General features: G+C 35.9%; 6 protein-coding genes and 1 pseudogene across 12 annotated transcripts; 1 reads left to right on the top strand and 6 right to left on the bottom strand.

Annotated features, from left to right (window-relative positions):
- Nucleotides 1-25,584: 25,584 nt before the first annotated feature.
- Nucleotides 25,585-28,190, bottom strand: LOC120782791 (glycoprotein-N-acetylgalactosamine 3-beta-galactosyltransferase 1-like). Of its 3 annotated transcripts, none has more exons than XM_040115263.1 (4): nucleotides 27,016-28,189; nucleotides 26,615-26,717; nucleotides 25,912-26,199; nucleotides 25,585-25,836 (listed from the first exon to the last, which is right to left on the bottom strand). In XM_040115263.1, exons 1-4 carry the CDS (start codon nucleotides 27,504-27,506, stop codon nucleotides 25,642-25,644), a joined length of 1,077 nt encoding a protein of 358 aa, XP_039971197.1. In that variant the 5' UTR covers nucleotides 27,507-28,189; the 3' UTR covers nucleotides 25,585-25,641. The 3 variants fall into 3 exon arrangements, with proteins under 3 accessions (XP_039971197.1, XP_039971198.1, XP_039971200.1); XM_040115264.1 differs by having other exon boundaries at nucleotides 25,666-25,855; nucleotides 27,016-28,190; XM_040115266.1 differs by having other exon boundaries at nucleotides 25,666-25,831; nucleotides 27,016-28,190.
- Nucleotides 28,191-29,407: 1,217 nt separating this feature from the next.
- LOC120782792 lies at nucleotides 29,408-33,372 on the top strand (annotated as a pseudogene).
- A 2,456-nt stretch (nucleotides 33,373-35,828) lies between these two features.
- Nucleotides 35,829-39,239, bottom strand: LOC120782790 (UDP-glucosyltransferase 2-like). The gene is made up of 2 exons (XM_040115262.1): nucleotides 37,561-39,239; nucleotides 35,829-37,490 (listed from the first exon to the last, which is right to left on the bottom strand). The coding sequence occupies exons 1-2, from the start codon at nucleotides 37,808-37,810 to the stop codon at nucleotides 36,172-36,174; spliced, it is 1,569 nt and encodes a 522-aa protein (XP_039971196.1). The 5' UTR covers nucleotides 37,811-39,239; the 3' UTR covers nucleotides 35,829-36,171.
- Nucleotides 39,240-39,269: 30 nt separating this feature from the next.
- Nucleotides 39,270-42,079, bottom strand: LOC120782789 (UDP-glucosyltransferase 2-like). Of its 4 annotated transcripts, none has more exons than XM_040115260.1 (3): nucleotides 41,911-42,079; nucleotides 40,694-40,962; nucleotides 39,270-40,625 (listed from the first exon to the last, which is right to left on the bottom strand). In XM_040115260.1, exons 2-3 carry the CDS (start codon nucleotides 40,947-40,949, stop codon nucleotides 39,313-39,315), a joined length of 1,569 nt encoding a protein of 522 aa, XP_039971194.1. In that variant the 5' UTR covers nucleotides 40,950-40,962; nucleotides 41,911-42,079; the 3' UTR covers nucleotides 39,270-39,312. The 4 variants fall into 4 exon arrangements, with proteins under 4 accessions (XP_039971194.1, XP_039971193.1, XP_039971192.1 ...); XM_040115259.1 differs by having other exon boundaries at nucleotides 40,694-40,977; nucleotides 41,919-42,079; XM_040115258.1 differs by having other exon boundaries at nucleotides 41,919-42,079.
- A 3,558-nt stretch (nucleotides 42,080-45,637) lies between these two features.
- LOC120782788 (UDP-glycosyltransferase UGT5-like) lies at nucleotides 45,638-48,416 on the bottom strand. The gene is made up of 2 exons (XM_040115257.1): nucleotides 48,067-48,416; nucleotides 45,638-47,312 (listed from the first exon to the last, which is right to left on the bottom strand). The coding sequence occupies exons 1-2, from the start codon at nucleotides 48,320-48,322 to the stop codon at nucleotides 45,997-45,999; spliced, it is 1,572 nt and encodes a 523-aa protein (XP_039971191.1). The 5' UTR covers nucleotides 48,323-48,416; the 3' UTR covers nucleotides 45,638-45,996.
- Nucleotides 48,417-52,653: 4,237 nt separating this feature from the next.
- On the bottom strand, nucleotides 52,654-55,353 carry LOC120766218 (UDP-glycosyltransferase UGT5-like). The gene is made up of 2 exons (XM_040091592.1): nucleotides 55,058-55,353; nucleotides 52,654-54,218 (listed from the first exon to the last, which is right to left on the bottom strand). Exons 1-2 carry the CDS (start codon nucleotides 55,311-55,313, stop codon nucleotides 52,903-52,905), a joined length of 1,572 nt encoding a protein of 523 aa, XP_039947526.1. The 5' UTR covers nucleotides 55,314-55,353; the 3' UTR covers nucleotides 52,654-52,902.
- Nucleotides 55,354-57,344: 1,991 nt separating this feature from the next.
- Nucleotides 57,345-64,575, bottom strand: LOC120782185 (UDP-glucosyltransferase 2-like). Of its 2 annotated transcripts, none has more exons than XM_040114327.1 (2): nucleotides 58,982-59,260; nucleotides 57,345-58,916 (listed from the first exon to the last, which is right to left on the bottom strand). In XM_040114327.1, exons 1-2 carry the CDS (start codon nucleotides 59,229-59,231, stop codon nucleotides 57,598-57,600), a joined length of 1,569 nt encoding a protein of 522 aa, XP_039970261.1. In that variant the 5' UTR covers nucleotides 59,232-59,260; the 3' UTR covers nucleotides 57,345-57,597. The 2 variants fall into 2 exon arrangements, with proteins under 2 accessions (XP_039970261.1, XP_039970262.1); XM_040114328.1 differs by lacking the exons at nucleotides 57,345-58,916; nucleotides 58,982-59,260 and adding exons at nucleotides 62,608-64,213; nucleotides 64,295-64,575.
- Between the last annotated feature and the right edge of the window lie 7,269 nt (nucleotides 64,576-71,844).

Genomic DNA, 71,844 nt, shown 5'->3' with positions numbered 1-71,844 from the left:
CAGCCCGTAATCATCCACCGATTTTGCTGAGCAGTTTTCAGCGAAGAGGTCTATAGGCGGCAGGTTTAGTACCAGTTCAATAGCCGCCGCTGGAGTATTCTTAAAGCTCCCGTTATGCACAGCGCAGCGTGCCTCTGAACCCTTTCCATTGGCTTCCGGTAGGTGGATTTCCGTACGCCTGCCCACCATACTACTGCACCGTAGAGCAGAATTGGTCTACCGATAATTGTGAAGCACTCTTTCTTCCACGTTGTGCTTCCACAGCAGTTTGCTGTCCAAGGTACTTGGTGTGATATTTAAGAGAGAGTTTTGTCCCACTTACCGAAAAGAACCTCCATAGGGAAGTTTTGTGCTTTCTTGTGAACACAAGCAGATCACTTTTCTCCGTGTTCAACCCCAGACTCGCTTGCGATGCCCAATTCTGGACTGTATTAAGAGTGGTGGTCATAATACTGCTAATGGTCTGTAGACACCTACCCGTTATTAAGATGGCAATATCACCGAATGTCCAAGTACGCTATATATTTGTAGAAGGCAAAACTTGGCAGTTCTCTACAAGTTCAATGCGCTCCTTACTGAAAAAGATGAGCTCCCTTAACCCTTTTTAATGACAAAAGTGCAGTAAAAAAATTAGTCGTGTATTAGAGACGCAAAATTTTTAAACACGAAGAGCTACTTCGAAGGATAACTTTCTACCAGCTTGGAATGTTGAACTTAGTAGATAAATACAGATGAAATAAAGGTTTTGAAACGAAAACATTTTTGAAGAAGTATAAGTAAGTAGAACAGCTTATGCTTCCTATAGTTTCATGGAACATATACCTGTATGGCAACCATGGCTTTCGGAACTCGAAAGCTCATAGCTTTAATTTGGAATTGCATTGCATTACAACAAATTGCGGATCGGCAGCTTGGATGTCATTACACGATTGCAACGATAACAGTTTTTTGTTGTAATGGTTTTGTTGTGCTGATTACACCTACCGCAGTGTTGTTGTTGGTTTCATTTTACTCGCACACGCGAATTTTGTGGTTGCCCTGCATATTCGCATAGCTGCAACACACAAATATAATGCGTGTGCGTGTGTGTGTTCAAAGCTGTACAAATATATGTATAATATAAATGAGGTATATGTATGTATGCAATCTGCTGAAAAATTTACCAGAGTTTGTATTCGTGGTGAAATGTGTTTGCAGAGCACAAGACAACGGCCGTCTGTGAAATCGAAATGCGAGGTACTTTTCAATCAGAAATTTTACATTTTATTATACATTAGGGATGCATGTATATAACTAACGCAAATTCTACACTCTCACCAAGTTTTAAGTTTCGATATGACAGTTTAATGAATGAAACGGTAGTCGCCGCAATTAATTGATCGGTTTGAAACTGGTATAAGTAAACCTCACTCCCTAAGATACATGCCCTTTAGTTTTTACTATTTCATCTACTGAAAATAACCATACTTTATTAGAAGAATTTAAAGTTTTAAAGAAATCAACCTTTTTATAATTTCGTAATTAGTTACCACCCTAATGTGCCTGTATGTTACATGTATAGACTTAACGTATCTCATTGCATCTACTTTAGCCCGCTATCATAAAGTGAAAATTAATCATACGTAAATTTATTTAAGCTAGTTAAACGATAGTGGGCTATAATTTGCGAATCGAATGTGGCCAACGCTCTAGTAAAAAGCCGTTAAACATGATATTACTGCGTGCATAAAATGCAGTGGTGGGTGTCGCAAGCGAAAATGATTTTATTTTACTTAATTTTAAGTAAACTTTTTAATCTAGTGAAAAATGTGTTACCACTATGCTGCATATACACTGGTATAGCCCGTGTAACCCATAAAAAATTAGGCGATTTTTGTGATTTTTTTTTTGAAAAATAGTCGTCTATCGAATGTTTCGAAGTTCTTTGGACATAATAAAGTATATTTTCAACTATATTTTAAGATTTTTTTTTACAAAAATATTGAAAAATAACGGAGTTATTTGCTGTCTTCAGAGGTGCCAAAAAAAAGTTCCCCAACTGCTGACCGAATGAGTAGTGCAAACAAAAAAATTATAAATTCTATACAAAGACATAGGCTTTTTGAAAAATATCAAAATTTAACAAAGTGACGTCGTTCTGAAAAAATGTCGCTTTTTAGGTAAAAATTATCGTTTTTCAATGCCAAATTGACAATTTTGAACTAATCAAAAAGATCATGAGGCATTGTATAGTAAATATTGGCTAGTCGAAAAAGTCTTTTCGTATTTGGTCAATAGATGTCTGCAGTGCTACCAATCACATTGTTTCCATAACATATAATGTTGGAAATGTGAGATTTTAAGCTTTATTTAACTAAAAAAAAATGAAATTCGGCGAAGTTGAAAAAAAGTTACAGCTGTTCGAAAATGAGTGAAAATAATGAAGAAATTCGCTGTATTTTGAAATTTTTGTATAAAAAGGGAAGAATGCCATGCAAGCCAAGAATGGAATTTGCAAAGTTTACGGAGACGTTTCTGTATCAGTTCGTGTAACACAACAATGGTTCGCTCGCTTCCGTTCTGGAAATTTCGATTGACACTGGTGAAAGATTTTCCCTGATGGAATAATGTCTCTAGCAGAAAAATGTGCAAAAAGTGGTCGACCAAAATGGTACATATTTGTTTATTAGTATAAATACATACATATGTATAAAAAAATAAGTTGAAGTTTGATTAGAAATAGGAAAAGATTTTTTCGTCTACCGAATATATTCAAGAAAACGCAGTTTCAAATTGAAGTCGATCGGTGAATTTCTCGTTGAGTTATGATGTCAACAGTTTGGAAAAATGTCGTTTCGAGAAAAACGCGTTTAAAGTTTCAAGTATCCGATTTATACCTGCTAGCGATCGCTCTTTAGAATGCTTCCATTCAAAAACTATTCAAGACCTTGATGATTTCACAGGATATTTTTGAAAATATAAGCTATGGAAAAAGCAAAAAACATCGGTTTTTTGAATGTGTGAATGTGTCACACTGGTATAGCCCCTTAAGAGTAGCTGACCGCGATCGAATTTCAAGGAATTTTGATCAATCAGTTAGTTCGGACAAATTAGCTTAGTGCTTGGTGAGAAAAAGATGTATGCAAAATTTTAGAACGATATCTCGAAAACGAGGTACTCGTGCGTGTATGTACATACAGACATACAGACGGAGATGACTAAATCGGTTCAATTATATACGCAGTGTGTTCAAGTTTTCATATTTTTTCTCTTAAATTACTTATGCATTTACACTATTGTTGTTGCCTTCAAAATAATCGTGTCATAGTCAGTCGATATATGCACTATACCAGTGCTTCTTCCAATCTTCGAAACACTTCTCAAACTCGATTGACGGGATAGGCTTTAGCACTCTCCACTATTTTTATCTATTTTTTGTAAACCCTTAAGGCTGTCTTTATTTTTGGAAATAGGAAAAATCACACGATGTCATCCAATAATTCACATACATGCAACGAATTCTGAGCTTTCAACAAACTCTTAAGGGGGTACTCTCATGTGAACCCATACATTTTACCACTTTTTAAGAAAATTGTTTTTATGCGACAACAAAATTCAATCATTTTAATTTTTTAGTATACATATGTATGTATTTTTATTTGCATTTTGAAATGACAAAAAAAAAATTTTCGTTTTTTACATTTTTAATATCTTTTTTTTTTTTAAATCAAAGTAGTCCCCAACAAAAAAAAGTAGTTCGCTGGTCATGATGATAGCGGCTGTTCATGTTGTCTGAAATAAAAAAAAGCAATGGATTATTATTCAGTACTTCTGCGGCTATTGTCCCTATCAAATATAATCAATTTCATTTAAAAAAAATGTCGAACTTCAAAAAAAGTCACGAAAATCTTGTTTTTTCGTTAAAAATCGTGTAGAAAAAATATGAACATATTTTCGAAAATAAACAATTCTGGTAGGGACGATAACTATAAATGAGTAGAAGAACATATGTAAATTTTAAAGCAATCGGTTGAATACTTTTTTTTAGGACCATGACAGTTTCAGAAAATGATGATTCGCGAAAAATGCGTTTAAAGTTTCAAGAGCTGCAAACTTGTCATGGCGCCTGGTAGACAGTCGCTTACGACACGTCGGTGACTATGAGCTGTAATAATTTATCAAATACTATGAATTTCGGTCTGAATTTTTCACAGCGTGTTTTCAAGGTTTTACTGTCAAAATATAAATAAAATCGATTTTTCGAAGTGATCACATGAGAATACCCCCTTAAAAGCGTTTCTAACCTTAGCTTTCTATACACTTTATGGGAACTCCGACGTTTCTCTCCGAGTCTTCTTCGTAGAAAGTTTGATGATCATACTCTGCTGAGGATATAAAAGTGTCTCGTTTTATATAATAACCCCTTGCTTTGAAATGGATTCTTAAATATTATCTGCTTTTAATTACACAATACAACATTAAAATCATATACATTAAAATTTTGTGTTTTTTGTTTGTATGCCAGACACATACATAAGCAGCTGAATAACAATTAATGTTTTAAATATAAAGCTTTGTAAATGAAATCACCAAAGCAAAGACATAACAAATATAGCGACAAGTATTTAAAAGTCGAAATTAATGAAACGCCATTCAAATGAGCGCAGAACAGTCTGAGCGCTGACAAAATTTTGGCAGAAAGCCCACAATCAAAATCAGGTCGAAAATAAAAATTTGCAAAAATTGGAAGCGCTATGATAAGAGAAGCATACTTAACCAATATATAGCAGTGTATTTACAGATGCGAGCACATACAAATACATAAATGTGGCTTTGTGTGCACACGAAAACCATTTTCAGCAATATGCGCCAAAAAATAATGATGGTGCCGCCACCTCTTACTTGCCACAAGGGCTTAATCGGAAGCTGTATGCTTATTGCTAGCTTCATTGTTGTTGTCACAGTTGTTACTGCTCATTGGCCATTAGTGATGTTGCCAGATTTTGCTTTTTGAGTGCTCTTCACTGCCGCTCCATAGGTTAAGTATGTTTGTATATGGTGCATATACATACATATCTACATATGTATATTAATAATTTAAATTTATTTTATTTTTATTTTCTTCTATGCAGTTACATGCTAGGCTTTATTTTTATTGCAACACACATAGCACGAATTTCACTTTTCAATTATGCATTCTATTTTTTATTTAAGCCTTAAGCTTTCATAATAACTGCACTCTTGTACACGAAATCACATACATATGTATATACACACGTACATACACTTACAACAGTTGTATGCGTAATTGCTCGCATTCGAAAGGGAAAGTCTCTTGCCATCATATTATTATCATTGTATTAGCGGCAAATTGCAAAGTACACGCAAAAAAGCGAATAAAAACGAGAAAATATTAAATTTGATGGAATTGCGCGCAAACATACATACATACATACTAAGTAGATATGATGTAAGTAAGACAAAGGCTCCCGAACAGCGGGAAAACATTATAATTTTCGGTCATTACGGTTTATTGTTATTTGTTTTGCATATTTTGCGGCGCTGTACCAACGGTACAATGCTGAGATTTGTTCATGCCGAATTGGCTTGCCTTTGCTTCATTTACACAATTGAGAGGCCGCTCATGCATACATATCTACATTTTGTAACAACCCAGCCAACGCAACCGGATATAAGCTATGGACTTTGCAACTATTAGCAACCACATACTCGAGTGGTTAGCCAACTAACTTTTAAGAGCCAATTACCCGATTCCGGTCAGAGGCATACCACTTCACTACTAAATCGAAGCGGGCATCTGACGTACATTTTAGTTCATTTTATAAGCATATTCCACGAAACAATTTAATTTGTACTTTCTGCAAGTTCTCGGTGTTTTGATTGAAAAATCTCTTTCTGCACAATTTTCAGGAAATTTGGTGTAAATCTTATACTTGTATGACTAATTCGTTGCAATTTTGTGAACGTATTTATTTTATTCGCTTAAAGTGAATAAGTACCCCAGTGACAGTTCGCCTTTCACTTATATTTTGCCATATACAAAAACAACAATGTTGCACTGGGCACACTACACAGCAATCGTGTTGAAGTTCATTTCTACACCGTGTTGTTTAATTCAACATTTTAATTTTGTTTAATGAGCCGAAATAATTTGGGTTAATATCTCATAATGTGCGCGTTTGAAAGCCATGTTGAGCTCAAACCTTTAAGAACTGATAGAGCGAAATATAATTTTGGAGAAATAAGCGAAATAGTAAATTATTCAGTTTGGAACGAATCACTAGACATTTGATGTACCTGATACTTAAACTCTCTCGCTTTGAGAGAATTTGGGTATAAGCAAGTTTCATTAAAATACACGCTCATCAAAATATCCACCTAAATATTCGAGATAGCCATCACGTAGTCAATCGTATAGGACGGGCTGAAATCCATTCATAAGTGATGCGATAGAGGAGATCATATACAGATTTACTCCATTTTTGATATCAAACCTTTCTAGAAAAGTCGCTAACCAAGGTTTTCTATTATAATCAGTAATATCAATCATATAGATCATATAGATCATCAGCGGTAGGCACAGCTTAGTCGGTGCATCTCAATGGATAAAAATATTAAACAAAGAATTTATTTAAAATTTTGTATCTCTAACCAAATTTCGTGTGTGGAATCGTTGCGAATGTTCGAAAAGGCTTACGGTGTTTCAGTTTTATCAAAAACACAAAGCCTATAAGTGGTACAAATCCTTCACAAACCGTCGATAGATCGTTGAAGACATGCCCCTGGGCAACCTTCCACCTCTTGAACTGATGAAAATAATAAAAAAGTGAAGGATGAGGTGCTTGAAAATCGTCAGGCAAGTATTAGAGAGTTGGGAAGAGAGCATCGCGTCCGCTCGAACGATTTCGGTGGATATTTTGGGTGGATATGAAACACGTTCATGATTGACTTGTACCGATAAAGCTGATTTCTTTCAAAAAGAGTGTCGTAAACAGATCTCTATGGACATACTTGACCGTGTGAATTGCGGTATATGGGTTTATGAGTTTGACATACAAACAAGTCAACAATCATCGGAATGAAGGGAAAAAACGAGCCGAAACCAAAAGAACCACGGCAAAACCGCTCAAAAATCAAGGTGCTGCTCATTGTTTTTTTCGATATTCATATTCCGAATGGACAGACGGTTAGTAAGAAGTTCTATTTTAGCCGTATTGAGGCACGAAAATGAACATCCGTTGAACATGGCCGGAATTGTAGAAGAACAATTCATGAGTTTTACACGTTGATCGTGCCACGATCAGGACCGGATTTAAAGCCAAAAACGCAATGAATTCCAGCGATCAATCCCCGTTTTTACCAGATTTAGCTCCGTGTGACTTTTTTTTTTTTGGTCCTCAAGCTGAAATTCCCGCTCCGTGGAACTCGTTTTTTCAAAAATATTTGTGTATTTGCTCTACATATGTCTTTTCGTACTAAATATTGATTACATATAACTAATAAAACTTCTTTTTGGTAAAAAATGTTGAAAAAATGTATAACTTTTTCGGTCAAACAAAATGTAACGAAAAAATAAATATTTTCAGTACGACAGCAGTATTTATCTAAACAAGTAATCTTTTTTTTTTCTTATCAGATTTGTTAATTTTTCGATTCTACATTTCTATCTTCAACAATGTTTATAGGGTCATACTACGTCTACTAACATTATACTGATTAATTTAAGGAAATGCTATGCTGAGACATATTCTCATGTTATCACATTATCAGTCACTGTACATTTACCGCGATGTATTGACACATGTTTGAAGATATTGCAAGTCTACAGGCATGTTAGGCAACAATTTTCAAATATGAGATATTAAAGATATTAGGTGAGCCACGCCATTAGAATGTGTAAATGTGAATGTATTTAAAAATCAGTTAAAAAATTAATAATTATATTTAAAGTTACGTAATCATCCTGTCTTTAAGAAAAGCGCTCATATTCAGTGTAACGAAGGCATACCGCTTTTATGTTTAACCACAACAGTGGACAATTGTAATGATTTGGCCTTTTTATCTCTTAACCGCTTAGAATGTTCAATGACCACCAACAACTTAACCACTTCAGTGAATGTCGGTGGTGGTTCTCGTTCTGCTTTGTCTTAAGTGTTTTTATGGCTGATTCTGTGTGGCCATTAAGAACGATTATAATTGTCAACAGTAGCAGCTGTGCGGAATGAACAAAAGTGAAAAACAATGAAAAGAAGCAATCGTAAATGGAATAATACTTGTTAAAATAATAGCAGTTTTCTTGCGCTGCAAACGGCACACAAGTGTCAGCCAACAAACAGACGCTCGTCAGTAAACACTTTTAGCAGAATGCTCGCATTGACTGCTTACTCGTACAACTTGCCACTAATGCGAGAGCAAAGATAAAGCTTTTCACATTGCAAAGCACCAGTGCCGTTATTTGTAGGTATGTTTGTATGTAGCCGCGCTTCAAAGTCATCTAATGTCGGTCATCAGCCATTTAATCAACAAATGTCAGCCGCTCTTCAAAAAAAGCGCATTAACTATGGTTTGAGCTAGCATTGAGATGGTCAGTAGCAGCATTGTTTAAAAGAAGAGATCTATAGTATTAGGGAAGGATTTATGCTCTCAAGCCATGAATCGCATTCGTTGAATTATGTACAGGGTTTACCAATAAGAGTGATATGATATCCTGTCAAATCAAACACAAACTTTGTAGGAAAGAATTCGTTGAATTCAACTTTCGAGTACTTTTTTTCACTAAATCAAGTAGCGTGTCATGAATTGCACGTTCAGTATTGACTGTTAAAGCTTGAAGAGAGTCTGTTTGATTGCTAATGGTCAATGATTTCAAATAACCCCACAAGTAGTAGGCTAATGATGTTAAATCACAACTTCTTGAAGGCCATTCAATGTCCCAATTTCTTGAAATAATCGAATCTCTAAACTTTTCTCGCAATAATGTAGCTGTTGCACTGCAATCTGGTCCCATTTGTCACTTTCTGTGTATTTATTGGCTATTCAAATAAGGCATACGCACACCGATATGATCCGCATTTTATCAGTAAAGTTTTGTATCTTATCTTTAACTCCCGATAAAAGCACGCCTGTCATTGATTCTTAGTTTAAATGATGAGTTCCATTGTTTTAGCTCAAGAAAGAATTTATTAAATTAAACTATAAATTGGCATCGCTTTTCCCGATAATTAAGTGTACGGGTTTTCACTTCTTAAAATGCCTGCAACGATTTGCATAACAGAAAACATTTCTGTTCAAATCTTTCTTCTATGGCTGCTTAAAGAATAAGGCTTCTTGGCTCGCCACTGTAACAATGGCAAAATTCCGAGAGGGATTTGAAATGCAAGCTTTTCCACATTTCAAACAAAATCTTTTTTTGATTCTAAGACAAATTGATTTATGATTATTGTAATCATCGACTCTTAGTTCTCCTTCTACGTGTGTTCCAAAGTAAACAGGACTTTTTGAATCTAGCGCCCCTGGTTGCGCCATCTATATGTCGACTGGTGCGTTAGAATCTGCTCTCTTAGTCGATTGCCCAGTGAGAATTTCATGACACTTCATTAATTGGAAGTGAAGTTATTGCGTTTTAAGTGTCAGTATGTTTGTGTTATCGGTGCGAAAAAGAGCTTCGAACAAAGAGCCAACATTAAATTTTGTTTTAAAGTTGGTAAAACTTTTACCAAAACGTTTCAATTGATGAAACAAGTTTATGGCAATGATTGCCTATCCCGTAGCAGAGTGCACGAGTGGTTTCAATGGTTTTAAAGTGGTCGTGAGGACATAAATGACGATCAACATGTGGGCCAATCAAAATTCGTGATCACTGGAAATTCTATCGAAACTGTGCGTGAATTCATCAAAAATTAGCCGAAATCATCATTGAAATTCGATTATTTTACAAAAAAATCACATTTTAACCATTAATCACTCCCCGTATTCACCTGATATGGCACCGCCCGACTTCTTCCTTTTCGGAAAAATGCATTTGCCCATGAAAGGAAAACGTTATGCAGACACAGAGGCCATTCAAAAGGCTTGCACCGGCATACTGGCGGCCATACCGGCCAACGAGCTAAAACACTATTTCGACATGCTTTTGGACCGTGCAAAAAGCTGTATTGAATCAGAAGGAGACTGTTTTGAATAAAATAAATTGATTTTGCCAAAAAAATCATTTGTTCTGTTTGTTTTAAGTCCTCTTTACTTTGGAAAGCACCTTGTAGAGAAGAGTTAAGGACTCGTCGAATTAAACTGAGCAAAAATTCGGACTACAGAGAATTTAATAACAATTCAGACTATGTACAGATGCAACTATACTTTTAAAACTTTTAAATTTTAAATAAATTCGTTCGTACTACGTTGACTTAGGAATGAACAGTTCAATTATCGCTCACAAGTACGAAAAATTGAAATTAGAATTTACTGCGAAATTACAGAATATTCACCGATATTTTAACCACAAAAAGTTTTCATTACTTATTGCCAACAACAACTTGCTACATGATAATTTAGCTGCAATACCTTTCAATTTTTGCATTTTTCAATTATTCTCTTAAGCGAAACTTTTTTGTATTCTTTGAAGTGATATATATTTAACTGATATTTAAACATTTTAAGCTGTAAGCTTCTGAAATTTAAACTAACTGTAAACAATATGGCTTTTTAATTTCAACACAGTACACTCTGTACAATTTAACAGGAATGAAGGCAAAACTTTTAATTGACATTCAATCAATTTCTTATCGCTTGACATTTATTGAGTTTTTATTGAATTTGGGAGTAAAATTTTAATTATAACTTTATTTATTCACTTTTCATTACTTTCAATGTTTTCTTGACACGACAGCAGTCAGAACTAAATACACATATACACACATACCAACATGCATACATATACTTATTTATACGAGCATTCTACTGAAAATCCTATTTAATTAAATATTGATGGAATTTCGCTTTGACTTTGCAAGACTAATTGTTTATGTACGCAGTTCGTTCATTTGTATGTGTATGTGCTTGTGTTTTGTGCGCAATCTTGTTTACAAACTGTGCGGCTGTTTAACATCCAAGACGGTAAGGCGTTCTTTTCTTCGCAGCTATAAACACGTCATTTGCAATTGACAATGTATTTATTTAGTTCCCGCCATCAATTGAGTAAAACGAACACGACTTTAGATGCACTAAGAAAGTAAATTCGCCTTGTTGCCACGCATAATTTAATAATTTAATTTGAAACTGGAAGAAATGTATGCTTAAACAAGTAAGGAAGGGCTAAGTTCGGGTGTCACCGAACATTTTATACTCTCGCATGATAAAGTGATAATCGAGATTTCATTATACGTCATTTATATATTTTTCAAATACCGTATTTTTGTAAAGTTTTATTCCGCTATCATCATTGGTTCCTAATGTATACATATATTATACAGAGAAGGCATCAGATGAAATTCGAAATAGCGTTATATTGGAAGAAGGCGTGGTTGTGAACCGATTTCACCCATATTTCGTACGTGTCATCAGGGTGTTAAGAAAATATTATATACCGAATTTCATTGAAATCGGTAGAGTAGTTCCTGAGATATGGTTTTTGGTCCATAAGTGGGCGGCGCCACGCCCATTTTAAATTTTTAAAAAAATCCTGGGTGCAGCTTTCTTCCGCCATTTCTTCCGTAAAATTTAGTGTTTCTGGCGTTTTTTGTTAGTCGGTTAACGGACTTTTAGTGATTTTCAACATAACCTTTGTATGGGAGGTGGGCGTGGTTATTATTCGATTTCTTCCATTTTTGAACTGTATATAGAAATGCCTGAAGAAAATGACTCTGTAGAGTTTGGTTGACATAGCTATATTAGTTTCTGAGATATGTACAAAAAACTTAGTAGGGGGCGGGGCCACGCCCACTTTTCCAAAAGAACTGCGTCCAAATATGCCCCTCCTTAATGCGATCGTTTTTGCCAAATTTCACTTTAATATCTTTATTTATGGCTTAGCTAAGACCCTTTATAGGTTTTCGGTTTCCGCCATTTTGTGGGCGTGGCAGTGGGCTGATTTTGCCCATCTTCGAACTTAACCTTCTTATGAAGCTACGGAATACGTGTACCAAGTTTCATCATGATATCTCAATTTTTACTCAAGTTACAGCTTGCACGGACAGACGGACGGACGGACAGACAGACATCCGGATTTCAACTCTCACCCTGATCACTTTGGTATATGTAACCCTATATCTGACTCTTTTAGTTTTAGGACTTACAAACAACCGTTATGTGAACAAAACTATAATACTCTCCTTAGCAACATTGTTGCGAGAGTATAAAAAGACTTGGAGAAGAGTTAAGAAATTTCGCAATAAATTTAAAAAACTCAACAACTTTGCCTAAGTGTCTCCGCCTATGTCGGACCATTATTGCTTTTAGCTCCCATACAAACTTAACGATCAAGATCCAGACCTTGTATCGAACCCTTTGCATTTGTGAAGAATATCATAGCTTCGTTGTTGTAGGTGACGGCCAAAAAGATCGCTGTCTTCTTTACCACATTTCTTTTCCAATCTTCGATGGCTTCTTCGTCTGCTCTCCAAAGCTTACATCGCTGATATGATAAGAAGAAAGGCGATTGTTTAATGGATGACATCCATATCTGACAAGTAAAATAATCATCTCATTTCCGACCTTTCTTGCGCATGAAGTGTCTATTAGGTAGTACATACGATTCGTCGAAATTAATTTGAAAGCCAAGCATGAAATGCCAGGTTATGCATCAGCCAACAGCTGAGTGTGTGAAACATAAATGCGCATGCCTGCAATCATAAACGCTTTAATGCAATTTTCGAAAACTTACACAAGATTATGCCGATTTAATCTAGCTTTGCTCATCGCCCAGTTTAAAAGTGCATTCGAAGTTGCATTTCATGCACGAGCTCACACACCTTGGTCATCTTCACGCAACTGCACACGCACCAACACACTCGCACATACGCACATACACACACATGCAGACGAACAAAGTATGTCAAAGTGTCACCTGACAAGCGCTCACAGCATTTTGTTGCTTACTGAGCGTGTGCGTAGATTGCATACTAAATACTCATACATATACACGTACATGCGTATGTGTATGAGTGTATGTGTGTGTATGTATTGATGGCACGTCGGCATTAAAGTGAAATGATGTTGCCCATCCATTTTCATTTGCCACACCGTTGCCGACATTGTCACCGTTGTTGAGCAGCAATGGTAACTCTACCAACAACAACAACAACATGCATACATAACTTCTCATCAGCTGCTTATTCTGTTGAAAGATGCAGCGTTGCACTTGCTCGCATTTTTACATTATACGTGCACTGAAGAAAACAACTGCATTATGGTCTTTAGAAAACCATAATTCTATAAAGTCCTAATTCATTATAATCTTTTGTTTCACTTTTTCAATATGTGGCAACTCTATTTCATAGCTATTGTAAATTTAAAATTTTTTGGAAATTTGTAGAAGAATATCAGAGAGGAAAAACAATTTATTACGTTTATTGGCATGTCTCTTTTAATTCCAAATCTCTTACGTCATAAACAAAGACTTCGTAATATTTCCTAAGCCTAATCTTTTGATTCTAATCAAGCTAGAGTTATTAATACCAAATCTTTATTCAACCGTTGCTCAAGAAAGAAGAAATTTTGAACGATTTCAGATAATTTTAAATAACTTCGGCAAAATGCACACGACACATTTACTCAACGCAAATTCTGTAAGTTTAATACCGATGGCGCCGAGCATCACTATGAAGATCGCAAGAGGAATCGATCTCCACGATCGTGCTTTTCATCACTTTCCCCGCTTATACCGCTCTCTCATTGCGATAGTGTTAAGGAGTTATCACTTTAATATGTAAAAGTAACCAAAGTTTTCTTTCAGTGCATGTCCCATTATCTTATCGTCCAGCTTGTGACAGTTCATTTCAAATGCATTACACGAACATGATGCTGACGATGAAGTTGCAACACGGCCAATGATGTTGTCAGTAAGCAAAAGTCAGGAGTCAGTAGTTGACAATATGGAAGATATACTTCGGATACTGCATGTCATGGACTAACTTATCCGTATTTATTGAAGGCTTAGCGTTCGAAATATTGTGCGAATAACGGTTAAAAAAGGTGCAAAAAGTAGAAGATGAAGCATACTCGTACAAATGCGTACGATATTCACTTTGATATCCTATAAAAATTAATAGTTTGTGAGGCGTTTAAGGAATAAATTGCTAATAATTTGTTCATCAATTAAAAAATTATAGCGATTAAAACATATTGAAAACCAATAGTTATGGAAATAAATTTAAGATTTAAAAGTGCAATATCTTTGGTTTTCAGCACTTATGCAGCATGATGGCTGATTAAGGCACTACCAATTATATTATATTTTTCTGTAAATTCCCAAGAGGACTGCATTTTTGTTTGATTGTTATAATTTTGTTGAGGGAGAGAGAGAAAGCTGTAGGAGTTGGTTTGCTACCTTTTCGACTGAGGTTGTAATATTGTATGGGACTATGTTGGATGCTTCAATGTTGAAATGAAACCTTAGGATCTCAAAAACTCGGAATATATAGGGTGTGTCCGGAAAGTGATGGGACTGATTATCTTCCCCCGCACTTGTACTTCGGAGCGTGCGCGCGCCGTCTGGATTCGGTAGTTGCCTCTGAGCACCTGGAGAGTCAGGACAAACATTTTTGCGCAACGTGTTTCTGTGAGTGGTGCAAGCCGAAAGTGGAAGTGTGCTAAGATAATTTGAACATGTGTCAAAGTAACCAATTTTTGAATAACGTAATCACAGGTGATGAGTCATGGATCTTTGAGTATGATCCCGAGACAATTAGGGAATTTTCCGAGTGGCACACGCCGGCGTCTCCTCGCCCAAAAAAGGGAAGAATGAGAAAATCCAAAGTGAAAACTATGGTCATTGTATTTTTGGACATCAAAGACATCGTCCACCGTGAATTTGTTCCTCCTGGACAAACCGTCAACGCCAAGTATTACGTGGAAGTCCTCAAGAGACTCAAACGAAGGATTAATCGGATGCGACAAGACATCGCAGCCGATTGGAACGCCCCGGCTCACACCGTATTTCTCTTTTTTTTTTGTTTCCTTGCCCGAAAATGCCGATGAAAGGAGTATTTTGAGACGACAGAGGCGATACAAGCAGCATGCATCTCGGCTCTCAAGGCTATTCCGGAGAATGCCTTCCGTGACGCCTGCAATGCTTCAAAATCGCGCTCGCAGCGCTGAATCGACACAGAAAGAGCATATTTTGAAAGTTTCTAAAGAATTGTAACGGTTGGTTCAATAAACCAATAAATCGACTCAGTTCTCTTACTTTCCTGACAAACTCTATATTAAGAGCTGACCCTATTCTGTGTTCAGAATATTATATTCAAAGAATTTTATTAACAAATTTTTCCAAATCTCTGTTTCAGAAGAAAGATTCAGTAAACCATTTAAGAAAACAACACTTACAATTTATTTCAATCGAAATTTGTCAAAACTTACAAAGATTTTCCAAGAAAATCTTTCAAAAGAGTTTGAATGTAGACAATATGTAAGAAAGTTCAAAATAAAGTTTCGTTATGAACAAGTTTTTACAAGTCTTCTTTTAAAAAATCTATGGGAACATCGTATCCAATGTTTTTTTTTTTTTTTTTTATTTCACTTTGGCTTATAAAAATAAGCATTTAGGTAAAAAAAACAATCTACTTATGGAGCTTCCCTTGCTGTTTCTATATATATTTATGCCGTTATTTTTATTGCCGCGACTAATAAAAATGAGTCTTATCAGTGAAATTGCTTGCAATTGCCTTGCACTATTTTCGCAAATATTAGAAAATGTAACAAATCGCTTACAGCTGTTGAATGAGCGTTTTTACCAGCGACATTAGTTGCAGCCGTCGCCGCTTTGGCACGTTTCACGACGCGGCTGCGCTTGATGGGTTATCCTCGTAGTCGAGGCAAGCTGTAAATGTTGACGCTAAATGCATTTTGACCACAATTTCTTCTGCCTGCGCTAGTTTTACGAAATCCACTTATTGCTGCTAATGTGCGAAACGAACGGCTTACAAGCAAACATGTGTGGAAATGAAAAATACATACGAAAGCGTTTCTGGTTGCCCAGTTAGAAATTATTGCTTGAGCACTAATATGTATTTAAGAGAAATTAGAGGATTTAGACGTAGTGTTAGCTAAGAAAAATCAACAATAATTTGAAGGCATGTAGACTGGGATGAACCATAGATGCAGAAAGGCAATTTGATTTCGTACAGGAGTAGAAATTTACATATATCCAAAATTCCATAAAAGCAATCATCTACTGAAGCAAGGGCATTCGCAAGGGTCGAATGGACTAAAGAATCTAGCGTACACAAAACCTGTTTCTAACTTGTTTAGAGGTCTCAAGTCCAAATTTCTTCTTCTTTGAGAAATCGATTCTTTTGAGCAAAAACAGGCATATTTATTCACCGAAAAAGCCGTCAACGAAATAGAAGAATATTGCCCAAGCCATTGATTCTCTTTGAGGATTTTAATCCAGATTAGATATTACAGTTAACCGAATCACATATAAATACAATTTTTGTCTCTCACTGTCTTAATATTGCATCTGCATCAAATCGGCTCTCATACTATTATTTATACCTCTGTTCTTTCACTCTATACACATACATATATACTATGCACTTTATATGCACACATATATCATTCCCAGCTTACTCGGCAACTATTGTCTGCATTTACTTTAATTTCATAAAGCACTAACTGTTATTGTTGCCTTGCAGCTCAATAATATTATTTTTACACAAATACAAAGAATTTAAATCTCTTTCCCGTTTTATACATAAATGTGCAAAACTACGAATGTTGCGGATGTGTGTGTACACTTCAAATACCAAATCGTTGGGTGTATATATTGATATAATCGATTTAATTCGCTTTATGCGCTTACCATTTAGCAAACAGTTGAGCGCAACAAAATCGCTGCAAAGTAAACATACAAACGATCTTATACAAATATATGGAAATAGTTCTTAAGAGGGATTTCAACTGTTGTGGGTTAGGGACTAGCATAGCTTTAGTTATTTCTAATTTTTTTGCGCTTATTTCTTCTTCCGTGTGAGCATATCTGAGTTCAAAAGAGATTTTCACAGAAGTTCGAATAAAACTATGAGTTGTACCGATATATTTTCAGGTGGTTTTCACATGTAGAAAGTGGAAGCTAAAGAGGTTTTCAGCCTCACTCTAATAGCGTAAAAATTATATAATATTTTAAATTCAAGCCACAGAAATTTTTAAACGGCTTCCTCAAAAGAAATTTCCGAAGTGCTACCAACTGAATAGAACTTCAGTCTCACCATTATTGAGCAGATGCATACAATTTGCACATGCAGGGAAAAGTTAAGATAATGTTAAATCAGACTACTAGAAGTTATGCCGATCCTGAGAGCAGCAAGTTAATTGCACACTTAATAATTATTCTCATTTGTAGCGCATGTATAACAAAAGACCTTGTAGTTCTCAAAATATATATGTATGACTAACTTAAAACTGTAAGATTTTCTATGCAGTACACAGTCCGTGAAGATGACTGTGATGAGCATACAACTATGTAGTATATAGCCGCAATTTTCCTCCACCCCAGTTCAAAGTGCAAATTGCACTTCTGTAAGTTTAACGCTTCAATCTTCAAACATATTAGCTAAAGTTTAGTTATCTCTTGTGTATTGGAGAGCTGACCTTCGCAATGCATTCTAACCCAATCAAGGTTTAAATTGTCTTTGAAAAATATCAAATTTTCTTATACTGATATAATTATCATCAAATCCTCATTGCATTCCTGACAATGCCGAAAATTTTTCTGGTGTCGAAAAATGTTGGACACCATAGACGCAGATATTGGTTCAATATAGCTCAAAAGTTTTTTATTGGAACGAAATGAGAATTAGCAATTCATAATAAGACGAAGTATCTCCTGTCATCAAACAAAGAGTCGTCGCTCTCGCAACTTGGCTCCCACGTCACTGTTGACAGTAATAACTTCGAAGTTGTAGATAATTTCGCCTATCTTGAAACCAGTATTAATACCAACAACAATTTCAGCCCCGAAATCCAGCGCAGAACAACTTTGACAACAGATGCTACTTCGGACTGAGTAAGCTATTGAGAAGTAAAGTCCTCTCTCGACGAACAAAGGCCAAAACCTATAAGTCACACTTTATTCCTGTCCTGCTTTATCATGCAGAGGCATGGACGATGACAACATCTGATGAGACGACGTTACGAGTTTTCGAGAGAAAAGTTCTGTGGAAGATTCACGATTCTTTGCGCATTGGCAACGGCTAATACCGCAATTGATGGAACGATGAGCTGTACGAGTTATACGACGGCATTGACATACTTCAGCGAATTAAGAGCTAGGTCATGTCGTCCAAATGGTTGAAAACACTCCAGCCCTGAAAGTATTCGACGCAGTACCCGCCGGGGGAAGCAGAGGAAGAGAAAGAGCTCCACTCCGTTGAAAAGACCTCGAATTGGCGCCAAACAGCGAAGAGAAAGAACGATTGGCGCGCTATTGTAAACTCGCTTATAAACGCGTAAGCGGTGTCTATGTCAATAAAGAAAAAGAAAAATTCATAATATTTCAGTTGTCCAAGAACAAATCAAATGTCTATTTTATTTTTCACGCAAAAATCAGCGACGTAAGAGTAAACCCCCATAAAATGTTTTTGTATGCGCCAGTGTCTTCTCATATGTATATATATAAGATATAAGTATATAAGAGAGGAAGTCAGAACTGTGGCGAATGTGATACTTCAATAATATTTACTTTTTTCACTGCTTCGATGTTAATGCCACAAACTTTTCCCTTCACGCCGCTGTCGGACTATTCTCAGCAGTTTACTTTAGCGATTTTCTTTCGCCGCAAGATGAAAATGTATGTAGTTATAAACGTATGTGTGAGAGTGGATATGTGAGCGAGTTTAAATTCACATCTGATTGCAACACTCAATGCAATGACAGCACAAAGCATTTGCGTTGACCAGCACAAGAGGAGGCATCGAACGGCTTTAGCAACCGTTTGTGCGTGTGAGTTTGCGTTTAGCTGCATGTGTATGCGCTTGTTGCCAAACAATACCACAATAATAAACTGCAATCAGCGTTGAACGAGTTATTCGTGCAACTAAAAGTAAGTGGCGGAGTAAGAAGTTTCTTGGTTGCCGAGACGTCTTCAACAAATCCACCAATACAAATGCAACACCCTGCATCAATATCTATATATATGCATTCCTTGTGTGTGTATGTGTGCTGCACATATGTGTGCCGTTTTGTTGAAATTTCGGATTTGTGCTGCATTGAATTGTGAAGTTTGTGCATTGACTACAATCAGATTGTGAAGTTTCTCTCCTCGAGTTTTTACTTAAAGCGATTTTCTTTATTCAAGTTTTCGTTGTGGCAACTTTGAACCTGACTAGAATCCAAATGCGTGTAATTTATATATGTATATGTACGGTTAAATATCGATTTAAGAAGTAATGATTTCGCTTCTTTTATTATATTTGTGGAGTGTGGTTCTTCTTGGCCGCGTGTGTGGTGTCCACTTTAAATGTTTGGCAACGAAATTTAATTTTTATTAAGAGAGTTATGTGCTTTGTAGAATTAGAAAACCTGATCGAGTGGTATAATACAGCCACATAAACTCCGAAAGACGCACTTTCATTATCCAATAAAATAATAAAAAAGTTTCGGTAGTGTGCACAGGCAGGATTCTCCTTGCTTAATTTTATGACAAATCTACAGAAAATAAGCCTAAATCACTTTGCTAAAGTTAAACAATGTGCGACCCCATATAATGTAAACGAAATGGTCATTTCTCTCTTAAAATGAAAACATATGGTCAAGGGTTGTTGACTTAGCTAAATGTAAACAAAGGAGTCATTAACCTCATAAAATGTCAACATAGCGGTCATTTAACCCATAAAATATAAATAAAGGTTTTGATATTGGCTAAATCCAAACAAAAGATCATTGACCCAATAAAATCTAAACAATAGGATGACGAAGCTCATAAAATATAAACATTGAACCCATAAAATGTAAACGAAAAGATCATTGACCGCATAATGGAAACAAAGGTTGTTGACTTGGCTAAAGGTAAACACATATTTTTATACCCTGAACAGGGTATATTAAGTTAGTCACGAAATTTGTAACACCCAGAAGGAAGCGTTGGAGATCCTATAAAGTATATAATATATATAAATGATCAGTATGTTGAGCTGAGTCGATTTAGCCATGTCCGTCTGTCTGTCTGTATATATACGAACTAGTACCTCAGTTTTTAAGTTATCGTTTTGAAATTTTGGAAACGTCATTTTCTCTTCAAGAAGCTGCTCATTTGTCTGAACTGCCGTTATCGGACCAGTATAACATATAGCTTCCATACAAGCTGAACGATCGAAATCAAGTTCTTGTATGGAAAACTTTCGCATTTGACGTGGTATCTTCATGAAATTTGACATGGATTACTGCTTCCCGGGTGCAACGTCTTGGGGGCGGCAAAACGATCTTCGCTGTTTTTTAAAGCTCCACTTCGGACAAAAATTCCTGAAAATTGTGTCAAAAGTGTACAAGATATAGGCCACAAATGGGATTGTTTTATCGCTTTTAATAAGACGTCTTGTAAATTTACTATCAATTTCCTCAAAAACCGTATTCTGAGAATTTTGGAACTTCAGAATTTGCGTGGCCTTCCTAAATTTCATATACTTAATATTGAAGATATGTAGGTAGATAAAGGGGGGCGGCAGAACATCCTTGGCTCCGGGCGCCCGAAGTTGTAGCTACGCCACTGATTACTGCTTAAGATAATATATTAATCTCCGAAGAAATTATTCAGATCGGTTAACTATAGCATATAGCTTCCATACAAACTGGACACATAGTTACTAAAAGAAATGTACCTATGAAGGGTATATTAGCTTCGGTGGAGCCGAACTTTACGTTTTTTCTTGTTTTCTTTTCTAAATGTAAACAAAAGAGCTATTGATTGATCTCGGCGTGATGTAACCAATAAGGTCGCCGAGCTCATAAAATGTATACAAAGGGTCATTGACCACAAATGTTAATGAAGGTTGTTGACTTGGCTAAGAGTAAAAAAGGTTATAGACTTGGCTAAATGTAAACAAAGGGGTAATTGACCTCGTAATATAAACAAGGGTTGTTGACTTGGCTAAGGGTAAACAAAAGTTATGGTCTTAACTAAATGTAAACAAAAGACTAAATATAAACAAAGGTGTCATTGACTCCGGCATAATGTAAACTAAATGCTGAATAACCTCATAGAAAAGGGCGGTAACTCCATAAAATGAAAAAATATCATAGATCAAGGCAATAATAAATCATTACAGATATTTTTTTGCAATATAAAATCATTTTCAACAGAGAGTAAATTTAATGAAATTTCTAAGGCTCTATTTGCATATAAATGTACGTATTAGCCGTATACAAAGTGCTAGAAGCGTAAACTATTATCTAAAAAGGTATGTGAAAAGAATTTTTAATTTTTTCACATTCCACTGGCAATGTGCATTTGTATGAAAAGCAATTTCGATTTTAAATGCACTTGTCCGCATGCGAACCTTCAATTTTCTCTGCAAGTACACATTTATTAAGTGTACACAAAAGCTTTCCTCAAATGCTTACTGGTGTGTGTGAGTGAGGTGGTGAATATAGCCCCAGATATATGTGTATATGCGGCTAATCCAACAAAATGTTAACATCACAAATTGAAGAAGAACTCTATATGCATATCTATATAGTGGCTAGCAGTCCTTGTGGACACAGCAAATAATTTTGGGCCTATAACAATGTACATTTGAGATGTGTATACATGCAGAGGTGCAGGAAATATCAGACGAGCTTACAAGCCAATTTCCTGTACCGCCTTAGTCATGTCACTAACCAAATTGTCAACTAATAAACGAATAAAAATTTCCAGCTAAAATTATTTCGACATTCTACTTAACAAGCTGCCTCACTCCCTACCCAAAGAATTTCAGTTATCTTATTCGGTTCCGATCTCTTTATGTGACATACAAAGCTAACATGGCTTTTGGCCATAATTCGCTATATAGTACATACATATGTATGTATATGCCAGACTCGTAGATGTATTTGTGGCACACAGCGTGTAGGCGACAGGCCTTGCGGAAGTTCGTTATTAGACATAAATAATTGAAAATTTTCTTCGGACCAGCCCAAATCCTGGTTTGCTACTATTACCATACCATATTTTTTGTTGTAAATTTCACATTTTTTGGCAAGTATGCGAGAATTTTACAGTTACTTGCTAATCACATTGCCAAGCATTGGCATGTGTGTGTGCGCTTACTATATGCATGTAGTAGTAAGTGTGTTGGCTTAAGCACACAAATATATTTGCCAACATAGATTTGCCTTTTAAGCTTCAAATGTAATTTTATTACTTCCTGCGTGAGCATACATACATACAAAGATGCGGATGTTCCGTTGTGGTTTTTTTTTTTTGTTTGATTTTCCGTGCAACTTGCATGCTTGCCTAAATTTGCATTAAAATGGCAATATGGAATGCTGCCAAAAAGTATGCTTCCATTGAACCATACATTCTCCACAACCGCCCACACCTACATGCGTTTTCACGAATACTGTAGTGGACTGCCGCCCTTATCTGTTTGTATGTAATTATATAGAGCGTAAGTGTATGTGTATATATACGCATACGTTTAGGCGCACTCCAACAAATCTTTCTGATGAAAAAAGTACACACTCACAGGCAGCGAGTGAAAAAAACATTGTTCAAGTGCCTGTGTAAGCGCCTGCGTGTGAGTTATGCAAAGCTAAGTGCATATTTAACCTCAAAAAGATGAAGGCACTTCCATTACCTCTCCACTTTAAACGCCTTAATAACTGACTTTTGGCACTAATTAAAAGTAGCAAATAATTTTTAGCATACTCAGCTGAAGTTGGCTTTATAAGCGTTACAGCATTCCAAAAACTCCATAGACTGGCCCAGTATTTTTTTTTTTTTTGTTTTTGGCTCTTTTGTTCTAGTTGGTGTCTACTTAGTGTTTGGTTTTATGCGACGGTTGACAATAATGCAAAGTAAGCAAGGCGTTTGTAATAAACTTATTAGAATTTGGAAATATAGAGTGCGCTAGTTTTACTTGTGTTAATTAAATGAAAGAAATATGTAGTGAGTTCATAATGAAGATACTTACTTTGACTTTTCAATACAACCGTGTCATGCGCCTTGTACTATAGTTGCCGGCAAAAGCAAGCAAATTCTGTACGACAGATTACAACATAATGTAAGAATATTATTGATTTCACCGATTTCGTAGACCAAGTTATATGCCTCTGTGTATATACTTTCTAAATCAGGGAAAACTTTCTGCCACCATAACACGTTGAATAATTTCAGAGCTGCAGAGTCTACCATTATTTCAAAAAGATGTCTCAGCATACAGACCGAAGCCACAAACTACATAAGATAAGTTCAAAGAATATGTTATGTGTTCGAACAAAATCTAATGGACCAATAATAGTTCGGAGAAGGTTCCAAGAAAGATAAAATTGTTCACAACTTAAAAATAATGAGTAACGTGGGAACCTAACTACTAATAGATATTATTACTGAACTTAAGCAGGCAGCCAAATGCAGAAGATGAGATTAACGTATAGATTGAAACTGTATGTATATTACCTCCTCAGTGGTTGACACAGTGATCGAAAGTAGCTACAGCAATTAGGCATTGAAATTCGAGACGATGGGTAACGGATGCACGGAAAAACTTGTGACTTTAGTCGGTATATCCATTACTTCTAAAGAAGTTAGTAAAGTGCTTTGAGACCCGTTCGCTTTTTAAAATACAACTCTTTCTAGAAAAAAATTGAACTCAAATTTTTGGTACCAATATACCTTTGCCATTCTCCCTTCATATTTGATATCATACTATACATTAAGTATATACATACATACGAATACCTGCACGCTTTTCGAGCCAATTTTAACAAACGAACTGCTTTCTTTAAAGCGAATAAAACAAATTTATATGTACGAGTACAAGACTTTTCCCACCAGCGAATTAAGAAAAGACTGAATCTGGTACACAAGGTAACTTATAAAATTTCCTAAAAAATATTTCTCTGAGTCTTTTAATGATCAAATGCTCTCACTTCAAATTGCAAATCGAGTTTTCGGCTGAAGGTCTTAAAAAATAAAGTTTCACTAATTTCCTATACAACAGAAAGCTATAAAAATCAAGCAAATCCAACTAGCAACGAAGAAAAGGAGGAATGAAGAAAAGAACACACACAAAAAATTAAACGGAGAGATTTAAGTATGGCTCGAAACTAACGAGAGCTAACGAACAGCGTATAACTCTCGCAGCGCAATTACGAGCAACAAAGTAAGCAAAATACTGTTTGCAATAGAGCCCCGGACAAGCACAACAAGATAAATAGAACGCCAGTAGGATCTGGGCACCTCAAGTAATGAGCTGAACGAGCCAAACGTAAATTGTAAGAAGCGCCAGCGCAAGCATCGGCGTTCGAGGCATTTTTACTCAATTGTTATGTTGTTTTTAAGGTGAAACTTCGTTGTGTTTGTTGTTTTCATTATTTTTACCGTTAACTCAGCACTCGGTGCAGAGTGAAAACTGTGCTGCGCGCGCATAAACAGCATGACCGGCAGCGGCGAAAAGTTTGCAAAAAACTTTTTCAATTTTTTTTCTGCCGTTTCTTTTATGCTTTTTGCCACATGCGCCGAAGCTGCATGTAAAAAATGCTTTTGTTTCAGTTATTTTCAATCATAAAATATTCACTACCCATTTTAGGGATACTTGTAAAAGTGCAAGCAGAATGCAGTTTCGTAACGCTGCACGAATAATGTAAATATTCATGGAGGTAAGAAGTTGTAAGAAGACAGCAGTATGCACTGCCGGTACCTATGCGAGCGCAAAGTTGCAAACGCATCGTGAACTGGCTTTAAATATACTTGCTGGTATGCCAGGAGAAATGTGAAAGGTTATAAAATGCAAATAAAAAGTTAAGAAATAAGAAAGAGAAATTATAAATACATTTATGAAAAGCACTAAGTAACAGGGAAGATACATCACCAAAATTTTAGTATGCTTTTTGGCGCTTCCGACACTGAAAAGCACAAACGAACAGACACATAAGTGGGAAATCACCTTTATATATGGTCTTTATAAGGAATATAGTTGGTGTTATGAGTTAAGACAACGCTAACGGCTCAATTTGATATCCTATATATATATGTGGTAAATAACAGGCAAATTTAAAATTGTCTATAAGTTCAAAGCAAGTACGAAGAAGCGTAAATTTGGCACGGAGTTAATGAACTGCCATATGTTATGGAGTTTGCTGCTGACGTTAAACTAACAACAATTGAACTCAAAATATTTATATTAAATGCATCCAACTGTGAGCTGCCCCCAGTTTATACACTCTTTTTTCTGATTCTTACTATTATTATATTTATTTCAATTTGCACCTTAAGCGCCCTTTACTCATATATTATGGAGTATTCCAAATATTATCAGTTTCCAACACGACTACTTCGTCCCAATTTAGTTTCTTAGGTAAAACCTCCTCCGGTTCATTCGGCAAGTCTATCGTCCAAAATTCGTAGCTAAAAAATTCAGAAAGATACATGTCTGCTGGAGAAATATAATGAAAGGCCATTGGATATTTTGCAAGACAATCTCTGCACTAAAAAAAGAAAAAATTTCTGGATTTAAAATTATTAAAAAATATCAAATCACACAATGAGGAAAGTTGTCTTACCGAACGTGGATTATAGAAGCTATAATTGAAATACCAATTTGGTTCATTTATCAACTCAGGCATAAGTACCATAAAGGGCGCGAATAAATAAAAACGTGCTTCGCCATGCACATCGCGCGAATCACCAGCGATCACATCCACAGCACGAAAGCATTCACCTATAGCCACATCATCAGGATTATAGTGATTATTAATATCACAACCACTTTTATTAACAATGGCCGATTCGACGAAAAGTCGCACTGCTTCCCGACTTGAAACAAAGCCACTACCACCAGACATATAGACCTTAAATTATATGAAAACTAATAATGATAATAAAATATTCTACATAAAGGATGATTGCAAACCTGATCAATTTCATGTAGATTAGCCTTAGAAAACTAAAAATTATTACAAAACAACGCCGTCAAATTTTGATATAGTCCGCAATCAGGCAGACTGAAATGTTTATACTGTTTCTATGGGAAAATATATGAACATACATATATGCTTTGTAGTTAGACAAAGTCGAATGAACATTCAAATAGAATGGACGAATAATAATAGGACACTGAATAACACAATCGACCAAAAACAACAGTTGACGATAAATGGTAACATCGGTCACCATTAATTTCCTATTAACCTTAAAGATTATAACAAAAGACTTGTAAAAGTTTCCTACTCAGGCTTTTATCTCTTATCATTTGAACTAACTTACCTCATCTTTTCGTCCGCCATATAATAAGTTATATCCAAAGTAAATCGGCATATCCGGACTATATGCATATAGAAAATAGCGCATGTTTTCAATGTAGGCGTAACTGTAAATAAACAAGAAGGAAAAGAGATGACTATAAATGTAACTCATTACACTATTGACTAACTAAATTGTAGTCTCTTAATATGACAAAAGCGTAAACTAACGATTAAAGATAAGGTCACGCATCGAGAACAAATTTTTGACAAAATTTAGAAATTAAAACACAACATTGGAACACTCCACAACGACAACCTAAATAGTTTACACCGGAATATTTGTTTCTACACAAATTGAGCAGTAAACGAACGTTAATTATTTTTGTCTCACTTCGTTACAAAAAAAAAATGTTGATAACTCACGCATCATCATCAGCCTTGAAGAACCAATCTGTCTCATTAGCATACTTTTCGTAAATTCGCTCGAATGCTATTCTCATTTTGGGCCATAAGACCTCGTATTTATCTTCCACTTCGTTAATAACTACAGTCTCGCCCAACTCTTCGTCATCTTCCGAGGTGACGAACAAAAGCCGGTTGCAATGTTTTCCCCATGTACGCTTTATATGTATTGCCCTGGTTCTGTGATTCTTCGGCGTGGTCATAATCCAGCAAAGTATACGTACTTCTTTATATAACAGCTCCGCTAAGTTGGTATTATTTTGCGTGGCATTTTCTGCGAATACCTTTTCTTCGTGTAACCAACTTACTTGCTCCAAACTAGTGATATTGTGTCTATAACTCAAAAATGCCGCTATTAATGCAATTTCTATAGTCACAAAGGCGAGACGACGGTAAAAACGTAGACATTTTTTTTGTTCTATCTGTGCTATGTTCCCTCTCTGCTCTGACATTTTTGTTATGCAGTTCAAATTGAACTAAAATCGTTGCCAAGTGTTTTCGGTGAGATCATTGTCGAAGCCATTAACTAAATTGTTATGTAGTTGCTTGGCTTGTTATTTTCCACATGATAAAAACATTTTATTGTTTTACATGAACATCTGTGATCGCACATATGTACTTGCATTTTCAAAACTTTTTAATCAGCAGCGTCTATTTAAAGAAGTGCACATCTAAGTAAGGACTGTACCGAAAAGAAACTGCATGCTCTCAATTCAATTTTTCTCATGAAGTAGCCGTTTGATCCCGTTCGAAAGCGCGATCGGTCCTGTTTCTATTGTTTTTTCTTTCTCCGTAATTTGTAATATCATCGTGATGGCTCGAATCACAGAGCACGTGCCTAGGCAAATTGTGCACAATTACTGCACTGAAAAAAAATATTTCATACAGAAAGCTAGCAAAACTGTTTAAAGTCATTGTAAATGGTGTAAAAAATATTATAATTAAGTTCAATGAAACCTGTTCTCTTAAAGATATATAAAAAAGGTGGGCCCTAGTGATCCAAATCTTGAAGCAAAGGTGTTGGCCTTAATAAACCCAAACAAATCAATGTCTTTGCGCGATTTGGCGGAAAAAGCTAAAACCAGTGCAGCTATGATTCAAAGAAACAAGCAAAGAAATAATTTAAAAACTTATAAAAAACAAAAGATTCCCAAAAAAGTCAAGGTCAAATAACAATAGGGAAAACAAGGCTACGGAAGTTGTACGGCCGTTTGCTAATATGTGTTATAATGGATGATGAAACATACGTAAAATGGACTCAAGAACATTATTAGGTCTCCAATTCTATACAAAACCAAAAGATGGTACTGTCGACCAGTCGGTGTCAACAGTTCAAATAGAAAAATTTGGCGAGAAAATACTCATCCGTCAGGATATTTGCTCTTGCAGCCTTAAGACCACTCCATTTTTCACAAAGGGTACTATATCGGCCGACAATTATAAGAATGAGTGTCTAAACCGTCGGCTAATACGATTTTATAACAATATCATTGTGTCAACACTAGTATTTTGGCCCGATTTACATAGCTACTGTGCACTACTCTCATTCCACTTTGGCTTTGTTGAAGGATAACAATGTCAATTTGGTTAAAAAAGAGGAGAACCCTCCAAACGCTCCAGAATTTCGCCCGATAGAGAAGTATTGGGCAATTGTCAAACGAAACTTGGACAAAGATCATCGAGTTGCCGAAAACGTCGACGAATTAAAAAAAAACACTGGCTTAAGGCAAGTCGAGTGAATAATTTTTTTTACTTACTAGTTTTAATTCAAATTGGATAAAAACTCTTCTATTTGTTATTAAAAAAAGTTAGAAGCAAAAATTAATAAAATCCGTTACGTTACAAATAAAACATTGTATGCAGTTTCTTTTCGGTACAATCCTTATATTCACATCTCTGTCGCTATCTTCAAGAAAATGCAAAGTTTCAAAGTACTGATTGTGTTAGAAATAGTATTCGAAACGGAATGTTATACTTAGCCCTCGAGATAGCTCAAATTTTAGTGTAATATAATCGAGCCAGACAATAAATGCAAATGTTTCGTCCGATAGATCAAAGCTGAATAGAATACGAAAACTCGTAAAACTATTTTGCAATGTACAACGTATTGCAAGATTATTTGAATGAACTTCGTACTTGGATTTCAGTATTTCAGTCTTGCAATACGTTTTTACTCATCAATAACAAATAATAATAATGAGCACTTCCAAAAAATTTCAGTAGTATCTCTAGTCGGCAGTATCTCATTTTATTTTTAGCTTCTTATCGGTTGGATTCCAAAAGCAATACGAGTAACTTCAATTCTATTTTCTTTGCCCTCAGATGCCAGTCGACCTTGTCAGAATCGTGCTTCATTCATACAATGTTACGCCATTCAAGAAATAATTTGCTCAGCATATACCTGTGATTGTATTGTCTATTACCACTTTTGGTAATTTTAGATAACACTGAAACACTGCGCCAAGTTTGCTGATAACGGAACGATTGAAATAATGTACCATATAGGAACAATGATCATAACGTATATGTGTTGCTAAATTCTATATTCGTGTGACACTTGAACATATACACAAAAAATTACTACATACTATATCAATACATACTATAGATTTATAAATAAGAAATAGATAAATTTAAATAGCAATGACACGTCCAAGCGTCGAGTGGTAATGTAATGGGTACATTGAGGGAGTAGAAATAACAAAACATCAAAAACTTATAAACAGCATCTCAACTGCATGGAGCACAAAAAAAAATTTAAGCGATGTGTAGAAAATATATATCCTTTTATTTTGCTTTTTTTTCAAGTTCTTCAATTGAATGTGGAATTCCTTGCTTGGCAAAAAAAATAAAAATTTCGAACAGAAGACATGTTATAAGCGTACATCAGTATTTCTACCTTATCTAACATATTAACCAACGGAGATAATTAATGTAGCAAAAGAAACTAAACTGTTTAAAGACTTATTCACAATCAGAAGATATCGCCTACAAAATTCAATTCAGTTAAAATTTGAAAATGTCAGTTCGTCGGCGCATATTCCAGTATCGTCGCATATTCTTGATACTACTAGCGGTAGTCTCCATCGTTTATGTGTATTTGGAATATAAACGTAATGTGGTGAATTCGAAAAAGTTTACTTGGCTTACCGGAAGAAAACCAAACATTAGTGAATCAGCAGTGAAAAAAGTTGTCAATGGAGCGGAAAACAGCTTAGCTGAGCAACTAGCAGATGAAGTGCGCATCCTCTGTTGGGTAATGACCAATCCCGCCAATCACAAAACGAAGGCCATAGACGTGCTGCGAACCTGGGGCACGCGTTGTAATCGTTTAATATTCGTAACCTCCGAGGACACTACAGAATTGGGTGAAACATTTGTTCTGCACAATTTCACTGATACCCACGACGTATTATGGGTGAAAACGAGAAGAGCTTTTAAGCATGTTTATGAAAAATATGCTAATGAGATGGATTGGTTTATGAAAGCAGATGATGACACGTAAGTTTTTAGTAAACCCATGTGCATCGATTTATATTTGCTTACACACCGTCAGTTCTATAATGTCTTTAGCGATATGAACTCAGCCTTCGATAATGGAAAGACGCTATTTTCTCTTCGCAAAGCGTAACAAAGTTCACCTCATATTGTAATTTTAAAAGAGTAGTGATCGGATTTATTTTCATAGCAGAATAATTTCTATCAGACATAAAGGTCGCCCGGGAGTTAGTCACCAAACCATTTTAAACCATCTGGAGAAGGCTAGATACACAAAAAAGCTTAATGTTTGGGTGCCGCATGATTTGACGGAAAAAAAGCTTCTGGACCGAATCAACGCCTGCGATATGCTGCTGAAATGGAACGAAATCGACCAATTTTTGAAGCGGATGGCGACTAACGACGAAAAATGGATCACATACGATAATATCAAGCGAAAACGGTTGTGGTCGAAGGCCGGTGAATCGTCCCAAACAGTGGCCAAGCCGGGATTGATGACCAGGTGTATTTTGCTGTGTGTTTGGTGGGATTGAGAGCGAACCACCCACTTTGAGCTGCTCCCATACGGCCAAACGCTTAATTTTACAATCTACTGCGAATAACTGGACCGCTTGAGACAGACGATCGACCAGAAGCGTCCAGAATTGGCCAACAGGAAGTATTCCACCAGGACAACCACAACCAGACCACACTTCGTTGATGACTCCTAAGATGCTACGGGAGCTCGGATGAGAGGTTTTGTCGCATTCACCATATAGCCCGAACATAGCGCCAAGTGATTACCACCTGTTCCTGTCCATGGCGAACGCCCTTGTTAGTGTAAAGTTGAACTCAAAAGAGGGGTGTGAAATGAGGCTGTCCGAGTTCCTCGCAAATAAGGAGGGGGCTTCTACGAGGGGGATATTATGAAGTTGCCGTCTAGATGGAAACAGATTATCGAAACGGGGCATATTTTACTTAATCCGATCACTGTAACACTTTTTATAAAGCATTGAATAAAGAGCAAATAAGCGGAATGGATATTTAACAACCTTATACGTATATGAAATAGGGCTAGGTAGAGTTCATGCTTTGATCTCATGAATTAATATTGTAATTAATATTGATCCCAACGTAAGGTAAATCTTCTAAGGACTCGAAGCGACACATACCAAAATTAAAATGAGAGACAAAACCCGAGAGCTATATAATTTATTACGCAACATTTCACCAAGCTTTTCTCTTAATTTTTGATCCATCATGGCAAATCAGATGGTGCGACTATTTGAGCAGTTAGTATATAATGATTTTCTCAAGCTAAAGCTTAAGAAGACTATAGTGCCATACAAGCAGTGTACATCATTTTATCGAACCCAAGAGTATACGTTTTGTATAGTTTAAAAAATATCTTTGTGCTTGCCTCTGAAGACATAATGTATTATGTGCCCGAACAATACAAGCTGACTGTTGGACTATTTTTCGCTCTCTTTCCATATATCGCTCTTATATTAAATTCCACAGGTTTTACATGAAATCGATAAAGTATATTAATGACAACTAAGTCTATAACAAAAAACTCATCAAACACTAAGACGTTAACTTTGTGTTGTGTACTTATTCACAAATATATTTACTCTATACATATAGTCCGGATATGCCGATCTATTTTGGACACAACTTTAAGTATGCGTACCAAGTGAAAAATGTAAGTCGAATTACTAATTTAGATTAGAAGTTATAAGCCATTGATACCAACATTAATATGAGAATTGTTATTATTATTTTCGAAGCATTACATGTCTGGCGGTGCGGGATATGTGCTAAGTCGCGAAGCGCTGCATCGTTTTGTTAATGCAGCCATGCCAAATAGCGATTTATGTCCACCTGAGGATAACCTTATAGCCGAAGACTGGGCGATCGGTATGTGTCTACACTCTGTGGGTGTGCTGCCTGGCGATTCACGTGATGCACACAACGAACTGCGTTTTATGCCTTTTGAACCACATACGCTCTTAACTGGAAACTATTTTGATGACGCATTGTGGTATTTCTCATATGAAATCTATCACCCGCGAGTGGTAAGAGAATTTTATTTTAATTTTATTTTTCAGAGAGTGTTTTTCTCCTACATTATTTAATATATACATATATGTAAATATATATTTTTTTGCAGTGTCAAAATTGTTTATCAAAACACGCCATCTCTTTTCACTATATGACAAAGGAGGGTATGTATTTAACTGATTTCTTCCTGTATCAGTTCAAATTATATGAATCGAAGCAAGAGAAGGAAGTCCTGCCAAATAAATTACGTTTGAATGAAGTAAAGATACCAACTCCATACAATGCATGGGATGTAACTGTGAATTAGCAAATGAAGAACACTAGATTACACCCTAAATATTTTTAATTTTCATAAAAAAATCGTGTAAATTGATCCCCGAAATATATTAAGAACGTATAAGGCTAGCTAATATTTATTTTGACAGGTAACCAGAAAAAAAAAATAAATAGCAAAGAGGGGTAAAACGTCATTTTAAAGAATTTCGCTGTTATGATGGTTCCACATATGCGTCACAACTTCCAGCATATCCGCATTTTTTCCCAAACTCAAGTGTTTACGTATGATCGAAATTGAACTATTTTCTGTTCGCACTAAAGAAGCAATAGAGATTAAAATGATCGCTTTTGTGTGCATATCATAAAAACTTAACAGTTTACAACTCTAGAGTTTGCTATCCTAGACACCCATCACCAAATGCAAAAAGCTCGACAGAACTTCAAACTAATATTACTGATTTTGGAAGTAAAGTTCAGCTTTTAAATGATAAACTCTCTTGAAAGAGCTTGACATGATGAATGGCTTCCGTTGTGCTGAGCAAACCAGCGTTAGATATGAATAAGTGTATGGATTAATCAACAGTTTCTCTTTCAACAGCTTTTTAGACTCTTGCAATATATTTCTACAGAGAGTATAATAGTTTTGTGCACCTAACGGTTGTATGTATCACCTAAAACTAATCGAGATTGATATATGTAGGGTTATAAACGATCAGGATGGCGAGGAATTGAAATCCGGTGACTACCTTTTTGTCTCAACAAGAACTTAGCAGACATGTTCCCTGGCGTAATTGTACGACTGCCACGCCCACAAAACACCATTAATTGAAAGTGTATAAAGTGTCATAAGTAAGCCTTAAATTAATGTACAAATTTCAAATTTAGCACAACAAATCTCATTGAACGGCTAGAAAATTTTTCACAAGTGGGCGGAGCCCCGCCCCTAAAAAGTTTAATATATAATTATATATAACTAATATTTTCAACCATTCTTAAGTAAGTGTGAAAAAAGGTGAAATCGAATTATAATACTGCCCACTCCCCATATAAGGGTTTTCTTAAAAACTAATAAAAGTGCAATAAATCAATAAATGACTGCATCAGAGAAGGATTTATAGAACCGTTGTCATATTTCAACTATGGACGTGGCACCATTCACAATAAGGTGAAAATCGATATATCATCACTTACTTGTCCGCTATTAAGCAAATTCTGAAGTGTAGCAATTGTCAAGCCCCTAGCTTCAGTTTTTCGTATGATTTTTCTCTGGAATACCCCAAACATTTTGGCTGGTGATTAGAAGCTGTTATGAGACTGCGCCCGATAGGCGATAATTTTGCACCGGTTTTTTTGTGGGAATGCTGTAAGCATAGTCATTTTAAGGCCCCTTGCAGCCAATGCTCTTAAATATCCAATCAATTATTCAGGCTTTTCCAATAAGAGTAAAATGAATTCTTAAAAAAAACACACTAATTGTTAAGGAAATTCAAATGTTTTTTATATTTATAATGTTTATATAAAATTTTGAATCTAACATCATTCAAATGGCCTTCAAAAATTCTTTTGCAGAAACGAATTCGATGAGCCCAATATTCGAGTACTTTTTCCACTAGTTAAAATCGTAAGTCATGATTAACACGCTCAGTATTGAATGCTAATGTTAGCAGAGAGTCTAATTTGCTACAGACCAATGATTTCAAATGACTCCACAAAAAGTAGCCTAATGTTCTTAAATCGCAACTATTTGGAGGCCATTTAATGTCGCAATTTCTTGAAATAATCGAGTCTTGAAACTTTTCGCAATAATTCAGTTGTTGCACGTGCTGTGTGGCACGTAACCCCATCTCGTTGCGACCAGATGCTGTGAAGATCAACTTCTTCCAATTGCGGCCATAAATAGTTGGTCATCATCGATCTATACCACTCTCTATTAACAGTAACAGTGTCACCAGCTTCATTTCGAAAGAAGTACGGACCGTTAATTCCACCAGGCCAAAAACCACACCCAACTGTTAATTTAGGTGAATGTAATGGTTGTTCATGCTAAATTTGTATATTTTCTTCGCAAATTTAATAATTTCTAAACGTTATTCTTGCGTATATCTTTTCATGACGAAATTGTAAAAATTGCAAATACAATGAAAAAAACACAGATCATGACATAGTAAAAATGGCCGAAACGACACTTAGAAATCATATCGTCCCAATTGGAGAACGCAATATGAAATGAAGCAAACGTGCCATACCTATTGAAGAGAAGCGACTAAATTGTGACTTTTGCAAAGCATGTTTACACAATGCACTTTCGCTCTGCCTAACGCTCAAACTAGCTCTCACAACTAGTTTCTGCTCAAATCCAATAAATTGTATTTAATAATAATAATGACATTAGCGCAGTTCTTTAATTCAGTCGCTCTGAGTTTAATAAATTTTGACGCTATTGCCGAAGTATTTCTCACATAACTACTCAAAATGAGCGAGCAAATGGTTTGTTGAGGGGAATAATATAATTAAGTAGATTAAGTAAGAATTGCAGTCATTTATATTTAACTGCTCTCACACAGATAGAAACTGATAATAATTTTAACTGCTAATATATTTTTGTACACCGTATACACACTTCTATTTGTGGACTAACTATTATCAAAGATTATATGTATTTATGATACAAAGTAAGCAAAACAAAAAAAGTAAATGAGTAAAAACTCTTTCTCTAAGCTATAGCTAATAGATTATTTGTAAGAACGCTGCTTAAGTTTGTTTATAAATAGTAGATAATGGAATAAAAGTACAGTTATTATATGTGTATATATAGTAGAGAAGATAACCTCTATATGACGGGATTTGCCAGAGCTAGAGAAAACTTGAGCACGGTGCAGCTAACAAAGTAACTTGAAAAGCAAGTGATAACGTCCATGTCAGATAGAGCGAACACCTGAATTATATTTCAAATGAACTGTAGACTGTCTGAACATTTATTATTTTAAATTGTGAATTATATCAATTGCAATCAATGTTCTGTTACAGTTATACTTTGGTGCTAAATAATCCTTAACACTAAATAGAAGTATCAAATCATTTATATAAGTAAGCTTATGATCGATATCGAAATAACTTTAAAGGCAACGGCAAATTTCTTTATACTCTATTCGTATATATTTATACTATATGTATAACATCTCAGAGAGAAAGCTACCCTGCAATCCAAATTACATAGTCATGCCTTCTCTTAAGAGTAGTTTTTGAAATAACAGCACTTAACATATACATACGTTCAATATAATTCTGTTCAACAACTTATTAATCACGTTTTCGCTTCTTATGCGCATTATCGTTGCTTCTAAATATTGCCGCCAGCACTTGAAAAACTCCGCGGATTATAAATATAGTCAACAACAATGGAATACCAAACAACACAGCCATTGTATCCACACTATGGCGCTGTAAGAAATTCAAGTGACGTGCAGCTACACGCAATTGTGGCGCACCCTTATGTCTTAGCACATACTCAGTCCAATAGATTGCTGCATCGAGCGGTTTCATAGGTCGATCATGGAAACTAGCAGAGATCTTTTGCGCTCTTTTGGTGTACGTGGGATTATTCAACACCTCTAGGATGGCATCGCGCAGCTCGATACTGGTGAAATTTCGGAAGTTTACTGCGATACCAAAACCTTTATATACGGCCTTTTCAACATTTAAATATTGATCGTAAAAGACTGGGGTGCCAACAATCGGTTTGCCATGATGTACCGCCTCTATCAGACTGTGCATACCACCATGTGTAACGAACAATTTTACTTTAGGATGGGCAAGTACGTCCGATTGTGGAAACCATTTGTTTATAAAGACATTCTTCGGTTTATCCGCCAGATCCGTCTTCTCAAATTTCCACAACACGTTGACGGGTAATGAAGCAAATGCGTTCATAATCTCATGCAATTTTTGTTTCGGCAATAATGCGCTCTTTATGTTCGACCCTAAGGAGAAGTAGATAGTTCCTCTGGACGAGGCATTAATAAAAGCTTCCATGTCCGTTGGTAGTTTCTTCGGTTTGTGACCAATATGCATACCAGCCACCTCGATTGCATTCGGCACCAGTGGACGCGGCCAACTTAACGAATAATGTTGATTGAGCAGCAAGAGAGAAAAATCTCTACGTACGTCTGTTAAGCGCAGTGTCGCATTGGGAAAATATTTTTCATAGTACCGTTGTTGTTCCGGTATTATTACTAAATATGTATACAGCAGCTCCATGGTGTTAGTATATAAATTATCTAAGCGTTGCCAGAAATTCATTACATCCAAATTTGTTCCACTAGGCGCTGGTACATATGCTAATGGCGAAACGTTGTCCACCAACTGGTCGATCGCAACATCTGCGCCAAATGTGGAGACACCAATCACAGGCGCTTTGAAATGTTTTCCCAATGCGTAAAGTGCATCTTGATAGAATACTTCGATAATGATGAGATCGAATTGTTCGTCAGAGTGTAATAATTGTTGGAAGTCTTTATTATTAAATACCAACAAGGAAGTCAATGCCGTATATTCCTTAACTAATTGCATCTCAGCCAATTTACCAACAGACATTTGCTCTATCGCGTTAGTTACTGAGTCTGTTAAATAATTATTTGAATTAAAACTATTGCTACTTTATCTTTTTATATTGCCAAAATTTACACTAACCATCATGATGAGATTGCTCTATATGTATCGTTATATCACGAAAGTTTTTCAAGGGCGTTTTTTGTGGAAATGCAGAAACCGAAGTAACTTCATGTCCGCGCGCCGCCAGTGTTTTCAAGTACGACTGCACACATATATACTGCGAAGGACCCGGAAAAGGAAAAACAGCAAGTATTTTTGCGGATTCCACGGAATTTGTACCATTTGTTAAAATCCACAGTGCCACCACAATGTATTTCAGCGTACACATTTTTATAATAACTTTACTAAAATACAACACAACGCTTTTTACTCAACTAAGTTAATATATTGTGAGGAATTGACTTTTATTCATATTTAGAGAGAAGAGAGCATAGCAATCTGAGTTAAACTGTTAGCCACACTAACATTGTAGGTATAGGAACTTAATAGAAAACAATGAATGTCTAATGCACTTTGTGTAACTAAATTCTCATACAAAACTATTATTAACTATTATATGTACATAATGCCTACTGCACTGAGTGTTTTACAGTCCAACAGTGTATCAGAGAGTGATCATACATATACCAAATCCAATTGTTTCAATTTATTGCTACGTATTCGTGCGCGATCTCCAAAGTAACCGAACAGCTCACTGGTAAATGAAATTCTTCTAACTGGAACTTTAGTTTAATTTAAGCAAGCATTAAAGGTATTATCGCAGATACGAAGAAGGGACTTTTGACTCCACTCTATAAGTCTGAAGAACAGTGAGGAACCTAGCATATAAACCACTAAGGTCCATTAACCGAGTTCAGTAAACAATACAACTACCTTTTAGTAACAATAGACGTGATTTCGAAGCTTGTTGAATTGTACCCGAAAAAGTCAACTGGATTGGCAAAAGTTGTACATGGATTAGAGAAACAGGCATCGATTTTTGGAAATCCGAGACAAATGCATTCAACGATTATTGCATCAAAGAGGGTATACAGCACTTGTTGACAGCAACGGGAGTTTCTCGTGGCAACGGTCAGATAGTACGAGTTCACCGTATATCATAGTTATTGCAATGCGCTCAAATATGTGCCAAAACAACCCAACTCAGTGGTCCCGCATGTGGCAAAGGTTCAGAAAATTATAAACAAAACCTCTCCGATTAGTACCCTTCAAAATACTTACATACAGATAGTATGTGTACTGCCAAATATCTCATTTTACATCCTACTATATGCAAGACCAACTAGAAAATGAGGAGTTAAATATTCAACGCGATTTAGATCGACAGGAGACACAAGAAAACATAAAGATGATTCAGGAAGAGAAGTAGAAAAAGTTGGAATCCACGACTGGCCTAACAAGACTATGTCTGTAGCAGAGAATATGAAAAGGAAAACTTGTCGGGACAGCCGATTATAGGATTAGATCGCTTGAAAGGGGCGGTAAATCATTTACGAATACCGACTAAAAATATTATGGACGACAAGACGTGATTACTCAATAATATAATAATACGTGTTGATAGAAAATTTTACTCTATTCATATAGTCCAGATATACCGACTACGACGACTTTAAATATGAATATCCCAAGTAAAACCGTAGTAAAATTACTCATGTAGATTAGGAGTTACAAGCCAAAATAGCCATATTAATAGCCTAATATTGAGATATGACTAAAGACTGATATTAAAAGTAGAGTTAATGCTTCTGAATGATAAACTCTTTTATAATTTTCACTCTAAAATATAAAGTGAGTTTATGTTTTTAAGTTTTATTTACATTTTAAATTTCAGTTGTGCTTTAGCTTTATCTTTCCACGGCCTCCCGAAAGCAATCGCTTCACATTTCTATATACAAACCATGAAGGCATTAATGAAACCAAGATCACGCCACCAAGCAATACCAATAATGTATCCAAACTATGGTACTGTATAAAATTCAATTCTTGGGCGGTAACGCGCATATGCGGCGCACCCCCATGACGTAACACGTACTCCGTCCAAAAAATTGCTTTGTCCAACGGCTTCATTGGCTGATCATGGTAACGCCGCGACATTTGTTGGATCGTTTGCGTATATTTTGGATTTTCCATGACTTCAACGATGGCACTACGCAACTCATCATAAGTGAAGGATTTGTAATCAACGAAAACGCCAATACCAGCACGTTTAATACGCTCCATATTGAGAAATTGATCGAAGAATACGGGCATGCCAACCAATGGCTTGGCATGATGAATCGCTTCCGTTGTGCTGAGCAAACCAGCGTGAGATATGAATAATTTCACATTGGGCTGCGCCAGTACATCGGATTGGGCAAACCATTTGTTAATGTATACATTTGGGGGTTTATTTGGTAGCTCGATAGCTTCGAATTTCCAAAGTATGTTGTATGGTAGCGAAGCAAAAACTCGCATAATTGTCTCAAGTTTATCTTTCGACAGATTTTTACTCTTCACATTCGAGCCCAAAGAGAAGTAGATAGCGCCTTGCTTAGCGTCTCTGATGAAGTTTTCTATGTCGGTAGGTAATTTGCCAGCACGTTGGCTTATATGCATACCGGCAACTTCGATTGCATTCGGTACATATGGACGCGGAAAGCTGATGGCAAAATGTTGATTCAAGAGCACTAATGAGAAGTTCTTGCGTACCGCATATATATCGGCAGTGGAATTGGGAAAGTATTGTTTGTAAATGGCAGCTTGGTTGGGCAAGTAAAAAAGATGCATGTGCATTTGGTGCAACAAATGGTGCCACAAGTTTTCTAAACGCTGCCAGAAATTCATGCGATCGCTCAGCTGTGAGAGCGGTAACGGCACATACGATATGGGTGAAGTATTACCAACTAATTCGTCGATTGTCGGATCTGTACCGTATGTAGATACGCCAATAAGTAAGGCATTGTAATGATGAGCCAAGGCATAAATCGCATCCATTTGTAAAGCCTCCACAATTATGAGATCGAAATGCTCATTAGAATGCAATAATTCTTGAACTTTTGGGCTTTTCAGTACCGACAAAGTGCCACCAGTAAAGAAGTCATAATAAAGATTTAATTCTTGCCATTTATTGCGCTCCTCTGTAATTACATCCACGATAGTTTCTGAAAACGTTAGTTATAAATTTCTGTTAATAAATTTGAAAAATATCTACACAAAATTGTATATGTACCTTCGTAGCCATCTAGTACTTCCGCTAACGATATGTCGCGAAAATTTTGTAATGGTTTTTTCTGTGGAAAAGCTGAAATTACGGTGACTTCATGGCCGCGCGCCGCTAAAGCTTTCAAATACGCTTGCACACAAATGTACTGCGAAGGTCCTGGAAAGGGAAATATCGCTAAAATGTTCGCAGCATTTGTCTGCTGTAAGGCGATTAAGCTGATGTAAGCCGAAAGTAGCAACTTGATGAAAACTTGGGTGAGCATCTTCTACCAATGCCTGTCGGTATAAAAACTGGTGTATAATTTTATATTTTACGTTTCTTTTTTATTGAGATTGTTGTGTATTTATTTACGAGTGCCGTTTAATGGCTTAGCAACTTTTACGCAAAGTTTATTTCATAGAATGGTTTAACCTCAAACTCAAACATTTTTAATACTGATTTTCCAATGTCTTTATAATTTTGAAACAGTGATTTCTAGTGCTCGTTGCAGTCACAACCTCATTATATCCACATATGCCTTCAGGATTGTAAAAAGCTATGAGGAAATCTGAAGTATTCACCACAATTTTGTTGGGGTGTGTTCCTCGAATTTTATATTCAATCGACTAACATAAAAAATACTCGCACAGCTCAAAGCGAAATCTCTATTGATGATTTTCCTTAGGTGATAATGATCTAACGCGTTAAGAAAATGGGATTTTTTTTCAAAAAATAGACGGAATATGCTGGGTTTGGTTGGTGAATATTACCACAGCTTCCACCAGTGATATATTTGTACCTTCTACTCTCTTATAATAAGATGAAGAGAATATGAAGAAATCGTTAGTTTTTGGTTCTGTCTATTATGCCAACCATCAAGGGATATCTGTGCGAACCATTAACGTAAATATTTACATCGTGCCGCATCGATGTTACATTTTTTTTACATAAAAATAAAATTGTTTGATTGAAATTTTGTTTGGATTATGCGGCGCATGTAAATAAAAAGGTTGAAGAAGGTTTACAGATGAAGTATATTTTTTATAAATGTTGCCACTTATTAAAAACTTGTGTTAATTTAAATTGGTAAAATGTCTTAAAAAACAACACACTTTAAGGTTTACATTAGAAGTTGCAAATTTCTAAGCCAAGCTGCACTCGTAAAATATTCAACTTCATCAATTAAACTGAGAATTTCAGCTTCGTTTTGAAATGAAAAATATAAAGTGTAATTTTACATATACCATCTCACTTTATTTCAACGTCTATGGTTTTAGTATTATTAATACTGCAATCCAAATTTCTCAGTCCCCAACATAAAATTAATACATATCCTTAAATTAATTTATATTTAATTTACGCACGTTACGTTACAAATAATCCGACCGCTTTACGGTGACTAAACGAAGTCAAGCAACGGTGCATTATATATAAGGAAGCCATTTTAACCAGGAAACCAGAGGCTGTACGCAAAAACATGTATTTAAGAATCATTAGTATTTAACTATTTATTGTAATTTTCAACTCGGAAAACTGTAGGAAAGGCAATTTCTAACACGCTATGATGTATCCTAATGCTGTCCATCATAAACGCTTGCTTATTATCTTACAGACATACGTTAGCTGTTAACCCTAAGGTGAAGCCATTAGCTTTGATAATTTGACAGCTTTATTAACGTTTTTTTATATTTTATTACAATTTGTTCAAGTTATTTTTTAGACATCGAATCTTCATTATTGTTCTTTGTGGTAAAATCAAGTTATTTTAAATACTTCACCGATGAGTAGTAACCGACGTTAGAATTTTGACTAGTTGAGTAGTAAGGTTAAAAAGTAAATGGATTAAAAATTTTACAGATAAGAGATTTTTGTGTTTTTGTTGTTGTTGTTTCTGTCAACGTTGTCCTATATGTTAAGAGCCATTTGTGCCTCAAGTATGCTCTCACGGGTTAAATTTTCCAGATTTCGTTGTGCGTACAGTTATAATCCGTTTCATGTTTAGTATATACTCTATAAATAGTACTAATCATATTGACTCGGTATTAAGTGGGCATTGCATGTGATATTTTTAATCGACTTTGCATGTAAGCTATGACAATGTGTTACTTGTATGAGTATTTTAAAACTTTGATGAGGTCGCGTGTTAGATAATTAAAAAAAAATAAACAAAGCCTTATTAAAAGAAGCAACATCAAAATAAACTTGTAGTTAGTATGTATAATAATAGGATGTTCTAATAAATATAAAGTTTTGAAATTTTTTAGCTTTGATAAACAGTCAAAGGGGCAGGGAACATACCCATGTACATACGTATGTTTGAACAAAGAAATTAAAAAGAAATTAAGACTTATACTTGATAGAACTTTTTTACAAAACCTATTTTTCATTACGAATTTTGGAATGAATTGCATGTGTTCTTATAAATGGAAAATACTTTAAAGAACAGAGATAAAGTTATGTATTGTATATATAGAAATAGTATATACTCGGACAACGCAATACACGCCTTTGGCGATTTATGCTATTGCTGATCTTAATCCCATAGTACTTTTAGTAGCCTCAGAATTCATAAGTACAATCAAAATTACTTATATTTTACTTATGTAGTATAATAATAACTGTAAATACTGTCCTCCTAAAATTAATTACGTACAGAGTCGCACAATAATCTTCAAAAATTTTTAACTGCTAACGTCTACGATAAAGATTTTTCAACTTTATTAATTTCTATATTTAAAATAAAATAACATATTCTATCAACAGCGACAATCGTTCATCTGGTTTAACCAGGACAGTCTAACTGAGTCTAAGTTGAACTACCCTTCTATGAGAATATACAACACGATAGAGAATTCTCCTCTCATGGTGCCATCGGGTGGTGAGGCTAAATATGGTGTTTAACGTACCGATCTCATATGGAGAGATTATATTAATATATTTCATGGAAAAAAACTTGCTGACTCACAATCTCTATTGTTTATCAGCTAATTCCCATGCACATATCTATACACATGTACTCCTTTCTTCAAGCAAACGCGCTTAAACATAATAATCTGCTATATAGTTTTAGTTAGTTAGTTTTAGTATTTGCAAAAAGGCTTAATTGACATAATTTGTATTTACATATAGCTATATTTCAGCTTCAAATATAATCATGGCTGCTAGTAATCCAGTAATGCAGCGACTAACCGAAAGCTTTGTGATAAAACTGAATTAGATATTAGAGAAATGACGATGTATGTGTTCAACATAAAGCGCGTTCAAAACCTATTGTATACGCAATAAATGCCACAAATATATGTATTCACACGTATGTATGTACACAGACACATATAAACTTACATATGTATGTATATTGTTTTGTGCTATTTAATTAGAATTGACAAGAATTTACACCGGGTAACAGTAACATATAGAGGAAGAATCACCTATTGGCTATCTAAGTTAAAAAATAAAAATAAACAAGCAAAGAAGGTCTAAGTTCGAGTGCAACCGAACCGAATATTTTATACTTTTGCAACATGCAAGAATTAAAGGCAAAAAAATATCTTAAGGTGCAAAACGTCAACCACAGGATCAAACTAAAAGCAATTTGATATATATAAATAAATCACACATTGATCGATACATTCACCTCAAGTTTTGTTATATCTAGTAAATTGGAGTTCGTTTAGTATCGAACATACTATTAACATGCCACATACTAAAAAATGTTTCCTAAGTGTCTAAAGTTTTCAAAAATTCTGATGTTAGCTATATGGGGCTAGGTCATCTTTCCTCTAAAGGAAAGAATCCGATGGAGTTTGAAATTGTATTATACGGGAAGTATGCGTGGCTGTAAGACATTTTCTATATCACATTTTCGAAATGTGATCTAGAAATGTCAGACTCTCGAAATAAGTATATGTTTTCACCTAAAAGTGGGTGTCAAGTCCATCAGCCAATTTTGACCCGGTTCAATTAATGCCCTATAATACCATCTCCCGAATAAAATTTCATATTACTTTCGTATTTAGTTATTGATTTATCTCGCTTTAAGTAGTTTTTAAGAGTACCGTTATATGGGGTACCCTTACAATAACTTGATTCCGGTCGTAAAGTTTGTAAGGCAGTTATATGCTATAGGGGTAAGTACCGGCGATTCCGTCAAATGAGCAGCTTCTTGGGGAGAAAAGAAGGTGTGCACAATTTCCCAACGAAATTTTAAGAATTGAAGAACTAGTTCGCGTATATATAAACAATTAGACGGATATAACCGACTCAGCTCATCACGCTGATCACTTAGATATGTATTTTATAGTGTCTCCGCCTTATCCTTTCGGGTGTTACAAATATCGTGTCAAACTAGGCATTACAAAAAAAATGTTGTCGTTGCTCAAATTTAACTATGAGTTAATTACCTTAATATTTCCTTTTCTTCTACTTAGATATTTCCATATTTTCACTATGTTTATTAAAAGTTTGAACCGGTGTAAGAAGAAACTATAAAACTGTATATAATATGTGTGATATATTTTGATGATTTGATTTGAGATGAATTTTTTATAAATTTCTGTTGCAATCGGACCTCACGTACCGCATTTGTGCTTTTGTTGCAATTTGTTTTGTCTTCATTTTTTATCGACATTTTCTTTTATTTCCCGAATTGTATTTTGCCACAAGATAACAGCTCACTTTTGTCCCTCGAAATTACGCCACATTTCATTGAGGCATAAAATACAAGCTACTGTGCAGCGTAAAGTTCATTAACACGCTCGAACGACTAACGGTTATTATTCAGTTCAAGTGAATTGGGCATAGAAAAAGCTGATATTCAGCAACAGCACAAACTTAATTAAAACTTAATTAATTTTCTATTTTGGGTAATACATAGATATACAATAATGGAATTCTATATATTAGTACGGTACGTATTTTAAAATGTTGGATTCTAACTTTTTGATGTACTGCGTTGAAAAAAATCTCTATATGTCAAATAACTTTTTTATAATGTTTTATTTACATCTTCACATCTCCAAAGCCTTCAAGTGAAGCATTTGGCAGGTGAAAATCCTGAAGATTTCTTTAAATAAGATTTGGTATTTGTGAAATGAACGATTATACAATTTATTAGGAAGAGGTAAAATTTTACAGTTATGTGTTTTTTAAGCAAAGAAACTGACCTTCACGATACATATTATGAGACGAATTTTCCTTTTATTTTAGTTTTTCAAAATTAAAAACATTGGAAGAACTCTAGTGCTAAGTTATGTGAGAATTAGGTTAGCTTTTGTTGGCTGTTACTTTATGGCTATTGCAATCAAATTTCCATCCTTGCTCATAATAATGAATTAATTCTGCTTTACTTTTCTCTTTTGATCAATCAATTTCACAGTTATCAATTTCAATAATCGGCAGCTTGCCCACACTATAAATACCAAAGCCAGTAGCGGCAGGCCGAACAGCACAGCAATCGCATCCAAGTTATGATATTCAATGAAATTTAAATCCTGTGCAGCCACACGCATATGCGGCGCGCCCTTATGACGCAGCACATATTCCGTCCAATAGATTGCCTTCTCCAGCGGCTTCAGCGGCTGATCGTGATAGCGGTGAGAGAGCTCGCGAGCGCGCTGGGCGAACTTGGGATTATTCAGAACCTCCAATATGGTATGCTTTAATTCTTCGGCATTTAAAGTCTTCAAGTTCACACCTAGGCCAAAACCTTTCGCTTGCGCACGCGCCACATTTAGATGTTGATCGTAAAATATCGGTATACCCACTATCGGTTTTGCGTAATGGATTGCCTCGATCGTGCTCAATAGCCCACCATGTGTAATGAGGAGTTTTACATTGGGATGCGCCAATATATCGGCTTGAGGAAACCATTTATTAATGTAGACGTTTTGTGGTTTTCCCGGTAATTCCGGTACTTCGAACTTCCAGAGTATATTATAGGGTAATGAGGCAAAAACGTTCAAAATTATCGCAAGTTTTTCTTTCGACAAATTTTTGCTAAAAAAATTGGAGCCCAGAGAAAAAAAGATGGCACCATTTGGATTAGCGTTAATAAAAGCTTCCATATCGGCAGGTAAAGCTTTCGGTATATGGTTTATATGCCAGCCACCAACTTCGATGGCGTTGGTCACGTAAGGACGTGGTATGCTCATCGAGAAGTGTTGATTCAACAGCACCAGTGAGAAGTTTTTTCTTATTGCCATAAAATCAGCAGTGGGTTTGCTTACATGAGTTTTATATATTTCATATTGTAAAGGTATCATAACAAAATGGTTATGCACCCACTCGACAATATGTGTATATAAACTCTCCAGACGTTGGTAAAAGCTCATATGATCGCTGTTGGTGCTTACGACTGACGGCACATAAGAGAGTGGTGAGGTATTGCCCACCAGTTCGTCGATGCGCATATCAGTACCAAAGCTCGAAACACCGATGAGCGTTGCATTAAAATGATATGACAGCGCGTACAGCGCCTCCTGTTGCAGCACTTCTACAATGAGTAGATCAAATGTGACGCCATTTGCCAGCCATTTCTGCACTTCCGGGTGTTCTAACACCCTGCGCGTGGATGCAGTTAGGAATTCTATGCCCCAGTTTAACTCTTCCCATTTGCTGATTGTGGACATAAAGTCATCCAATGGGAAGTCTGTCAAATAAATAAAATAATAATTATTTCAATATGAACATAATTAAAAACAAAAGGAAAAACATAAATGAAGAAATCGTATAACGTTATACAGATATTGCATGTTGAGTCATCAAGTAAAGTCTGGTTCTATTCAATTCGTATTGCTTTCTTCTTCTATTCTCGTCCCATGATTTCATATCGAATATAAAGCTGTAAGCGAGAAGGGCTTATTGTTCTTGCATACGCTAAATTTCAAGAGGTATTCCTTAGGATACTATAATGTCTCTTCATAAAGTCACCGCCAAATCATGTTGAACTACATACTTGTATATGTAACAACGACAGTAGGCATATGTAGCTTTTTGTTAAGAGAAGGCATTACTTTTAAATTGCAAACTAAACGTGTTTGACAAAATTTAAACTAAGGAGCCAAATAATTGCAGTCAGCTTTCTAACTAGGCTCTATTTTTAACATTATATCAGAATGAAGCGACAATGCTGTTTATTCCGTCCCATATTATCATTTATTTCCAAGAGAAATAGTAAGCAAACTGCGAGAAATTTAGCGAAGAACACCTGAAGAGACTGAAATACAAATCGAGAGTGTGTGAAAAAAATATAACCTATTAGATACTCAGGTTAGAATATTACTTTTCTAGCCTTTTCGCATAACATATTTTTGTCTATAATGTTTCTTCATATCCATCTTCTTTAATCTCGAGAAAACTTGTATGTGTAAAATATTTATCAAAAATCGTGGTCGTATACTCACCCTCAAAAAGCCTTTCTTCGTTTATAATTGTAACGTCACGGAAATTCGGCACCGGGTTTTTCTGTGGAAATTCTGAAATCACAGTCACTTCATGACCCCTTGCAGCCAATGCTTTTAGATAATTTTCCACGCAAATATATTGTGAACGCCCCTGAAAGGGGAATATTGCTAAAATCTTTGCACCATATAAACTTTCAAAGTAGCACAATTGTACACACAATAAAAATAATATTTTTAAAGTCGAAACACTTTTCATTTTCGTGCGCGTCTAAAAATTTATCGTAAATTATATAAAATGAAGCAAATGGGACATCGCCAACAAACGCGAAACGACTAAAACTAAATTGTGATTTTTGCCAATCATGTTTACGCGTGACATTTTCGCTCTGACTAAAGTTCAAACTTGCTCTCACAAATAGTTTCTGCTCAAGTCGTATGTGAATCAATTGTATTTTAAAATAATAATGACATTAGAGCGACTTTTCGATTTAGCAAATTTCGACGCAAATACACGATCTACGAGTACAAACAGAAGCCCCATGTACTTCACACACAGCAAATGAACGGTTTTGTTGATGAGTAAAATGTTATTAAGTAAAGATTGTAGTCATTTATATTTAACTCTTATCAAGCGGATTGTATCTGATAATGATATGTACTAACGATTATGAAAGGTTAAATTTATTTATGCTGTAGAGCAAGCAAAAATAAATAAATAAAAACACCTTCTCAATCGGGTAACAGTAACATAGTATAGAGGAAGTATCACCTAGTGGCTATCTAAGTTAAAAAATAAAAATAAGCAAGGAAGGGCTAAGTTCTAGTAAAACCGAATATTTTATACTTTTGCAACTTGCAAGAATCAAAGGGAAAGAAATATCTTAAGGTGCAAAACGTCAACCAGAGGATCAAACTAAAAGCAATCTGATATATATAAATAAATCACACACTGATCAATTATTCACCTCAAGATTTGTTATATGCAGTAAATTGGAGTTCGTTTAGTATCGAGCCGATTTTATCTATTTTTGCCAATACCACATACTATTAACATGCCACATACTAAAAAATGTTCCCTAATTGTCTAAAGTATCTCACATACAATCACCAATCATATGGAGTAAAGTCAGCCGGATGTTCAAAAATTCTGATGTTAGCTATATGGGACTAGGTCATCTTTCCTCTAAAGGAATGAATCCGATGAAGTTTGAAATTGTATTATACGGGAAGTATGCGTGGCTGTAAGCCGATTTCGCCCATTTTCGCAATGTGACATAGAAATGTCAGACTCTCCGAGAGTGAAATCCGGACAACCTGTCGGTTTGTATTTAAAGCACGATTGTAACCGACAAGTGTAATTTTTTGCGTAAAGGTTTATTCTTTCACTTAAATTAGTGCTCTGTTTATAACAACTTTTAGTTTTATTTTTCAATAGTTTCAAAGTTTATTTCGTGCTCGTGCTTGGTTAAAGCTTAAATATGCCAAATTTAAAATAAAAATGTCCGAATTGCAGAAAAGTAATATTTTGATTTTCCGAAAAGAAAATCTGACCATTCGGGAAATTAGTGATAGAGTTGGCTTCAGCAATTTTTCCATTGGAAAATTTCTAAAAAATGTCGATAAAACCAGGTCTCTTAAGAGAAAAACTGTCTCTGGAGCAAAGAAGAAGACAAGTTCTAGCAGTGGCGTAGCTACAACTTCGGCCGCCTGGGGTCAGGGATATTCTGCCGCCCACCTTTATCTACCTACCCACAAGTTTCATAAGGTGGATCGAACAAAAGTGAATTTTTTCAAAATATCTTCGATATTAAGTATATAAAATTTAGGAACTAGAAGCCACGCAATTTCTGAAGTTACAAAATTCAAACAATACGGTTTTTGATGAAATTGATAGTAAATTTACAAGACATCTTATTAAAAACAATAGAAAAAACCCATTTTCACCCGATATCTTGTACACTTTTGACACAATTTGCAGGAATTTTTGCCTGAATTGGAGTTTTTAAATACCATTTTTGAAAATTTGGAGAAATAAAAATATTTGTTACAATCAAAAATCGAGTAAAAATTAATATTTTTCATTGTTATTCAGATTATTCCATTGTGAGGGTACAAGTCTTTATCTTTTATAATAAATTTTGTAAAAAAAAAATTGTTGAAGTATTTTTCTGAATATTAAAAAACAGCGAAGATCGTTTTGTCGCCCCCAAGACGTTGCGCCTGGGGCGACGGCCCCCTTCGCCCCGCCCCCCTAGCTACGCCACTGAGTTCTAGGGAAGATCGGGTGATACGTTCTATCAGCTTGAGGGATCGCTTCGAAACTGCTGAGGACATTAAATTGGAGTTATTCGAAGATTTCGGTATGGTAGTTAGTGCAAGAACTGTTCGTCGGAGGCTTCAAGAGATTGGTTTGAACGGTCGTCGGGCCGCCAAAAAACCACTTTTAACCTCAAAAATGCGTCAAAACCGTTTACGATGGGCGAAAGAACATCAACTTGATTGGCGAAATGCAATCTTTTCAGATGAGTCCAAATTTAACATTTTTTGCAGCGACGGTATATCCTACGTGGGAAGGAGAACTAGTGAACGAACGAAACGAAAACCAGTTAAACAGGAAGGCAGCCGAATGGTCTAGGGTTGCTTTTCCTACTATGGCCTTGGGCAACTAGCCCTAATAGAAGGAACCGTCAATAAGAATAAGTATGAGAAAAAACCATACCATTGAAACCAATTTAACACTTTCAATGAAAAACCACTTTTCACAAGCGGATGTTCTTATTTTTCAGGATGACTCTGCGCCTTGCCATCGTGCCAAAATAGTAAGTTCATTTTGTTGTACAACTAGAGTTTATTGCTATAATTTTAATTACAAATTTTATACTCATCCTTTTTTCTTTCTTTAAGGTGAAGAATTATTTATCAAAAATCGTGGTCTTGACTTTGGAGTGGCCAGGTAACAGTCCGGATCTCAATCCCATTGAGAACCTTTGGTTTATAATGAAGGCTCAGGTAGCACAGGAGATCAAAGAATTTAGCAGATAACAGTATTGGAGTAGTAACAATAAAAAAAATCTCATAAATTCAATGCCCGAGCGTATAAAAGCCGTTATAAAAAGCAAAGGAGGTTTGACAAAGTACTAAAAAGAGTGCTTTTGTATAGATTAATATTTCCTTTAACTTAAACTATAAAATCATTTCTCTAATGGAAATAGAAAAAATTATCACCGTTTATATTGCTAGTTACCAAAATTATACAATATCTACAATACACTGACTTTTTTTACGCTTAATACTAACGTATTAAATAAATATTATTGTTTTAAAATAAAAAATTTGAACATTCCACTAAAATAATAAGGAAAAACTATTATTTTTTAGTTGACCGGATTTCACTGTCCGCTACTGAATATGTTTTCACCTAAAAGTAGCTGTCAAGTCCAACGGCCAATTTTGACCCGGTTCAATTAATGCCCTATAATACCATCTCCCGAATAAAATTTCATATTACTTTCGTATTTATGTAGTTATTGATTTATCTCGCTTTAAGTAGTTTTTAAGAGTACCGTTATATGGGGTACCCTTACAATAACTTGATTCCGGTCGTAAAGTTTGTAAGGCAGTTATATGCTATAGGGGTAAGTACCGGCGATTCCGTCAAATGAGCAGCTTCTTGGGGAGAAAAGAAGGTGTGCACAATTTCCCAACGAAATTTTAAGAATTGAAGAACTAGTTCGCGTATATATAAACAATTAGACGGATATAACCGACTCAGTTTGTCACGCTGATCACTTAGATATGTATTTTATAGTGTCTTCGCCTTATCCTTCTGGCTGTTACAAATATCGTGTTAAACTAGGCATTACAAAAAAAAATTTTGTCGTTGCTCAAATTTAACTATGAGTTAATTACCTTAATATTTCCTTTTCTACTTAGGTATTTCCATATTTTCACTATGTTTATTAAAAGTTTGAACCGGTGTAAGAAGAAACTATAAAACTGTATATAATATGTGTGATATATTTTGAATATTTGATTTGAGATGAATTTTTTATAAATTTCTGTTGCAATCGGACCTCACGTACCGCATTTGTGCTTTTGTTGCAATTTGTTTTGTCTTTATTTTTTATCGACATTTTCTTTTATTTCCCGAATTGTATTTTGCCACAAGATAACAGCTCACTTTTGTCCCTCGAAAATACGCCACATTTCATTGAGGCATAAAATACAAGCTACTGTGCAGCGTAAAATTCATTAACACGCTCGAACGACTAACGGTTATTATTCAGTTCAAGTGAATTGGGCATAGAAAAAGCTGATATTCAGCAACAACACAAACTTAATTAAAACTTAATTAATTTTCTATTTTGGGTAATACATTGATATACAATAATGGAATTCTATATATTAGTACGGTACGTATTTTAAAATGTTGGATTCTAACTTTTTGATTTATTGCGTTGAAAAAAATCTCTATATGTCAAATAACTTTTTTATAATGCTTTATTTACATCTTCACATCTCCAAAGCCTTCAAATGAAGCATTTGGCAGGTGAAAATCCTGAAGATTTTTTTAAATAAGATTTGGTATTTGTGAAATGAACGATTATACAATTTATTAGGAAGTGGTAAAAATGTACAGTTATGTGTTTTTTAAGCAAAGAAACTGACCTTCACGATACATATTATGAGACGAATTTTCCTTTTATTTTAGTTTTTCAAAATTAAAAACATTGGAAGAACTCTAGTGCTAAGTTATGTGAGAATTAGGTTAGCTTTTGTTGGCTGTTACTTTATGGCTATTGCAATCAAATTTCCATCCTTGCTCTTAATAATGAATTAATTCTGCTTTACTTTTCTCTTTTGATCAATCAATTTCACAGTTATCAATTTCAATAATCGGCAGCTTGCCCACACCATAAATACCAAAGCCAGTAGCGGCAGGCCGAACAGCACAGCAATCGCATCCAAGTTATGATATTCAATGAAATTCAAATCCTGTGCAGCCACACGCATATGCGGCGCGCCCTTATGACGCAGCACATATTCCGTCCAATAGATTGCCTTCTCCAGCGGCTTCAGCGGCTGATCGTGATAGCGGTGAGAGAGCTCGCGAGCGCTCTGGGCGAACTTGGGATTATTCAGAACCTCCAATATGGTATCCTTTAATTCTTCGGCATTTAAAGTCTTCAAGTTCACACCTAGGCCAAAACCTTTCGCTTTCGCACGCGCCACATTTCGATGTTGATCGTAGAATATCGGTATACCCACTATCGGTTTTGCATAATGGATTGCCTCGATAGTGCTCAATAGCCCACCATGTGTAATGAAGAGTTTTACATTGGGATGCGCCAATATGTCGGCTTGTGGAAACCATTTATTAATGTAGACGTTTTGGGGTTTTCCCGGTAATTCAGGTACTTCGAACTTCCAGAGTATATTATAGGGCAATGAGGCAAAAACGTTCAAAATTATCGCAAGTTTTTCTTTCGACAAATTTGTGCTAAAAAAATTGGTGCCCAAAGAAAAAAAGATGGCACCATTTGGATTAGCGTCAATAAAAGCTTCCATATCGGCAGGTAAAGCGTTCGGTTTATGGTCTATATGCCAGCCACCCACTTCGATGGCGTTGGTCACGTAAGGACGTGGTATGCTCATCGAGAAGTGTTGATTCAACAGCACCAGTGAGAAGTTTTTTCTTATTGCCATAAAATCAGCAGTGGGTTTGCTTACATGAGTTTTATATATTTCATATTGTAAAGGTATCATAACAAAATGGTTATGCACCCACTCGACAATATGTGTATATAAACTCTCCAGACGTTGGTAAAAGCTCATATGATCGCTGTTGGTGCTTACGACTGACGGCACATAAGAGAGTGGTGAGGTATTGCCCACCAGTTCGTCGATGCGCATATCAGTACCAAAGCTCGAAACACCGATGAGCGTTGCATTAAAATGATATGACAGCGCGTACAGCGCCTCCTGTTGCAGCACTTCTACAATGAGTAGATCAAATGTGACGCCATTTGCCAGCCATTTCTGCACTTCCGGGTGTTCTAACACCCTGCGCGTGGGTGCAGTTAGGAATTCTATGCCCCAGTTTAACTCTTCCCATTTGCTGATTGTGGGCATAAAATCTTCCAATGGAAAGTCTGTAAAATAAATAAAATAATAGTTATTTGAATATGAACATAATTAAAAATAAAAGGAAAAACATAAATGAAGAAATCGTATAACGTTATACAGATATTGCATGTTGAGTCATCAAGTAAAGTCTGGTTCTATTCAATTCGTATTTCTTTCTTCTTCTATTCTCGTCCCATGATTTCATATCGAATACAGAGCTGATAGCGAGTAAGACTTATTGTCTTGCATACGCTAAATTTCAAGAGGTATTCCTTAGGATACTACAATGTCTCTCCATAAAGCCATCGCCACAACATGTTGTGGCATATGTTACGACGTGAGTAGGCATATGTAGTTTTTAGTTAAGAGAAGGCATTACTTTTGAATTGCAAACGCGTTTGACAAAATTTAAACTAAGAAGCCAAATAATTGCACTCAGCTTTCTAACTAGGCTCTCTTTTTGATAGCAGCTGACTAAGTTTAACATTATATCAGAACGAATCGACAATTTGGTTTAATCCATCCTATATTGTCATTCTTTTCTAAGAGAGATAGTAAGAAAACTGCAAAAAATTTAGCGAAGAGCATCTGAAGAGACTGAAATACAACTGGAGAGTGTGTGAAAAAAATATAACCTAGTAGATACTCAGGTTAGAATATTACTTTTCATATCACCTTCTCGTATAAACAAAACATTAGTATTCATGACATGGACCCCCGCGAATTATCTTGATCACGTAAAAACAGAAACTTTGCATAAATAAAATGAAAACGCATTCACATAACATATTTTTGTCTATAATGTTTCTTCATATCCATTTTCTTTAATCTCGAGAAAACTTGTTAGTGTAAAATATTTACTCACCCTCCAAAAACCTTTTTTCGTTTATAATTGCAATGTCACGGAAATTCGGCACTAGGTTTTTCTGTGGAAATTCTGAAATCACCGTCACATCATGACCCCTTGCAGCCAATGCTTTTAGATAATTTTCCACGCAAATATATTGTGAACGCCCCTGAAAGGGGAATATTGCTAAAATCTTTGCACCATATAAACTTTCAAAGTAGCACAATTGTACACACAATAAAAATAATATTTTTAAAGTCGAAAAACTTTTCATTTTCGTGCGCTTCTAAAAATTTATCGTAAATTCTATAAAATGAAGCAAATGGGACATCGCCAACAAACGCGACGCGTAAAACAAAAATGTTATTTTTGCAAATCATGTTTACGCACGACGTTTTCGCTCTGGCTAAAGCTCAAACTTGCTCTCACAACTTGTTTCTGCTCAAGTCGTATGTGAATCATGTGCTGAACACAGAGAGCGCGACAGACTGCAAGCGACATCTGTCAAATATTAAAATACACACGTTCTTATAGACACAGTTATTTAGGCAACTGCACGACTGCAGGCCGTCAGTTGTCGCTCGCGCTAACTTGAAAATATTTTTAAGTTTGCCGACAACAGTAGAGTTGACAGTAGAGAGGAGTGATGCCACTAATATGTAAAATGTACCTGACGTTATTTTACAAATAAAAGCAACAAATAGCTCTGTTATATCATTTGTGATAAAAATTGATCATTTAAAACAAAAATATTTACTTATTTACTTATTTTTTTTTTTTTTTTTGTATAAATAATTTCACTTTGAACAAAATATTAAAATTTCATTTAAGTGAAAGGTATTAATATGGCAACAACGAAATTGTGCATACAAAGTGGGCAACTGTGTTGTTTTGTGTACATCCGGCCATTGTTATGTCGCTGCCTTTTTACAAATGTTCATGTCGTGCTGTCATGTCGTGTCGCTCTCTATGAGCTCAGACCGTCAATTGTATTTCATAATAATAATGACATTAGAGCGACTTTTCGATTTAGTTGCTCTGAGCTTAGTAAAGTCCATCGACGCAAATACACGATCTGCGAGTACAAACAAAAGCCCCATGAACTTCACACACAGCAAATGTACGGTTTTGTTGTTGAGTAAAATGTAATTAAGTAAAGACTGTAGTCATTTATATTTAACTCTTATCAAGCGGATTATATCTGATAATGATATATACTAACGATTATGAAAGATTAAATTTATTTATGCTGTAGAGCAAGCAAAAAGAAATAAATAAAAACACCTTCTCAATCGCTAATTAACGATGAACAAACATACCATATGGCTCGTCTAACTGAGAACACTTGAATTTGAAACAATATAAATAAAACTGAAATAATTAACTGATTATAATCGAACACTTAAGTTATCAGTTTCATAGAGCATTTCACAAAGCAGGAAGATACGAAAAAATGCTTGATCAATTACCATACACTCAACATGGTGATCATATGATATGAATTTGTTCCTCTTAGACATACCGTCAACGCCAAGTTTAACGTGGAAGACCTCAAGAGACTTCAATAAAGAGTCAGTCCGGTCCGAAAAGACATCACAGCCGCTTGGAAGTTGCACCACGACAACGCCCCGGCTCCCACCGTCTTTCTTGTGAGCAGCTACTTAACCAAGGCCGGCATACCAACGCTTCCGCAGTCGCCCTACAGCCTGGACTTGGCCCCCCTGACGTTTCTTGTTTCCTTGCTTGAAAAGGCCGATGAAAGTACGGAGGGGATTCAAGCAGCTTGCACCTCGGGTCTCAAAGTTATTCCGGAGAATGCCTTCCATGACGACTTCAATGCTTGGAAATCGCGGTGGCAGAGCTGCATCGACGCAGAAGGAGCATATTTTGAAATTTTTCAAAGAATTGTAACGATTGGTTCAATAAATCGACTCAGTCCTACTACTTTCAGGACAAACCCTGTATCAAGCAAACAATTGAATGAAATTAGAACAATTTTAAATAAAGTAAAGGAGATAACTTGAGCTCCATGCAACTAGCAACTTCAAAGTTAATAATAACGATTTCATTACCAGATTTAAACCGTTCTAATTTTACATGTCACATAATGGATCTAATTATACCTTCATTTATTGTTAAGCGTCAGATACAGCTAACGCTTAAATTATTTTCCAGATGTACCAAACGCAATAAAAATTTAATAGTATATTTCAAGTCTAAACCTTTTAGCGCAACATCTGGCAGAATATCCAGTATCAACCACTCTATACAAATAAACTTTAAACTTTTCTAAATACTTGCACGAATTTATTATTTGTTATATCTACATATATTACATATAAGAGCGAATATCAAACAGATTACATTCGTTATCAGCAGATGAAAACTTTCCGTACGCATTATTTATACTATCGGTATACCTTCTGAGAGAGCAAACTACTCTTCAATCATCATCATAGTTACGCTCTCTCTTAAAAATAGCCTTTGAATAACAGCATAACAATGAATAACAGCATACTGTATTCATATATATGTATATAATTCTCCTCAACAACTTATTATTCACGCTTTCGCTTCTTATGCGCATTATCGTTGCTTCTAAATATTGCCGCCAGAACTTGAAAAACTCCGCGGATTATAAATATAGTCAACAACAATGGAATACCAAACAACACAGCCATTGTATCCACACTATGGCGCTGTAAAAAATTCAAGTGACGTGCAGCTACACGCAATTGTGGCGCACCCTTATGTCTGAGCACATACTCAGTCCAATAGATTGCTGCATCGAGCGGTTTCATAGGTCGATCATGGAAACTAGCAGATATCTCTTGCGCTCTTTCCGTGTACGTGGGATTATTCAACACCTCTAGGATGGCATCACGCAGCTCAATGCTGGTGAAATTTCGGAAGTTTACTGCGATACCAAAACCTTTATATACGGCCTTTTCAACATTTAAATATTGATCGAAAAAGATTGGGGTACCAACAATCGGTTTGCCATGATGTACCGACTCTATCAGACTGTGCATACCACCATGTGTAACGAACAATTTTACTTTAGGATGGGCAAGTACGTCCGATTGTGGAAACCATTTGTTTATAAAGACATTCTTCGGTTTATCCGCCAGATCCGTCTTCTCAAATTTCCACAACACGTTCACGGGTAACGAAGCAAATGCGTTCATAATCTCTTGCAGTTTTTGTTTCGGCAATAATGCGCTCTTTATGTTCGACCCTAAGGAGAAGTAGATAGTTCCTCTGGACGAGGCATTAATAAAAGCTTCCATATCCGTTGGTAGTTTCTTCGGTTTGTGATCAATATGCATACCAGCCACCTCGATTGCATTCGGCACCAGTGGACGCGGCCAACTGAACGAATAATGTTGATTGAGCAGCAAGAGAGAAAAATCTCTACGTACGTCTGTTAAGCGCAGTGTCGCATTGGGAAAATATTTTTCATAGTACTGTTGTTGTTCCGGTATTATTACTAAATATGTATACAGCAGCTCCATGGTGTTTGTATATAAATTATCTAAGCGTTGCCAGAAATTCATTACATCCAAATTTGTTCCACTAGGCGCTGGTACATATGCTAATGGCGAAACGTTGTCCACCAACTGGTCGATCACAACATCTGCGCCAAATGTGGAGACACCAATCACAGGCGCTTTGAAATGTTTTCCCAATGCGTAAAGTGCATCTTGATATAATACTTCGATAATGATGAGATCGAATTGTTCGTCAGAGTGTAATAATTGTTGGAAGTCTTTATTATTAAATACCGACAAGGAAGTCAATGCTGCAAATGCCTGAACAAATTGCAGTTCAGCCAATTTACCAACAGACATTTGCTCCATCCCGTTGATTATTGTCTCTAAAATTATTTCAATTAAAACTATTGCTTCTTTATCTTAATTTATCGACAATATTTGCACTAACCATCATAATGAGATTGCTCTATATGTATCTTTATGTCACGAAAGTTTTTCAAGGGTGTTTTTTGCGGAAACGCCGAAACCGAAGTGATTTCATGTCCGCGTGTCGCCAGTGTTTTCAAGTACGACTGCACACATATATACTGTGAAGGACCCGGAAAAGGAAAAACTGCAAGTATTTTTGCTGATTCCACGTAGTTTGTGACACTTGCATATATCCACAAAGCAGCTGCTATAGATTTCAATGATATCATTTTCCACGTTGTTACCCTAATAGACACCACAACGCTTTATATTCAACTAAACTAATAATTTGTGCGTAGCTTGACTTTTATAACTACATATTAAGAGAACAGAGAGCATAGTAGTCGTAACGAAACGTGAACCTCTCTAACATAGTAGTATTTTAATAGAGTACAATGAATCTCTATAACCTCTACTACAATTATACCCTGAACAAGGTATGTTAAATTTGCCACGATGTTTGAAAAACGTCGAAGATCCTGTAAAATATGTATATGTATAGTATAAAATATGAGTAGAATGAGCTGAGTCGATTAAGCCATGTCCGTCTGTCCATTTATTTGTCTGTCTGGATATATACCAAATCTTGCACCTATCGTTTTCTCCATAAGAAGCCGCTCATTTGTCAAAAGCGCCAATATCGAACCACTATAGTTTACAACTGTGATACAAACTGACCAATCCAAATCAATTTCTTACATGGACAACTTTTCCATTTAACAGCTATCTCCACGAAATTTGACTCGGATCATTAGCTTATACAATAATGCAATCTCCGCAGATTTTGTTCAGATTGAGTCACTATGGCATATAGCTGCCATACAAGCTTAACGATCCTTTTGTATGTGTGAAGGGTATAATAGCTTTAACGTTAACGTTTTTTCTTGTTGGAATATAAAACTAAGCAGTTGAATTAGTCTTCGGAGAAATCTTTATTAATTTTCATTGTACTCGTATATACTGTTTTGTGCAACTACGACAAGTCTATGTAAATATTTGGTTTTTGTTTGCAAAATACTTAAAATCTATGTTTTTATTAGTTATTTAAAATTTAAAGATAAAGTATATAACGAAAAACGACTTCTTCAACCTGCTTCTGGAGAAAATAATTCGAGCTGCAGAACTAAACCGAGAAGGTACCTTCTTCTATAAGAGTGTATCGGCCTCAACACCCGCGCCGTTAGTTCTACTTTCTCCAGGCTGGACAAGGAAACACAGAAAATGGGTCTGGCAGTGAAAGAGGGCAAAACGAAATATCTCCTGTTATCAAACAAACAGTCGTCGCACTCGCGACTTGGCTCTCACGTCACTGTTGACAGTCATAACTTTGAAGTTGTAGATAATTTCGTCTATCTTGGAACCAGCGTAAACACCACCAACAATGTCAGCCTGGAAATCCAACGCAGGATTGCTCTTGCCAACAGGTGCTACTTCGGACTGAGTAGGCAATTGAAAAGTAAAGTCCTCTCTCGACGAACAAAAGCTAAACTCTATAAGTCGCTCATAATTCCCGTCCTGCTATATGGTGCAGAGGCTTGGGCGATGACAGCAACCGATGAGTCGACGTTACGAGTTTTCGAGAGAAAAATTCTGCGAAAGATTTATGGTCCTTTGCGCATTGGCCACGGCGAATATCGCATTCGATGGAACGATGAGCTGGTCGAGATATACGACGACATTGACATAGTTCAGCGAATTAAAAGACAGCGGCTACGCTGGCTAGGTCATGTTGTCCGGATGAATGAAAACACTCCAGCTCTGAAAGTATTCGACGCAATACCCGTCGGGGGAAGCAGAGGAAGAGGAAGACCTCCACTCCGTTGGAAGGACCAAGTGGAAAAGGACCTGGCTTCGCTTGGAATATCCAATTGGCGCCACGTAGCGAAAAGAAGAAACGACTGGCGCGCTGTTGTTAACTCGGCTATAATCGCGTAAGCGGTGTCTACGCCAATTAAGAAGAAGATATAACGAAAAAAAATTACTACTGGCTAACGGAACAAAGATAAACAGATTGTGTTAAAAAAGGAAAAGCTATGAAGGGCCTCCAAAACGAAAAGAGTGAATCCTCCGTACACTACTCCAACACTGAAACATGAAAGCAGCAATATCTTGCTTTAGAGTGCAACGATTTAAAACACAAAATTCAATGCACTAAACAGTGATTTCATTACAATTTTGGGACGGTTTTTGACTATCCTTGTTGCAGTGCAGATCAGAACTATATCGAGAAACTTTGGTCTCACTTAAAAAAGGTACGGCCTTACTAAGTAATAAATTTCGTCAAATTCCATCAAAGGACATAAAATGAGTGAGAAGCCATTCCGCAAGACATCAAACAAAAAAATGTGAATCAGTACCATGGAGATGTCAAGCGGTCTTCTACAATAATAATTTTGATGAAAACTATTAACTTTTTTAAAATGATATTTAAAAAGGATTAAGCGTTGTTAACGATCGATTTTTAAATATGCCCATACCTTTCTTGTAAGTAAAGCAAAATTTCAAAATTCAACACACAAATGTATGTACATAATGTTTATTTCACAGAGTCTAGCGCTGTGTCAAACAGACAGATCACAATAAAGAAATGAAATTGTATTTATTATTATGTGTTCGGCCGGTGTTTAAATAGCATCCGAAACGTAAGTGAGATTCTTCTGAATGGAACCTTAAATTTATACATTGAAACTTTATTTGAAATGCCAGACCAATTTATTCGCGTTAGACAGAAGGTTAGTTACAAGTTTTCCCACAACAAAAAATTTTTGCTTGATGTGATAAAAATGTAATTTAACATTTCTGCTATCAAAATAATACAGAAACTTTGAATATTACACAAACGTATATGAAACAAGTAAGGATAGGCTAAGTTCGGGTGTAACACAACATTTCAAACTCTTGCAAAATGCAAAATTCTTTACGAATTTCAGTAGTACATATGACAGGTTAGCTGGCATTTTCGGTAAAAAGTTTGCAATAAGAAATGCGGTCCGCGTATTCGGTATCTGGGAGCTTGAATAGTTTTCCCCTGAACAATTTTTCACCGCAAGGTGGCACATCTCAGAAGAAAGTTAAAGGGCAGTAAATAATTAAAAATTCTGCTATATAGGAAGTAGACGACAAAAGTTCAGCGCGTAGGTCACGAGATATGGGTGCAGCTACCCATGGTATATATGTACCTTTAAATATACCATAATACAATTTTGAATGTATTTATCAAATATATTTTGAGTTTTAAAAGTGTAGCCTCTTTTAAGTTCAGTTGGAAATTTGAAAAACTTTAATTTTTTCTATAAAAATTTTGCTATATTTTCCTATCGACCAGATGTACCTCTGAACTTATATTCTAGTTCATAGACTCTCACACTTTCACTACAATATTTAGCTTCGTATCCGAGATATTTTTATAAAAATCAACCTGGTTAATTCAAATAAGATATATTCAGTATAAATACAACCAAAGAAATATAATTTCCACATTGAAATCTAGCGACTGTAGTGACAGAAGTGATGAAGAGCAAGTTGAAAACAACTTATTATTAATCAGTTTTCAATTATTAAAAATCAATAAAAATATATAGACGGCATCAGTGAAACAAGAGAATATACAAATATCGCACACTCATTTAGCATGTAATAGAAATAACGCAATACAGCAAGTCTTTGAAGTGTATATACAATATGTAAATTGATTAAATTTACTCTATGATTGCTACCATTAATTCATATTAATTAACCTTTATCTATTACTGAAATAAAATAATTCTAAAACGAATGTTGAACGACCAACTTGGTGCACCTCGTATTTTTTCGATGTAACCGCGACAAAAAACTGTGAGTTTTGACAACAAACATTTTCGTGTGTAAACCCAGACTTATTAAAATTCGACATTTTACTCATTCTTTTTCTTATTGTTCGAACGATCTTTATTTAGCAATACTACCAATAATAAAGTGTAAATCCAACGGGTTATAAATATAGCCAACAACAATGGAATACCAAACAACACAGCCATTGTATCCACACTATGGCGCTGTAAGAAATTCAAGTGACGTGCAGCTACACGCAATTGTGGTGCACCTTTATGTCTTAGCACATACTCAGTCCAATAGATTGCTGCATCGAGGGGTTTCATAGGTCGATCATGGAAACTAGCAGAGATCTCTTGCGCTCTTTCGGTGTACTTGGGATTATTCAACACCTCTAGGATGGCATCGCGTAGCTCGATGCTGGTGAAATTTCGGAAGTTTACTGCAACACCAAAACCTTTACTCACTGCTTTTTCAACGTTCAAATATTGATCGTAAAAGACTGGGGTGCCAACAATCGGTTTAGCATGATGTACCGCCTCTATCAGACTGTGCATACCACCATGTGTAACGAACAATTTTACTTTAGGATGGGCAAGTACGTCCGATTGTGGAAACCATTTGTTAATGAAGACATTCTTAGGTTTACCCGCCAGATCCGTCTTCTCAAATTTCCACAACACGTTGACGGGTAATGAAGCAAATGCGTTCATAATCTCTTGCAGTTTTTGTTTCGGCAATAATGCGCTCTTCACATTCGAGCCGAGCGAGAAGTAAATAGCACCTTTTGCAGAGGCATTAATAAAAGCTTCCATGTCCGTTGGTAGTTTCTTCGGTTTGTGATCAATATGCATACCAGCCACCTCGATTGCATTCGGCACCAGTGGACGCGGCCAACTGAACGAATAATGTTGATTGAGCAGCAATAGAGAAAAGTCCCGACGTACCTCTGTTAAGCGCAGTGTCGCATTGGGAAAATATTTTTCATAGTACCGTTGTTGTTCCGGTATTATTACTAAATGTGTATACAGAAGCTCCATGGTGTTTGTATATAAATTATCTAAGCGTTGCCAGAAATTCATTACATCCAAATTTGTTCCACTAGGCGCTGGTACATATGCTAACGGCGAAACGTTGTCCACCAACTGGTCGATCACAATATCTGCGCCAAATGTGGAGACACCAATCATAGGTGCATTGAAATGTTTACCCAATGCGTAAAGTGAATCTTGACAAAACACTTCGATAATGATGAGATCGAATTGTTCGTCAGAGTGCAATAATTGTTGGAATTCTTCGTTCTTAAGTACTAGCAATGAAGCCATTATTGAGTATTCGAACCACGTACGTAATTGGGTTGATTTAGTTTCAGACTTCTCTTCCACCGCTGAGATAATGAATTCTGAAAGTAGAGATTATTATATATGTATGTATTGTCATGTTTTAGAGTTTTATAAATATCATTAGAGGGCAAGGCACTTACCATCATGATCTTTGTATTCATCCTTCAACGTTATATCACGAAAGTTTTTTAAGGGTGTTTTTTGCGGAAACGCTGAAATCGAAGTAATTTCATGTCCGCGTGCCGCCAATGACTTCAAATAAAGCTGCACACATATATACTGCGAAGGTCCCGTAAAGGGAAATACTGCGAGTATTTTTGCAGATTCCGTAAATCTTGGCACGAAAGCATAAACCGCCAAAGCCAATATTATATGTATGATTCGCCCCATCTGCACAAGCCCACTACAAGAACTGCGTCAACCCAACTTTGTAATCGACTGAAGAAACACTCTCAAAAAAGCGTTCCTTTTATGCGTTTTAGAAGATAAGGCGGCAATTAACAACAAACTCATAGTTAAAATTATCACGATCTAACAGTGTGCAATCAGTACGTTACTACTAAACGGTGGACAATGGTTCCCGAACGGAAAGCAAAATTATACACCCCTTTTGTTAAGCTGCTGGCCGCCGAAAAGTTAGTTCTGTAAAATTCGGTGCATATTTCCAAACCAGTTGACCTCATAATGCGAGACCTAAAGCCCGACAAGCCCGAATTATCGCATTCAAAATTAGATATTAATAACAACAAAGGCATATAGCCTAAGTCCGTCTCTGTTATATCTCCCACATTATTCTCACTCTCTCACACTATCTATCATTTAGCGCTACTAAATGTGCATACTATGTATATATACTAATACATATTAGTCGTTGGTGAAGAAGAACAGTTACGCTCTGACGTATGCTGCTATATGCTGCTATTATATGTATAAGATAATAATAACGCATTAATACTTTGTATTTACCATACATATGTATATGATTGAACAGATATGGTATGCATGTAATAGTATTGACTTCAAAATGACTCGACAAATTTATTCACGTCTGCTTGTGATACTTAATATAGTAAATAAATTAAAAAAATGTTCATAAAACAATTAAAATTTGAGTAAATACATAAGCAGATTTGGTAGGTAGCAACGTTGAGAACTACATACATATATTTTCTCCAAGGAAAAATTATGTCTCATTTTATTCGTTTAATGTTTTTAATGGAGAGTTTCTCCATTTCTCATATCAAATAATTCTTTTTTCGATAGATATTTTTTTTTCTAAAAACTGACTTAAGAGATATATGTATACCTATATCTAATGGTTGAAAATTACTATTAAAGCCAATTTATTTCTATCTACAATTAGACTTTTCTCTTTTAATTGGTGATAGAATTAGAGCAAAATAACGAAACAGTTGCAGAATGAAAACATCAAATTATCAAGAGTACAGTACACAGTAAGAACAATGCCAATTAAAGCAAGTGTAATTTTGTCCAAACCAATGATACATACCCAAACGCTACCAATTATTAAGTGGACGATTTTAATGAAGCAGCCTACAAAAGCAATAATCCAGTTCGCTGCGGTTTTGGTTTTCGTAAATTTGTTGCTTTATTCCTTAGTTGTGCCGTTTTGATTTTCACTTTGATCCACTGCTTTTTGGTAACTCCTTGCTTTGTAGCTTTACGTCATTATTAAGCTCCTCAAAGTGGGTCAAAATAGCAGAACAACGCTAAGTAGTCATTATTCTTTAATATCGCTCACTTTTCAATTTGAGGAAAACGCCTTTACAATGAAATTGTTTCATTGTCAGAATATTTCTTATTGTTGGCCAATATTTTGGAGCTCTCACTATTTCTTCAATTATTTATAAAAAGTGTTACAGTCATCGGATTTAGTTCAAATATGCGCCGTTTCGTTCGATAATCTGTTTCCATCTAAAGGGCAACTTTAAATACCCCCCTCGTAGAAGCGCCCCTCCTTATTTGCGAAGAACTTGGACAGCCACATTTCACAAGCCTCTTTTGATTTCAACTTTACACCAACAAGGGCGTTCGCCATGGACAGGAACAGGTGATATTCAATTGGCACTATGTTCGAGCTATATGGTGCATGGGATAAAACCTCCTATCCGAGCTCCCGTTGCTTCTAATGAGTCATCAACGAAGTGTGTGGTCTGGCGTTGTCCTGGTGGAACACTACATCCTCTTCCTGTTTGCCAATTCTGGACGCTTCTGGTCGATCGCCTGCTTCAAGCGGTCCAGTTTTTCGCAGTAGAATTAGAGAATTTTAGCGTCTGGCCATATGGGAGCAGCTCATAGTGGATAATTCCCTTCCAATCTCACGGGACACACAGCTAAACCAATGTTTGGGACGACTCACCGGCCTTCGACCACGACCGTTTTCGCTCGATATTGTTGCATCTGATCCATTTTTCGTCGCCAGTCACCAACCGCATCAAAAATGGGTCGAGTTCGTTCCGTTTCAGCAGCATACCGCAGGCGTTGATTCGGTCCAGAAGCTTTTTTTGCGACAAGTCATGCGGCACCCAAGCATCAAGCTTTTTTGTGTATCCAGCCTTTTGCAGATGGTTTGAAATTGTTTGGTGACTAACTCCCATCTTCTGGGCGATGTCAAGAGATGTCACGAGATGTCACATACCGGTCTAACTTCATGTTTTCCATGATTTGATCGGCATTCGTCGTCACAGGTCTTCCGACGTCTAGCTTATCCATGGTGTCGTTTTCACCCGCTCTAAATCGTCGAAACCATTCCTCCGCAGTTTTCCCGAAACATCATTAATAAACTTTAAAATAGCGCGAATTTCGGCGTTAGTGAACTCCATGTTTACATAGACGTTGAATGCAATATCCAAACTAATCATGTATAGCGTCGTTTTGCATAACCTACAAACGATATATGGTATTGCCAGATACGAGCTCTGTAGCGCTTTGTACATAGCCGCTAAGGCTAGGAGGTATTTGACACCCTAATATATATAGATGTATATACTATACATATATCCATGTCCTTTCAACCAGATTATATATTGTTTCGTTCACTAAGTCACTTCTTTTTTTTTAGTGAAATATAAACACGATTTTTTATTTTATAACGTGAATGGTTGCATTAGACAGATTTAATCTTTCTGCAATCTCTCATTATCATTTATTATTGTGATTTTACGACTTCGTTTTATCCACATTGGCTTCAAGAGGACTTCCAGGACGTGTAAAATCCTCAAGATCGAAATTGGGCAAATGAAATTTGCAAACCAATTTTGGCATTGGCGTTCGGTCACCACATCTTCAGCGTACACATCACATACTTTCGCCTTGATTATGCTGCATTTTTACCCTTTTGATTGTGATACAGTGAAAAATCCTGAAAATGATGTTCCTTCTTCCATTTTCGATAGGGCAACAAACAAAAATTGTTCCAAAAAATTTAAGACATTTTTTTACAAACAAGTGTTACTATATCCTCTGGTCAAATATATAACGGCAAAACCGTCAAGTGTGAAATTGTCTGCGAAAAAAATTTAATAAGGTCAGCTGTTGTCATCAAACGAAATTACTTAGTGAACGGCCCAATAGTTTATTCGCCCTTAACACTATAGATTTAGTCCAAAGCTGCCCCAAATTTGATGTTGAATCACCAAGCATTTCATTGAAATCGGCGAATTATTAAACTGATACTCGTTTAATTGGTAGAAGTAACCCGTATTTTGATTGAGTAGGAGCAATCAACACGAATAAAAATTAAACTTTCATAAGTACATATTTGCCAAGATTGTCTAAGCCTTGCATCATGTTTACATGAGAGCCTTACAGAGATGTAATTCTATCTCTGTGTGATCAGTGATGTTTGCTTTACCAACGCTGCTCACTGTCAACTTAAACCTTCTTCGTGTATGTCAGAGTGGCTTATCTGAAGCTTCATGCCTTTCTGTTATGAACACAACGTCTTTTACACCTACAAAATTTAAATAATATAACTGTGAATCCAAGCTTACCAAAGGAACTATATTCTATTTTACCAATCAATCTGAATAAATTCAGTTAATTGCATGTCAAACGTACAATGTTTATCACAAATCGGATGGATTCTTAGTAGCTTCTTATTCACATTTGCTTTTAAGTGCGAAATAATATCTTGATGCAAGCAGCAGATCTTTACACTGCTAATATACTATATTGAAATCAACTTGTTATACATAGTATATATGTATAGTATATATAGTATATATATTATAACTAGATTACCAGAGTAACGGTCGACTGCTTCTTGTTCAAAAACCACAAGGCCCACAAAAATATCTAATTTAATACCAAATTTTTCTGATAGCCAATGAAACACATTCCCCAAATTTTATTGGCTATTCCGTTAGTTATAATAAGATTTTGAGAGCGTTGATAAATAATTTCTTCGCAAATATCCCTAAACTTTATTAGTTTTTATTTTACGACTTTGTTGCCAACAATCGTGACCACAACTGGGCAGTTTGGCCTGCGCCGTCTTTAGCTGCTGCCAATAAGGTAAGCCTTCTTTCTGCGCTGCCTAAAATTCCCAAAAGCGGCCAACTAATTTAGAACCCAACATTTTGGCCTTCCCTTTCAATATGCCGTTGCGTAAAATTTCAAGCGTGATTAATTTTCATCCCCGCAGCCAGGATAGCCACAAAGTTTTACGGCCACATGTGAGATTTTGTTTGCTTTTATTGTTTACTTTCATGCAGAATCCCTTTTGCCCAGCGTTTTGGGATATGAAATAGCAAAGTTTCGTTAAGCTTTTAATTAGTTGGTCCGCAAAACACATACGCATGTGCTTGTGCGTGTGCGGGTGGTTGGGCGTGTGTACATATTGCCATCAGCAGGTTATTTAACGATCCGAACGCTTTATTTGCGCACATGAAAAAAGGAGACGCAACATCAAAATGAGCGCTTAGTAAATTGCCTCTGTTGCGTAAGCACTGCGACTATTAGCCAATATAAATGCATGTTTAGACAGCTCCAAAGTGCCTATTGCGTGCGTCATTGAATCTGTGTTACATCATTTTTATATTCATCAAAGGAGAATTTATCTTTTATACCCCGACATTTTTGGGCATTCCTTGGAATCTTTACTTTGAAAGCGTCGTAAAAATTGTAGGCATTTGCTTTCAATTACTTGGAATAAATGGCAGAGTGAGACTTTAACAGTGGGTAGTCTTTTATATGTATTAGCCGACTTATCAACCTTTTGTGACACATATTATTAGGTTCGGCAATCTGTCATTAAAAAAGATTTTATGCTACGATTCCTTTCCTGAATTTTTGTTTTATTTTACTTGAGAAGTGATGGAAAAAAATCTTTTAAACGTTTTGTTAAATAATTTGGCCATTTTACCTGTATGATCAATTTGAGGATAAAACTGCCTGTAAACATAAGCTTTTTGCATTAAGGTAAGGGACACACTTTTTGTTTTTTTTTTTTTAACAACTTTAGTGTTGAGTTGTTTAGTCAAAGAGACCGAAACGACTGGCGCGCTGTTGTTAACTCGCGTAAGCGGTTTCTTCGCCAGTAAAGAATTATAAGAAAACTCGAAAAACACCTTTTAAGAAAAAAACTTACAACATGTTTATTATGCTCCAAAAATTATAAGAAAATACCGCGATCCGGGGTCAACAGTCGCTACATAGGTTGAGATTTGAAAAACCACTACAGATTCCGCAATCTTTAGTTAAAACCAGACTCAGTTGGTATCATTTCTTAAGCATCGAAAACAAATTTCCAATTATAGATGACTCTTCTTTATAGATGACTTCCCTTTGTGAAGGGAAAGATTGCAGATTAACTCTTCTTAACAAGTAGGCAGCACATCGCTTCTATGCATAACTTGCCTTCTTCGGATATTCGACGTCAAAAATAGGCTAATCCCTGGCAGACGCACTACGAGCAGCGATACCTTTGGCATCTCCGGTCTTTTACTACTTGGCAACCATACTTTGGCTACCGGATTTGGTTTCAGCTGCCGCTGGTATTGTTGCCAGTTGGAACTAGACCTAGCTTCAACCACCTTGTTAGTGCCAGCCCTTGCTCCTAGAACAAGATTTGCTCCAGCCTTATTGCCGGCTGTTTTCGAGCTCGTTGCAAATGCTGACATCATTTCGAAACTGGTTCCCTCCGACTTTTTTATGGAAGACCCGAACTACTTAATTATTTTTTATTTTGTTAGTTTGGTTCTCAGTTACGTACGGAGGGCGCCAGGTATCCATAAACTTCGTTCGAGACTGGTTTGTTTAAGGACCCCAGCCAGGTTAATCTTCGGCATGAGTCGCATAACACTTGATCCAGCCCTTTTTCGTTACCTCAACCATAGTAAGACTAACTAGCAGAATGCTGTGTTGTTGAAGAGCAACGAGTACCCAGATAAAAAGTCAGATCCTAGCTAGATCCTGCCTTCGTTGGGATACTGTGCATCTATTACCGCCCTTTAGGTCGAATATTTTCGGTTTAGATGATTCTTTCTAACCATAAGCCAGAACAAAGATTAGTGCAACTTTATATTATTACTTGAAGCTGAGCAAACACTGACAACCAAAATGTCTTAAAAATTCTTAAAACTTTAATTTATTCATCATGTTATAAAAGCTCACAAATCTTCCACAATACTGTTCTTGCGATCTTTCTGTGCTTTTATTCGTCGAGAAGGAACTTTACAGCCGAGAAATATGAATGTGCTTATTTAAACTCGTTTTACCAGTAACTTTTCACCAATTTTGCATGCTATTAGGTACATCATTTAATACGGCAATTTTTCACAGCTAAAAATTTTAAATTTCTCTAGCAAAAAAAAATTTACGCGTTAGCTCATGAAATTTGGCAAATTCACAAAATTATGATGAACTCTTTTCTGCGGCGAATCATGACATTTATGAGTTTCCGGCACACAGCTGCTGCTGCCATTGCCATTGACGGGGGTGTGGCGAACACATAACTTCCTTTTAACACGCACACACACCGAAAGGAAGAATCGCCATGTACCTACACAAACACATTTATGTATTAGTCGTATATGTTTTTGGCTTTTGGCATTTGCCATGACATCTCATCTAATAAAATCTAATAAAAATATGTGTAATAAAAATGCGACGAAATTGGCAACAGTCGTTTTATAGCTCGCATAAGCACAACATACATATCTGCATAAATACACACTTGCCGCATACACTTTTACTACCGCGCACGGACGCAGTGGAAAAATCATTTTAAATCAAAGGCGGAAATGTAAGCGCGTGTGTCATTTCTGCTACACACTGAGCATTATCAGCAAGCCAGTCGTGGGTGTGTGTGTGTGTGCGACAGTGCTTATGTGACATAGTCCCAAGTCATCAACAAATGTTGCGTTGCATGCAACACTGCGTGCGCTGAGCGTATGTTGTGACTTTCGCAGTAGAGCTTCGCTTGACGCTTGAAGGGACTGCTGACGAGCGCAATTTTTATGTTTTACCTAGAAAATTATGCATCCTTCTGTGGTGGCTCAGTTCTTTTCGCAATAAAAGCATGTTTATTTTCCTTTTCTTTTTTTCGTATTATTTACATTTCACTCATTGTCATTTATTCAATTTCATTTGAGATTTTATTGTGCGTTGATTCTCATATTTTCGTTCTGGTGCCACGGCGTATATTCCACCGCTATAAACATCATGA

The sequence above is a fragment of the Bactrocera tryoni genome, chromosome 1 (assembly GCF_016617805.1).
Source record: "Bactrocera tryoni isolate S06 chromosome 1, CSIRO_BtryS06_freeze2, whole genome shotgun sequence".
In the NCBI taxonomy this organism is placed as follows: domain Eukaryota; kingdom Metazoa; phylum Arthropoda; class Insecta; order Diptera; family Tephritidae; genus Bactrocera; species Bactrocera tryoni.
The sequence above is the reverse complement of the archived record's forward strand: the minus strand, read 5'-3'. Positions and strand labels throughout refer to the sequence as shown.

Coding starts and splice junctions, on each gene's coding strand:
- LOC120782185 (XM_040114328.1), bottom strand. CDS start 64,544: ATGGGGCGAATCATACATATAATATTGGCTTTGGCGGTTTATGCTTTC. Junction 64,214..64,294: donor TGAATACAAAGATCATGATG/GTAAGTGCCTTG, acceptor CTCTACTTTCAG/AATTCATTATCTCAGCGGTG.
- LOC120782789 (XM_040115260.1), bottom strand. CDS start 40,949: ATGCTCACCCAAGTTTTCATCAAGTTGCTACTTTCGGCTTACATCAGC. Junction 40,626..40,693: donor AGTACTAGATGGCTACGAAG/GTACATATACAA, acceptor TAACGTTTTCAG/AAACTATCGTGGATGTAATT.
- LOC120782788 (XM_040115257.1), bottom strand. CDS start 48,322: ATGAAAAGTGTTTCGACTTTAAAAATATTATTTTTATTGTGTGTACAA. Junction 47,313..48,066: donor CGAAGAAAGGCTTTTTGAGG/GTGAGTATACGA, acceptor TTTATTTGACAG/ACTTCCCATTGGATGACTTT.
- LOC120782790 (XM_040115262.1), bottom strand. CDS start 37,810: ATGTGTACGCTGAAATACATTGTGGTGGCACTGTGGATTTTAACAAAT. Junction 37,491..37,560: donor AGAGCAATCTCATCATGATG/GTTAGTGTAAAT, acceptor ATTATTTAACAG/ACTCAGTAACTAACGCGATA.
- LOC120766218 (XM_040091592.1), bottom strand. CDS start 55,313: ATGAAAAGTTTTTCGACTTTAAAAATATTATTTTTATTGTGTGTACAA. Junction 54,219..55,057: donor CGAAAAAAGGTTTTTGGAGG/GTGAGTAAATAT, acceptor TTTATTTTACAG/ACTTTCCATTGGAAGATTTT.
- LOC120782791 (XM_040115263.1), bottom strand. CDS start 27,506: ATGTCAGAGCAGAGAGGGAACATAGCACAGATAGAACAAAAAAAATGT. Junction 26,200..26,614: donor ATGGCGGACGAAAAGATGAG/GTAAGTTAGTTC, acceptor ATATAATTTAAG/GTCTATATGTCTGGTGGTAG. Junction 25,837..25,911: donor GCTTCTATAATCCACGTTCG/GTAAGACAACTT, acceptor TTCTTTTTTTAG/TGCAGAGATTGTCTTGCAAA.